Below are 63,848 nucleotides of genomic sequence, written 5' to 3' on the forward strand. Positions count from 1 at the left end.
AGAAAACATAAAGAAGCGCATGATTTTACCTGCCTTTGTTGCTGAATTTTCTCTCAACAGCGCACACCAGGCAGCACAGAGTGCTAGCTGGTATGCATTATTAGAGCGCTTTCTAAGCATGAAATGCTTTTAACTACCATTCTGGGCAAACTCAGGTGAACATCGTCCGGTAACCAAGGCAAATCGGAGGGAGACCATAAAATGAGCCTTCCGAAACATTTCGTCCGAACGGTTATCAGCTTGGCGCACACTGAAGCAACTGGAGCGCCGCGAGCGTAAGTGCACCGTGCTCCATGGCGTTTGCTAGATGTTTTTAAATGACCAGACAACGGCTTTGTTAAAGGGGGTGAGACACCAAATTTTGATGGAATAGAAACCCTGCCATGGGCTTGCTCTATACGCAAGGGTATTCACAGCCAGTTGTTAGACATACAAACGTTTAAAAAGTATTGTAACTCGGTTCCAAAGGATGCCTAAATGCTTAAATGCTCATTCTCGCGATCGAGACCCATCGCTAGCGCGAATGATACTGACGTCACCGTGTTGGAAGAGTAAGTTATAGTGACGTCATATCATGTTGAAGCTATGCCGTCGTCTTCCTCGCTGCTGCCATAAAAAAAAGGTAGATGTCCTCGTTGAAATCAGAGCTGCTGGAGCTAGCCACGCCGTTGTTTGTTTGCGTGTGCTGGCACTGCCCGTGTGCGCGAAAGGAGACGATGCAGCAGTAGGCGCGTCACAGCTTTGTGGGCCCACGTGACCAGGCAGAGTTGCCGATCTTCCTAGAAAGTGACGTCCCTGTCCAACTCGGCGCCGAGAAACCAAAACCGAAAATCAATCACATATAAATGCCTTAATAAATTATGCACTGTGAATATATGAACCTCCGAGCGTCTGTTATGCTTCCTGGCGCAATAAGAAACGTTTGAGACAAGGAACGCGCGAAATACAAGTTTTGGTGTCTCCGCCCCTTTAATATTCTAGCTGGTGGACATTATGACACTTGTTGCACCGCAGATGTATAGTAAAAATGCCGCGGACTCCACAAGAAATAATATTAATGCCGGAACAAAGGCTTGGAAACGCGGTAAGGATTACGCAACAGCTTCCACCCTGCGAATTTGCATGCCTTATTTGACGCGTCTCTTGTCTTGGTAACTTCTTTTCTCAAAATAATTGAATTTATTGTAATCACGGAACTATCTCAACGGGAACGTGCGCTCGCTTCCACGAGATCAACTTATGTCTGTACTGAAAGTCGGCTAGTCTCAGCTATGCCCAGTAATTCCGTTTTCTTTTTTACTGTAGCACTGACTTGTTCGAATCGTTTCTCACGCACATGTTTTCACCTAGAATAAATTTCAAGGGTTGATTTGCTTTTCTGACTTAGCAGTTTGGGTTGTTTATTTATTAATGCGAGTCATTTTTTTTGTTATCTGCTATCGCAGAGATTTAGATACATGATTAATCAATTAATAATTAATTACGCTTCTAGGCGGCAGCGTGCCATAGTCGGTATCCAGTGAATAATTTTGTGATGTAAAATGCGTTCTCAATACGTTTTCATAACGATTTCTGCCCCTAAGGTTCTATGTGTGCATGCTGCGCGTGCGCATACGCTCTCATTCATGACAGCCGGGTGGACCGTGTTAATATCCCGCATTTTTTTTTGTTGGTTACCAGAACCCAGATGTTACAAGTGCTAGTGCCTCTTTTGTGTCCCCACATCGAGCAAATGACAAGAATTTTGTGTAAATAAAATCGCACGGCAACTCAGAACACGTCTAAACTACCTCTTTGAAACAAATAGGGAAGCAGGACGTGGACGTGCGAAAACAGTTCTCAATCAGACAAACAGTGAAATGAAAGCGCACCAAAATCTGACTTCACACCATGAACACACGTAGACAAAGCCACTTGAGAATGTGACTTTTAAAGAGCAGCTTAGAATTGCTGTTTCCCTCAGATGACAAAAAACATTAAAAGAGTGCTTTGAAGTTCTCTTCTTGGCAGCTGCCTTCAGTAAAAGCACTTGTGGAGAAGTGTATAATTCCGGTTTGCTCTCCTATTAGGTGCTATTCCCGCAGTGGACAGCAGATACCGAGCATGAGATTTCGCGATGTCACAAGCACCGCTCCACTACACTCCTCGTGAACAAGAAGAGAGCTGGAATTTAATCCAGCCGCCCTAATTAGGCTTAATCTCGGGATTACATTGCAACACCTTTCGGGCTGCTGGTGACCGCCTAACTTATGTTGGATAGTTAGTGAATGGATATTTTTAAAACTTTATATGGACGGTTGGATGAGGACGCTCTTCGCAGGGTAAAAGACAAGATTAAAGTTCATGTGAATGTCCGCATGAAAGGTCAAACCTACCGCCGAAGTTGCTGGCTCTAGTGCACAAGAAAGACGCCGAAGAACACCCTGTGTTCGTCGTTCTGCTTTACTCTCTCCTATTTGTCGACTACGGCGGCACTATGTGTTCTTTCCCTTTGGCAAGGTAAGGCCAGCCGTGTGAACCAACTGAGCCTTCCTTGATGTTCCACTCTTTGTACTCCAGCCAAGGATGCCGTCGCAAGATGACCTGGGACGTAATACCGTAGATTCCTCCCGGCGCATACACAGGAATAACAAACATTTGGCGCGCGTTCTGACTAATTTTTTTATTTCTATTTTTTCTTATTCTACTCTTCTCAACAAAGCTATTACTGACAGTATTTGAAGCCTGCTTACTGCACTGTCTTTTTAGCTGCGACAGTTTAATTATGCGGTCGTTGTTTTCACAGATGTGTCCAAGTCTACTATACACCTTCGCGTTATTTGGTCGTGTTGATCTGCTACCGGCAGCGACCTCTCAAGTCCTGTTCTGATGAGGAAACACGTGGATGATGCAGCACCATCCCAGTAAATCTCGGCAGTGTGTTGTTCTGCTGCTTCTGCGTATAGCAAACACGACATCCTTTTACTCCTTCCTTCGCTTTTATTGGCATGTAAAATCCGCTCTCTTACTCGCCCTGAACTTCTCGTTTGACTCCAACAATTTAAATATCTATTACCAAAACCAGCGCATACAGTGCATAAAGCATGCGAAGCGTAGCTTAAGAGCGCCACACCGCGAAGCTGCTTTCAGCGTAGCATTTTCGCTGATTGTATTCCGGGTATCGTCCTCAGAAGCCGTGTTATGTCACCTGCTAGAGGAAAAAACATTTCCAGTTTCAAGCACTTGTCCCTGTCCAGCGCTAGCCATGGCCAATATATTCCGGTGACGCAGCCTACAAGACATCTCTCCCTCTCCCCCTCTCCACCTGATCCTCTGTCGACCTTTCCTTTGTGTCCGCTCCGCCACCGTGAGAGATCATCGGTGACTTGTCTCCCCTCAGTTTGTTTCGTCCTCTGAGTTTCGGCTATAGGGTATCACCAATTCTCGTGTGGCCTACGCTGCACTGTTCCTGCCTCAAGGTTGCCGGTCATGTTCCTTCCCTTCGCACTCTGCCCTATACTCCGTCTAAATCCTAGAGCTTTCTCTTAGACACCAAACTTCGGCCCCATAGGTCGCTACTGAGAGGATACATTCGCGGCATACTTCCCTTACAAGAAATAGGGACAATGTACCGCTTCGTGAGTTCGGAGCTTTTTCCAGTGCAGCGGCTTTCTTCCGTCAGTGGCTTTCTTCATGGACCCAATCTGCCGGGACCGGCACGATTAGTTTAGACAGAATGTACTCCTCGTATACTTCCAATCTTTCACTATACCCATCGTTAACTGATGTACGGGGTTTATTAACTTCCGAATAAACCGACTAGACAACTGCCAGGTGACGCCACGAAAACATGTTTCAGTTGAGCAGGCGAAGGTAGAAGTGCTTTCATTCGCGCAATTCGTAGAACGTTCCGCTTTTGAACGGAGCGGACGTCACGGACCTTGACCGAGGGGCATTGTGAGCGAGGAAGATAGGATCAGCGGATGTGTAACGGAATGATGAAAGAAAGCGGCCTTTCGGAACAGGGGACTCGGTCTCGGGGACGCAGGCACGTCGGCGTTACGGAAGGGGACCCCGTTGTTGGTCGCGTGGGGGCCACAAATGACGTTAACGCGTCTCGGACGCGGCGCACACCCGCCCCTATTTTAACGCACCGTACACCTACATACACGGACTGAAAACAGAAACACTGGGCCGGTGACAGAGACATCCTCTCCCGACACAGCCAGCGCAGGCACGCGCCGATCTGCTCGGCATTAACAACCGCAGCTGTTCGGGAACGACGAACCTCATCGAGAGCAGACGCGACAACCGCTCGGCCCCACGTAAAGGACGGAACGCGCGGCTGCGAAGTTGGCTCGTGCTCGTTACACTTGGCGGCGGCGTCGACCTCCCAACTTCGGGATTCTTCTACGCAGACGGTGAGTCTGCGATGCAACCTGCCTGTAGATTGGAGGGCGAGACCTGGGGAGAACCGGTCTATAAGGAGAGTTGGCTGAATCGATTTGATTTCCTTTGCAAACGATTTAGTAGGCTTCTATATTCAGACGGATCGAAATAATGAGGCTCGCTGTGAAAGGCGGACTTCGTTAATCCGACCCGGAATAATTGTATTTTTGGCTTCCCTAGCCATCTTATATCTGGCCGATGATAACGCAGCTTTTGAATTAACGAGTTCTTGTTGTTGAGACGAATGACATTTAAGCGTCACAGAACGCACCAGATCACTGCGTTGCCCTAAGCCATTCCGTCCCCACAATATTGTCCCCTACCCAGCACCTCCACCAAAGATGTCACGTTGCCCGAAGGCTAGTCAGACGCAAGGGCGACCAGGGCGCAGAGCACAGGGAGCACCGGAAAAAGCACGCGCACCCAGGCACTTACTCTACGTCGTCTTCCCGGAGATTAAACGTTGTAATATTTTATTCCTGTGGCTCTTTTGTCCCCACAACATTCCAACCTAGATTCGGCAATTCTGCAAGCTAATTTTAATTGCGTTACTCCGACACCACAGGGTATTTTTGCTAAATTCAAGTATCTTGCAAAAAAACAATAAAAACATTAGAATGGAAATAATATTAAGTACTCGACGGCGTTTCTCCAGCATTCCCATTTAAGCACATGGAAGACCATGCATGCTGTTAACTTTTGTTCTCGAGCGATTTCAATTAACCTTGTGACTTGAACAGGGTTCATCACTAAGCTGCGACGAGCACTGGCAAGCAGTCCAGCTGCCCTCGGGCCACACTGTACCGCTATGGCGAGGGCGCAAAGGTGGATGAGCACGTAGTGCTTTATGCGCAAAGACGAATCAAAGCGCTAGAAAACATCATTAGAAAGTAATTCCTTTTTCTGTGGCGCACTGTACTTAAGTATTGCATGTGCTAGATTGACGCTCTACAGCGCGACGCTTCGCAGCGAGGTATGATGTTCCCAGATTTGTGGGTTGTTTTATAGGGTTTAATGACTCATAGGCACTCATAGCGACTCATGCAATGAGGGACGCCGTAGTAGAGGGTTCCGGGTAATCTCAACCACCTGTGGTTCTTTGACATGCACTGACATCGCACAGTACACGGGCCTCTAGAATTTCGCCTCCATCGAAATGCAACCGCCGCGGCCTGCATCGAACCCGCGTCTTTGGGTTCAGCAGCTGAACACCATAACCACTGAGCCGCCGCGGTGGCCCTTTGTTTCCTTTAGTTGAGACGGCCCTCACAATGTACCATGAATGTCAGCCAGTCATTTTCCACAGGAAAGACCAATTATTCGTCATCAACAACAAAACTGCTGGCACAAGTAGGAGCTCCCAATCATTGGTGCGGTGATCTCACTTCGTTTCTTGGCCACTGGAAAACTTTCTTCGTTAAAATCCCACTTGTAAATGCTTGGTAGACATGTGTCTTCAAAGGGGCGCTGAGGAAAAACTCTGTATTGGTAGACTATCGACTACGAATGATCAATAGATTACTTTAAGTGAAAACGGAGCTGTTATATTATAACAGCGAGTCGAAAAACAAAATACAGGCGTTGCCCCAATGGCCGTTTTCGCAATCTACATGTGTTCAGGGCGAAACACTTCTTTTTTTTTACGGACACCTGAGGCTAACCTGCACCGCCATTCATTTCCAGACTGTGGTCACTGAGTTCTTTCTTGGTTTTGGCGTCACGAGTTTCGGAGTAGAGTGGCGAAAAAAAATCCATACTTAAATGCGGCTTTCGTAGCGATAAATGCGTCTTTTGCTGACGAACAAACATTAACATAGCCAGAAAGGATCATAGAACCGATTTTTAGCAGCAAAAAAATGGATGCAGTTATCCTCGTGTACCTTTGAGCTTTAGCTTGAGCGTGAAGTTCGTGTGGTATTCAATACACAAACAAAATTCCGGAACCCCTGATCTGCATAGAAGGCTTCTGCCTGTCTGAGCACGTGAATACGGACCAGTTTGGCTCATTCGGAAGTGGGCCTCAAGATACTCTGAGCGAGGAGAGTAATTAATGAGGGTAATGTTTAACAACTGACTACTACGGGGCTCCCTGGCATGGAAGAACAAGTTAAATTAGATGCCTATGGCTTTTTCAATCTTATCGAAGTACCTACACACATCACGTGCTCCACATCTTTCTCCATTGATATTGTAATCACGAACACAGAAAAATGCGAAAAAAAAGCTGGCACTGTACGGTCCGACTTAAGTGACCACTTCCCTGTTTATGCCTTCGTCCTAGCTGAACGCCCTTATCGAGTTCCCGCAGCACCCTCTCCACATTTTCGACGCATTGATATCACCACACTTGACCGTTTTCGTTCGATGCTGTATGAAACAAGCTGGGACGATGTGCTATCTTTAAAAGACGTGAATGAGGCGTATAATGCATTTTTGTTAAAAATAAAAACTGTCTATGATAAATGTTTTCCGCAAGTCCGTCCGCGCAAACGCAGTCCTAAGAAGCCGTGGGTTACGCAAGAACTGCTGCGCAAAATAAAGGCCAAAAAGAAAATGTTTGCGCAATTCATGAAATCGCGGCAGCCTTCCAAGCTTGAGGAATATAAAAAATACCGAAACCAGCTAAATCGAGAACTAAGAACAGCCAAGTAACGGTATTTTAGTAATGCATTTTCTGAGGGATCCAAAAAGAATGTTCACAACCAGTGGGACCAATAAAACAAATTAATAAATCGCACCTCAAAAACAGCTATGACGACAATAATGAAAGATGGTATACCAATAAGTGGGGAGGAACGGTGTAATGAATTTAATCCTTTCTTTGTTAACGTAACCAAAACATTATGCTGTCCCTCTGACACAACTTTGGGTTACGCGTATAACACGCCATGTATTCCGGAATCCCTGTTCATGTATCCTGCACATGAAGACGAAATCGTGATAGTATTTAGAAATCTAAAAATAGGAGAGCTGAAGATAAAGATGGCTTCCAGGTCAAACCCTGCAAGTTTATAGTTGACATACTAGCCCCAATGCTAATGCATATCTATAACCTAGCTTTATCATCTGGTGTCTTTCCAAACGAAATGCCGGTAGCAAAAGTGGCTGTCATTCACAAAGGTGGTGTTACGCCGGATATGGCTAATTACAGGCCTATTTCAATTCTTCCGATATTTTATTCAAAGGTCTGGAAAAGAATATTTACGTGAGAATTCATAATTTTCTAGTTAAACATTCAGTCTTACCAGACAGTCATTTCGGTATTAGAAAGCAAAGGTCTACGAAAATGGCACTAATTAAGGAAAAAGAGATAATAATAAATGCGTTTCAGGAAAAGCTCCTTGTACTCGGAATATTTGTTGATTTTTCAAAAGCATTTTTCCTGCTTAATCATGATTTACTGGTACATAAACTCAATTACTATAGCAGTAGAGGAACGAGTTTATCTTTAATTCTTTCATGTTTGAAATATCGCAAACAAATGGTCTCCCTCAATGACGTTATATCAAACTCGCAACCTATCCTCTCTGGTGTACCCCAAGGCAGCATTCTGGGGCCGCTATTATTTAATATCTACATTAATTATATATTTTCTGCTCCTCTTCCTGTACACATAATAGCGTATGCAGACGACCTCACAATGCTTGCCTTAGATAATACAGAAACTGACCTACTAGCACTCGGCAATCAGTTCTTAGAATTCCTTCGTCAATGGTCTCTTAAGAATTTCCTAAAAGTAAACATTACCAGACGAAAGCAATATTATTCCGAGCTAAAGAGAGAATGGTGCGTGCAAATCTCGACCTCTGATTAGCAAACAAAAAAATTGAGGTTGTACCAGGTGTGAAATGTCTTGGTGTTGTTTTCACGAGTTTCTTAATTGGGATAAACATATTGAGAATATGTGCGCTAAAATAAACAAGATTATTAGCATCCTATGTCGCAGAGGCACACACTTCCTCCTAGAGTGAAAATATTATTTACAATGCATTTATATTGCCACATAATCTTATTGTCTCATAGTTTGGGGAAAACAACCAAGCAAAACCAAGTGAAAATTCTAATTGCTCAAAAACAAGCAAATAGATAATAGGTAATGTACCTGGGTGTACTCATACAGGTCCTTACTTTGCAAGGTTTAATATGATGACAATCTCAGAGTTATTCCCATTCAAGTTAATCTCTGTGTATAAAAACGCTGTTTCCAGTAATAATGAGCTCTTTTTATGAAGTCTCAATCTGACTCGTTCGATTCCATCCTACAATGCCACGGAACAAAATGTCATGGTGGTTTACCTTTCCTGCCGCACCACATACGGTAAGCAGTCACTGATATATAGTTTACCACATTACCTCAATATTCTGCAAAAGAACAACATCTTGAAGAGACTTCACGCGTAAATAAGTCACACTTATTCCCAAGTTCGAAAGTACATAGTTCGGGATTATAAAATATATATAGCTTCGTGTACCTTCATTTTACTTTCATTGTATATCGGGTGATTGTAAATGAGTTTCCTGTATATAGAAATGTGGACTAGTTTTTGTCAAATAACGTCCAGTGATATTAGAGGCGTCACTTAATGCATATGTCAGATGTAGATACTTTGTGACTGTATTTCTTTTGTGTTTTTGAGTGCGCTCTTCCACTGTTATGATCAACTGCTGTGCTATACACCCCGGCAGAGGGCGCACGGTGGCTTTTAAGCTGCAACAACGCAGCTTTTTGCCTTGCATCCTCTCTCCTTTGTTGCTGATGTAACCTTCAGAGAGTGAATAAATTATATCATTCATTCATTCATTCATTCATTCATTCATTCATTCATTCATTCATTCATTCATTCATTCATTCATTCATTCATTCATTCATTCATTCATTCATTCATCCAAATTCTATGTCCTTGCGGAAGCCAACTTTCATTCGTTGCTTTGGTTTTCGCCGCGAGAGAAACATGTCGTTCAAAATTTTTCAAGTTTCCTGCTTGAATTTTATTGCAGAAGAAAGCTGTATGAAAATCACGTTTTATGCACAACATGTAGTTGTGTACGTGACTGCGCTGTGTTATGTACGTGTATATCGCGAAGTGCCCATGGTGAAGAGCAAGTTTAATAAAAAAATTGGGAAATGTTGGTTAAACGCTGTGCATTTGAAATACTGCAGATACTCTACGTTTGAGATGTTTGATTATTTAAGCACAGCGCTCAAAATTTTCAAGTGCCCCTAATGTAATGTAAGGGCGAATATCGTGAGCTAAAACCAAAATTCTGCGCTTATCAGGAGGCAGAACTTAAATTTTCGATGAAAATCCCTGATTTCGTCTAATATAGTGCGGGGATTGCCTAGGAAGAATATACATGACTGACTGACACCGAAATAGCGCGAAGATAAGAATTCTTTTGCCAGTATAGAAAGGTTTCTTAGCGAGACACTCCATATGTTTCTACGAGTCGTTCACGTTTATCAAAAAAGAAATGAGGCGGGCTCTGTTCACATGGCCTTAATTTGCGCAGGCGCTGAGAAGCTTCTTAGCAAGGCCAAAACAAAGTATTCAAACGATTCAATAGCTTGCACAAATTAGTAGGAATGGTTCTTAAGTAGTAAAGCCTAGCCGTCGTATACGCCCTCTGCGGGACTTAGATCAGAGAGGTACGGTCACTGCAACGTTTCTCAGCTCGCTGCTGCCACCTGAGAGGAAACCGAGTAGGTATCGAGAGTGACTGCTGTTTTGTAATGACGATAACGTGCCTAAATTCCTTCTAAACTTCCTTACGGCCACTGCAGTGGTTAAGATCGGTATGCGGTGGGGCTGACGGCCAATTTTGCCTGCTTAAGCGCCGGGAATTCTGCAAAATGAGCGGAGCTGCATGTCAGACGTGATCAGCTCACGGTGGGTGTGCTTGCAGTCCGAGCTAACACATTTTCCTTGATGTGTCACCACGTTACCTATGCGTGGTTGTAACGTAGTTGTACCTATTCAGGATGGCCATGACTTCGTGTGAGTTATCTTACATAAGTCGTGCAGGCATTCTCCGTCATGCGCGCGCGGTAACCTGGATAAAAAACATCCACTGTGTTGGACAGCTCTCTTCATCATAGAAAATCAGCGCCTACATGAGAATATGGCGGTGGCGGTCAATATTCTTGTGCTATTTTACGCATTGAATATAGTAGATCTGAAGCACCAGCCCGCATGTCAAGTGCGATCTGCTTATACTTAGTCGTTCATGTTTTTTTTATTTACTTTCAAGCAACGTAATCATTTTCTTCCTGCATACGGGTGAGCGACTGCAAAGCATCATGCGTATCCGTTTATGTATTTTTTTGAGAAATCTGGAGAGGGGGGTGCACGCAAGAGAAATTAAACAGCTGCAAAATTCTTGCCTCAAGCCTGTCTATCCTGCTTTGGCATTTAATTTTAGCTACCTATATTTTGTTGCCCGCACTTAGCAGTAAAGTCTTTTTATTTAAGTTGCCTGATGAACATAAAATAACGACCAGGAAAGACAAACCCGGGGAGCTTTATTTAATTTAGGCTCCACAATCCAACGCCCTAGCACGGAGTAAACAGATAGTTTGTGGAGCTAAGTGTTGTTGAGATGAACATTTTCGAGCAAGATATGTGAACAGTACGGCCGCACTTTTGTCACTGCCGGAGTGAGCTTGAAGTCATTTGGTTACTTTTTGCTATTTTTGTCAACGAGATCTTCCTGGTGTTTACCGACACCTTGACTCGCATCTCGCGATAGTCTCGAAAAATGCGGAGGCTGTGTTGCCGTTATGGGAGCTTGCACATCCATTAAGCGCAGTTTTAGCCTCTCTTGTATCCATGGGCAGTGAAAAATGATGCGATTTTATGGCAGAGTTGCGCTGAACCGGAAAGCTGCTCGCACCGCAGAGGTAGCAGCTGACATACCGCGAACATTGTTCTCCTTTCAGCGTCGGCTGACTTCTTTTCGCGGTCATTCCCCTGTTGGCAAGGCAGTGCTCGAAATTGAGTGCTGTTCGTAGAAAAAAAAAGTAAAACAACGTCAGAAAACGCTCTCTGGGATCAATCACCGTTCGTTCAAAGTGATGAAGCGAATTACTGCTCTGTGGTTTATGGGGTTTAACGTCCCCGAGCGATACACGGACGATAACGGACCATGTATAGTGGAGGAATGTGGGTTAATTTAGACCGTCTGGGGTTCTTTAACATGCGCTGGCACCGCGCAGCACACTGATGCCATTGCCTTTTGCCTCTGTTGGAATGTGGCCGCCGCGGTCGGCCACATTCTGTGTGGTGCTCTGCTGGTTACAGCATTTGGTTGAGCAGCAGCATCGACCAACGTCATTTGTAAGCCGGCATCATCTGGAAGCAGTTCAGGATGCAACTCCTACAATTTCCGATTTTTTTCACCGGTGGTTTTAAGCATTTTACAGCGCTGTGGTTTCTGGGGTCTGGTCTTCCGGCATCCGTATTCACTAGGCAGTCTTAAAAAGGGTATGGAGTGAGCTGATGGGCTAGCTAATGCTTCATTGTGACAACACAGTGCAAATTTAAGAACAAGGAGTAAAAAATAAATAAACGACAAACACTAGAGCGCCTGTGTGCTGTCTCGTCTTTGCGTCAGCATGAGAGGAGAAAATGGAATGAGGAGGAGTAGTAAAGAGTTACCATGCTTATTTTTCGAGCGGGATTCAAACCGGCGGTGGCGCTAACATATCAGCTTAGCTTCCCGCTGCTTTGGACCACACGGCCGTCGCATTTTTTCTTTCTTTGTTTCCTAAGTTGCGGCATACACACTAGTGCTTTCTGCTCTTCAGCCGCCGCGGTGGCTGAGTGGTTATGGCGCTAGGCGGCTGGCCCGAAAGACGCGGGTTCGATCGCGGCCGCGGCGGTGGAATTTCGATGGAGGCGAAATTCTATAGGCCCGTGTACTGTGCGATGTCAGTGCACGTTAAAGAACCCCAGGTGGTCGAAATTTCCGGAGCCCTTCACTACGGCGTCCCTCATAGCCTGAGTCGCCTTGGGACGTTAAACCCCCATAAACCAACCAAACCAACCAACCTTTCTGCTCTTCTTCAAAACGGGACATACTTTCTCGGAAATACACCCTCGCGGGCCTCGCGTCTGGATCGCAGTGAAAACCGGCTATGCGCGGCCGGCATAAAAAATGAAGACTGGTCAGCAAATAAGGTCAAATGGAAGCCCATCGCCGGTTTCTATCGCCAAGTACTGAATACCGTATTCAAAGGAAAATCTGTCTCGATTCTCGAGACCATCGCCATTTTTCTTGACCATGGTTATATTACAGTGAAATAATGTTCTGTGTACATGAACTATTAGCGAAATCTTTGGGAAGAAGTATTAGATCCAGTTCAACAAAAGACACGCCCAGGCAACGAAGCTCTAGAAGTATTAACAAATTAACCATCGCCGCAGTCTTTCGCGCTGTGCTTGGGATGCCAATGCCAATCATGCAAAACCGAAAAGAAGCAAGAGGTAATGGCAAAAGTAAACATGCTAACGAGGTTTGCCGCATCACACTGCATGATCGCCTGTCTATGTTCTTTTTGTACTCGCTCTTTGTGCTGTGGTGTCACGAGGTATAGAGCCACAGCCGTCACCTATACCTCATGCTCTGCGAAGACAGCGAACAATCGAAGCGCTTGCTTAGCTCTCCCAACTACGGCTGACACCAGTAGCCCACCCTTAGGCGACGCGCATTCATCTCGTCTAGGATTTTACAAAACGCGGGACGCTTCAACTGTCCAGCCAATCTCGTGTTATTGCATTCGAAGTGCGGTGACGGTTCTCCCACCGGAAGTGAAGCGGTAATGACGGTAAACCGTTCTTTGTGAGCACCTGTGTGAAAACAACGACCACGGTAGTCAGTGGGCGGATGAAATCTGGCCCTTTATTTTCTTGTTTCATAGTTTTTTATTTTACCACGGCTATGTTGAAAATTTCTTCAAGCATGTCGGCAATCTGTGCTGAACCTGATGTACAAACGATTCCTTCCGACAGAAACCGAGCTAGTGAGAGCTGTTCTGAAATATATTAAGACTGTTAACAATGGCGCAGAATTTGAACGGTTGTTTCGCCCTAAACATGTACATGGACTGTAAAATAAAATATTAGCCGCGACAAAATTTTGTACTACCTTCTCTATGGGAAGAACAAAATTTCGTTCTCTCTATCCTTAAGTGTGAAATGAGGAAACAGAAAGTGTGTCCCACGCATCTGCACAGGAGTTCGAATCCTTCAAAGTTAATTTTTACAGGTATTATCGCTAGAATTTTAGTAAAACTAGACTTACTCTTTCTTCCTGAATAAACTTTAATATAACATAATTGAATAATATTTACTTAAAAAAACAGTTTCATCCAGTGCCATTAATATAGACACCTAAAATAAACGTATGGCGCAGAGTCAGTTTGGGTAATTACCGCGCCATGAAATGCAAAAAATGAGGCAGTACAATGAAGTAAACTTACCACGAAAGAGCTCGATTTTTTGTTTATTCTGTCTAAGGAGCAGCTTCCACGAACGACCAGTACTAATTATGTCGAAAAATAACCGTAGTCGTTACTTCCCTGCAACCCATTGGCACTTGTTTCTACTTTCATTGGCGCTAGCGCGTATTCGTTCCGGCATCAGACATGTAATACACATGCGAAGGTATTCAATTCATTCCCACTACGCCGGCATGTGCCGCGCCATGTAGAAAATGTTTCGCTGCTGCTATCGCGTGACATGTGTCAAAAGATGGCACATGTGCAGAAGGGTTACAGGCATGCGACGTGTTTAAATGACTGCGCACGAAATAGGAATTCCTCACAAACGGAAGCAATCATCGGAGATCAAAACACTGAAATTGCGAAAAGCCATCGTGTGACCTAATCAACGGTATTTCTCGCAAACTGTTTTTCCTGCAAATACAACGGTCATAAAGAAATCACGGCTTTAGAGAAATTCTCTGAATAAGCTGCGTCATACGCAACAAGTGTGCGGGGCCACACACCCTCCCCACCAGGAAGAAAACTGCGCTGTACTTTTGGCTCGTAATTTTTTTTTCTGATGTAGTCAAATCGACGTTCTTAACGTTGTTCTGTTCTTAACTTGCTGCGTCGACGGCGAAACGCGTATGACGCAAAAGCAGCTTCTTTGCTGATTAGAGAAAAACATACCAGTTTGTTTGGGAATTCCGCTCTTGTTACGTTTTGTCCAATATCATTTCGAAATCTTGTGAATTTTTGTGCAGGGCTCAGGCGGTTTTCATCCTACTCTGCGGTGGGCGGTGAATTATCTTTGTTAATTTAAAATAGAAAATTTTACCATGGGAGATAAACTGTTGTGATGCTGTAGCCATAAGCTAATTCGTCAGCATAAGACGCGCACTACAGGCAGTCTTTGTGTACGCGTCAGAGCACACCAGTAGGAACCTCATGTTTTTCTCTCCACCCGGACACGCGTGACAATGTTCTTTGCAGCATTTAGTTCGAACTTTGCTTGACCGTTGATTGTCCTACGTTTACGATCGTGACAGCTGGCGCATGAACAGCACAGTTTCAGAAGCACGAGTATATACTACGCATGCATCATTCTCGTTTTCTTTAAGCACTTATACAATGGCCCTTCTGACCTATACGTCTGTCTTTACTTCATAAGCGAAATGCGTAGGAGAGGCGCAGTCGTTGGTCCCCAGCCAACGTTGTAGTCCCATTTCGTTACTTTCTGAGCTCTCCCAGCCGGCACGTCCTTACTGTGAACGATATGCAAGACAAAAAATTAGGCAATCTCTTTTTTAAAAGTATTGGCAAGAATACAGAATGTGGGTGCGGAGAGGTAAAGTGTCTGCGTGCGCGCATGTGTATGCGTTTCGGGCAAAATTAATTCTCGAAAACAGACTAGTCAGCTCAACATATTGTTTTGCGGGAGTGCGCTTGCTTCATACGAAGGGACAAGACACGATGAAGGTAATAACACCGAACAACAGAAATACACACAATCTACTGATGCATAGTTTGGACAGTGCACATTTATGCCTCTTTTATTGTGTAAAAAGGGAAAAGAAAGGAGAATTAAAGAACAGAGGAGGAAAGAAACAATATAAAAAAACTTCAAACAAGAACGTCATTAGGCATTCACAGCCACACACACGTGTCTCTTGAGCGGTAGTCAATAAGTTGAGAATTTCTTCTGCCAGAAAAACATACCCGTCTGTTCGCTAATACAGGCCTCAGGGCATCTAAAACGCCTCCCGAACCTCTTTAGCCTATGTATTTTTTGATCGGAGCAGGACCGACGGGCTATCCAACTGCGGCACGAACCAGCTGTGCAAGTTCGTGCGCGCTTCAAGTACCCGCTTACAAAAACTTCTTTAGACGGTATATAGGGCGCCCATCTACTTCTGTCTATAAAGTCTATAGACTCTCTATAGACGAACCCTAGAGAAAAGTCTATAGGCAGTACAAATCAGTCTATAGACAATCTATAGACTTATGGCCATGCACTTTTAATATACTTTTCTCTATAGGCAGTATATAGACTATGAATAGACAAAAGGAAATATCTATAGGAGGGCAATAGAGTCTATAAAAAGTATATAGACTGTCTATACACTATTTTTATAAGGGCCCAATACCTAAAAAGCACTGGCGGGAGAGGCCGGGGCTATGAAATAAGTGACTCGAGCGCCCCACATTGCCTTATACACTTTTCCTCTTTTAAATATATAATATATTTAACTGGCATCCACCACGTGATTTCGTACAACGGTACTGTTCTGCCAGCGTTCATCTCGCCGACCACGCGAACAACACACGTGGCACGAGAAACGTATCCCACGGCCGAGGTTAGTGTCGACTTTCGCAGCTGCGGTCCGTATCAACGCTCGAAAGTAGGCGAGCCATACCGTTGTAACCGCACAATACGACCAAAACTGTGCGACGAACATCTGGCGCTTGTACGTTTCTCGCGACCATCGTGCGTTCATTTTTCATGTGTTTGTGTTGGTGCAGCAGTAATTTTAGCGTCGTACTAAGGCACCGCTGTGATTTTAAAAACAAGGTTACGAACCCTTGAGCACATTTCCTGATCTCTGGTGCCGAATAACAGCAAGAAGTGTTTGACCTCAGCTTGATTCCAGGTATGGGAATATTACTTGGAGTCCTTCTATTCAATGAATAAGTCGCCCAGACATTAGTTCCTCATGTGCATTGGCCAGCATTCAACTCAACGCGGCAAAAAGTGCATTTTTAGAATCTTGAGCAATAATATCTCGGCCACAGCTGTGCTCCACTCTCATATCCGAGCCCTACATAAAGCGCCAAGTATGCAGCTGTTTGCGCCGATGCCGTGGTATCTCCGCAAAAAATCAGCGAGCACACACCCCCTCTTTACTTATGGCGCTCATTGCAACGAACACCTATGAGAAATATGTGCACCCAGGAATCAGTAGACAGCGGTACACAAATTTGTGTGGTCTGTAAGCTTTGGTTCTGCTCTTCTATAATTAGTACACTGTGTGAAAATTGAAGTCCTGCGCAGATCACACTCTTCATTTACTTCATCTATAAGTAAAAGAAGTAGAAAAAGAGGTAGAAAGTTCTCAGTTTGGACGGCCAAGACTTTCCAGTAAAATTATGTCTAGGCATACTGTATTAGGAAACTCTTTTCATCCGCCTTTCTCTTCCTTGAGGCTCAGTGGCTAGGCTGACCCGCTACTCATGCCCGGCAGCCGTCATCATACCCGGCTGCGCCGGTCTCAACCCTCCGTTGCATGGTGCACACTCTTCCTCACAATTTGATGGCTCTGAAGTGGAAGCTACCGTCGCTAACAAATGAGAAACCGAACTATCAAGGTAACTTGCACGTGAGGATGTTCGTCGCTGCAAAGCTTGCTCCCGTGGCTGCTCCAGTCTTGGTAGCGCAACGTACGGATAGCCAAGATGCCGAGCAATCGTAGCTCGTTCTTGGCACCTTCAAACATTTCAGCCTGTACAGCTGACTGCAGCTGTCGCTTCCGCTGCCAAATTGTGAGACATGGCGCATGGACGCGATAGCAGCAGCCGTGCAGAGCCATGGGTAGCGTATGCTTTTTCCAAGCTGCACTAGTGAAGGGGCAAGAGTCGCGGAGAAAGCTATGGGTAGACGCAATGGCAACCAGCCAGGAAACAGTGTGGCCAGTTGACGGCCTGGGCAGGACGTGAGCTGGATGCGAGCATTAGTGTTGACATTAAGCTGTACGGAGTTCGATCGTCAACGAGGCGCATGGAGTGAAACGCGAAGCAAAATTTTATGTCTGCTGATGCGCGAGGAACTCTGTTCACAACGTCTTTGGCTAGTTGGGATAAACTCAAAAATTTACAACAAAGCCATATTCGCCAGCTACCGGCTGAAATAGGAGCGCGTGCTATTTTTCTGCGTCATTGTTAAGCAGGAAGTAAGTGTAGAATGAGACTTCCTCCAAGTGGTTTTCGCGCGCGCGCGCGCGCGCGCGCGCGCGTGTGTGTGTGTGTGTGTGTGTGTGTGTGTGTGTGTGTGTGTGTGTGTGTGTGTGTGTGTGTGTGTGTGTGTGTGTGTGCGTGTGTGTGTGTGTGTGTGTGTGTGTGTGTGTGCGTGTGTGTGTGTGTGTGTGCGTGTGTGTGTGTGTGTGTGTGTGTGTGTGTGTGTGTGTGTGTGTGTGTGTGTGTGTGTGTGTGTATGTGATATTAAGTCAGAAGAGATAATCGTCCACTAGCAGAAATGTTCAGGTTAGCCAATAAAGCGCCACTTAGTCATTTAGCCATGTGCTGCAGGTTAACGTGCAGCGTTCTAGTCATAAGGTCGGCACGAAGGAATGGCGTGGTAAACGCGCACCGTTCTGCATGTAGTACAGGCTTCTGGAAAGCGACGATGACTGTCCTTATATTATGTAGTGATGTCTTTGAATGTAATTAGAGATTGGGTAGGCTCGGAGTAGGCTTACATCTGGTCAGAATACCACAAATGTGTGCACGTCTACACGGATGGATCTGCGTCTCCAAATGCATCAACAGCAGCTTTCGCAATCCCTGCACAACAGACGACCCGCAGATTCATTTTGGGACACAAGTCTACTTCAACCGCTGCAGAGCTTGTGGGCCTTCGGGAATCGATTCGCCACATCTGCGGAGAACCGCCTCAGGAGTGGTGCATTTTCACCGACTGTAAACCTGCGCTACACATTTTAGGATGCTTCCTACGCCACACAGCCTACCAAGCTCTGTATCTTGATATCATTAGTCTCGTATCAATTGCTCATGGAAACGGCCACCGTATAGTGTTTCAGTGGATCCCCGGACACTGCGGACTCGATGGAAATGAGACCGCCGACGCTGAAGCAAGGAGCGCTTTCAGCAGTGGCCTGCGTACAGCTGTACCGTTCTCTATAGTGGACACAACTTGTCTCCTTTCGGAATTGAGGAGGAGGGTGACGGCTAGGTACTGGGCCCTGCCAGACACCCGCCACATCCGCCTTAAACGGCTAGATCCGACGATGACCTTTTCAGTTCCTCGCGGAATACCTCGCCCTATTGCATGCGTTATCCGTAGACTACGTTTAAACGTGGCATTCACGCGCAAATACTTGCACTTAATAGGACAAGCGGACTCCCCGGAATGTACCACATGTGGCGTGCTAGAGACTATAGAACATGTTTTAGTGGCGTGTACAGCGTATGCACGTGAAAGACTCATACTCGCATCTGCTCTGAAGCCTATGGACACATCGCTCCTCTCTGAGGATTTGATCCTCGGCGCTTGGCCAGATAGTTTTAGAACTGTAAAGGCAACGCGAGCGCTCTCACGCTTTTTGAGCGACACGGACCTTGTCTCGCGTTTGTGATGTCAGAAAGTGTGCCTTTTTTTTTAAAGTATTTTTTCATCTGCCTCCTCCCATCATCATCGTCCCCCATCGTGACCTTCTTTTATCTCCTCTTCCCGTCCCCCAGAGCAGAGTAGCAGGCCAGATATTTATTTTCAGGCCAACCTCTCTGCCTTTCCTATCAATAAACCCTCTCTCTCTCTCTCTCTCTCTCTCTCTCTCTCTCTCTCTCTCTCTCTCTCTCGGAGTAGGCTTCCTGAGCAAGCTTCAGTGCCCAGGGAGTGAGCGCGCGGTCCGCCTGATCGGCTAACACATTGCCCTGGAGTCCCTCGTGGCCGGGAGCCCAGATGAGGTTACAGTATGGAGGGTCGCTGGACCGACAGCAATTTTGTAGGATGCGCCAAGCGAGAGGAGGTATCCAACACAGCTCATAGTTCCGACAGGCCCCCTTCGAGTCGGTAATGATGTGTTTCACTTGTGGGAGGGAGAGTGAGAGCGCAATCGCGATTTCCTCCGCGTGTGTTGCGCTGTAGGCGCGGAAAGTGAGTCCTGCCACTGTGGTGTTGTCGTGGACCACTACTGCGGTGAACCACCCCCCACGGTGGGGACCGGCAATGTCCACGTAGTACACGTGTTGTTGTCGACCATAATGTCGCTCCAGTGCTTCCGCACGCGCCTGGCGACGGTCATTGTAATCAGAGTGTGACATGTTGCGGGGAATGGGTCGGACCCTGAGGGTGCGTCTCCAGGGTTCTGGCGCTCGTACCCGTTCCTCAAAGGTGATGGTGTGTTAAATGTGGAGTCGGTCAAGAATGCGGCGACCGGATGGCGTTTGTGATAGGCGCGTATATTGGTTGACGAGATGGGCGTCTCGGAGTTCTCGATAGGTGTTGACCACCCCCAGGTCCAACAAACGCTGGTTGGATGTGGTAATGGAAAGGTCAAGAGCCCGTTTGATGACTTTGCGGTGTATGACCTCGAGTTGTCCTCGTCGTGTTTGCGCATGTGAAGGTAGGGGGTTGAGTAGAGAATTCTACTCATTACAAAGGCATGTGCCAGCCGCAAGGCATCTTTGCTTCGTAACCCCCCACGTTTATTGGAGACTCGACGTACTATACGGTCCACCTGATCACCATGCATAAGGGGTTTTGCTAGTGTTGTGTCCGGTCTGCGTTGTTGGTGAATAAAAAGACCGAGGATGCGCTAACGCCTCATTCAACACAGCGGCTCTCCGACGCTAGGGAAGCGGCGCTCTTGACAAAGGTTGCTTCGTGGCAGCTTTCACCGTGCTGCAAACATGGGAACGGCTCGGCACTTTTGCTATCGGCATGTTAGTGAACCGCAGCGCCGTGCGGTGTGATTCCGCCGCTCCGGTCGTCAGTAAACAGTACTAATATTTTTTGCATGGCCCTATAGCTCCGCTGTCGTCAAGAGTTCAAATGGTCACCTGCTCTCAATATCGACTGTGGCGACAATAAAAACGAAAGCCGCTAACTCTTCAAATTAAGTAGACGTGACGGGGTTATACTTTCAGCTTCATTTTCACTCGCGCTATGCACTGCACTTTGTTGTCTTCTTCAACTAATACCACTATCGAACTAATATCGTCGCCAGGAGTGCTGACGACTCAGCAAAGCAAAGCCAATCAGTCGAAACACATGCTTTCGCACGTCTATTCGGTTTAACTATATACGTTAAAATCCTGCCACTTTTTTTCTTTCCTCATTTATTAGGGACTCGTATTTCATGTTCTAAATACATCAACACACTCAAGTACCTACGCTTGTAAAATAGACATACCGAACCGCTTCATGGTCATAAAATTAACATGCAGATGCACATGTAAAGTTCACGTACATTTACACAGATTACTCTTAGTTGATCGCTTCCAGGGCATTTCGTTACGCGGATTCACACAAAATCAATCTGTATATACACTCCGTGGACGAAAGATCTAATTTTCTTCCAGAATATCTGACGCCTTTAGAAGTCAACCAAAGCCGTATTTTACGTCGTTTCTACGCATTTGTTGGCCAAGGTTCCTTAAATTTTGACAGGGACGGTGGGCTTCTGTCTAATCACATTCCTGCTAAATTATGTGGTCATAGCACAGTATGAAACCCTCACAGGCAAGGACTAGAGAGATGACAGCACGTGCGCATGTGCTGTCGTCTGCCTGTAGTCTTCATCCCCGTTTCGCTGAACACTCAGTCATGTCGAACTAACTAACCGGCATGTCCATCAAATCCTCGTTATTACACAACAAGGTTATGCACATAACAGCTAAAAGTAAAAGTATCAGAATGAGTAAAGCTCTTGAGTAATCAATGATAAATACTAACAAGGAAGATTTCTGAGGACTATAGCTGTTACGTTACCGAGGTGGAAGCTTGGTTGAGTTCACGTAACACATCACGAACAGAAAACAGCGAACAAGGTTGTCAATGCACCTCCTTTGTTTCATTTTCCGACGTGCTGTTCTGTTGTCCGTTTGCCGCTAACTTCCACACGAGATAGAGCACGAATTCTTGAAGGCGGTTGCTACTTACGAAGCTAGTCAGCCACGCAAATAATTAGAAATTTTGCCCTCAAGTAAAGCTTTGCAAAGTTTACAAAGCAGTGGTTGATTTGACAGTTTTAGATTGTGATGTAAATAGCTGATCTCTTAAAAAAGACAAATCTACTCTCCACTAACCAACTATGATTTTTAAGCGATTCTCTTATAGAACTCCCTCACTGCCATCCTAAATTAGCATGTTGATATCAACTTGCCTCATTCTTCACGTGTAATGCTCAACAGCCAAAGAAAAGCGCTTGCGTTAACTTTCGGCGAGTCTTTAGCTCTCACCTTTAAACACGCAAAGCTAAGGTCCACAGCCTTGAGAAAGCGAGCACAAACGACTCCGATTGGGCTCGCAGTACTTTCTTTACTTTTTGTTTTTGCTTTTTTCAGCGGAAACTTCTCAACATAAAGCCACGTTTGCTCTCGTTCGATTCAGCAGTTCTCCCAGGTCTGTTTGCATTCGAGTCGCTTTCAAGGTCCACTAATTATCCCTGTACGACGGCACTTAATGCCCTCGAGTACGAAGCGCAAAAGGAATGGATGGATGAACAGCTCAGACACCAGGCACGATCGCGAAAGGTCGCAGTTCTGCTTAATTGAGCGTCAGCTTCGGATCATTAGCCTGTTGCGCTCATCCTGAGGAAAGAAAAACTTGCTCATTTCGCACAACAATGTCGCCAAGTTATATCGTTTTGTGCTGTTTGTTCTAACAGCCGCTCTGTCTTGCCTCCTACAATTGAACTTTATTTCTGTCATGCGTCAGAGCGAATCAGGCAACACTGCAGCTGCCTGGACCGCTTGATGAATATCTGGGGTGATTTAGGCGACATGGTTGTTTGCATTGAGTGCAGAATCAGCAGGAGACGTGACCAGTTTACTGAGAAGAACATTGAGGGCTGTTTAGAGTGCAAGCTGCAGAAGAGTTTCTTTCTCTCTCGTTCTCTTGCAGTGCAAAACTGCATGACGGACATTTATAGCTCAGGCCAATATATTGGCCTTTCTTTGCGTATAAAATATCCTGGTGGCGAAGCTGCTCATTAAATTTAACTTCGTGGTTGCTAGACTGCATAGAAGACGGAAAGAAATTTCTCACGAATGACGGGGTTTGTGTAAAGTTGTCCCGCCAATGATCGAAAAGCTAAGCCGTATATTCTGTACTCTAGAGCCGCCGCAACTCTTGCTGCCTAAATGAAGCGGTATGTATGTGCGTGACTCACGTATGTGCGTGTAGGGTATGTTACTAACCAGCATTGCTGTGAAAAAGCAGGTGAAGACGACAGTTGCGAAAAACGAGAGCAGAGCTGGCATATTTATATTCACACACACAGGAAACCCTTCTTGTGACAGTGACTTTTGAAGCTCAATAGGACTATGCTTCACTACGTGAAGCTGTGCATCAGGTATCGGAACATTAACTGAATGCCAAATGTAAACCGCTGAACAACTCTTATACAGCGCATCCACGAGATTCAAAACTCTACTCAAGTTATGGAACTGAGACCACAGAGGGACCAGAAAAGCTGATCGTACATTTAGTGAAATCAAGGGAGTGCATTTCACTGCGCAATGAAATCCTTCGACTCCTTGCATATCGCCTCAAAGACAGACACAGAACCTTTATTCTTTAGTTTACCAAAGGAGTGCTTTAGCTAGTATGCTAGAGTGGTGGAAACACCCCACTGAGGTTTGACGGGGACCTGCCCATTGCAAAGCGGCTAATTACAGATCGATGGCTTGTAGAGTCGGGAAAAAAAACCGCCGTCTAGCTTCCAAAAACGTTAAGCTACAGGCCCAGCAAAGACACGGGCCAGGCCACTTTTGCAGTCAAATGTAATCATCATACACGATGAAAGAGCTTTAGAAAACCGCGAGATCCGCCTTTGGTCACTGACCAGAAGCGTGCAAGGAGAGGGAACTAATTCCTTGTTTCCGCTCAAATTACAGAGCATAAAAATTCACCGCAGCATGAACCACAGGCATTATAAATACGCACAGTCATGCACTTAGCAGATTTTGCAATGTATTACTTTCCACATGCAGGCCTAATCAGGCACGACCAATGCACAATTTTCCGCCTTGACGAACATGCGTGATATCGTGCCACATATAAACGATATCGGCCAAATGTTGTCCGAACGAATGAGTATTTCTTCCCCAACGGAAGTTGGGCTCTTTGCTCAGTTTCCAACTGCACGGGAGCTCAAGGCACCGAGTGACACGGACTCTGAGCCCATATACCCTATCGCACACCGAACCGATGAGAGCACTGCGTATGAGAAATAGAACAGGAAGACCGGATCGTTTATGCAGCGATGCGTCTAAGCACGGTTTTTGTTCACTTCTGTTCCTCAGCAGATTCTGGTCTTTCTGCGTCGGCGAAGGCCCATATTCCTCTCCGGATGCCTATCGGAAGCAAAAATATACAAACTTAAATTTTTTATAACATCCTAATGACTGAAAATCTCAGACACCGTAGAGGGCAGGTTTTCAATTGCCCGCTGTTGGTGGGACAGGGAGAGCTTCAAAAGCGCTTGGATCAATTACGCATAAAATTACGGTGGCGCCAGACCAACATGACGTCAGACGACTCTGTTTTTTTTTTAAAGGAGTGTGACAGCTCTCTGTCGTGACCTCCCTCTGTCCTGTGCTGCGGTGTATAGCCTCCTATTTCAAAATTTCCGTCAGTGCGGTCGCGTATGTCGGGTCATTCCGCTAGCGCCGGTAGCTCACAGGCACGTGCGGCTGTAGAACAGGTCGATATGCGTTTCTTTTTATTTCGGCTTCAAATTCATTCCCTTCTCAGGAGGCTGCATTTTAACCGTAACGAAGTGCTGCAATATAGCATACTGCCTTCGTTCGCTGTAGATGATTTAGTTACTCAGCAGCAATACGGAATTCTGGAGCTGAGAACGAGTATGCGCGTGCGAACCCGGTCACATTTCGGCTGAAAGAAAACTGGATAGGTACCTATTTTACTGAAACGAATGCAAACATCTGCTTATTTGAACTGCAAACTTGCCGATAGCTACCATGAAATGTTGATGCCTCCGACCGATTTAATAAAGAGCACCGCTGCAGCCCCTCTAGTAAGCTTCGTGCTCCCCTGTAGTCAGTCCTTTCTTATTGATAACAGAGAGGAGACGGATTGTGCATCAGTGTTTCCATTGCTCTGCGCAACATAATCTCAGGCAGTGCTTAGACAAAGCGATAAGGATGAAGACCTAGCGATGGGAGGCGCAGTAATGGGAATGCGTGCTGGCATGGGCCTAGTTGGAGCATACTGAGTCTGAATGGAAAAAAATTGGCAACTGTTAAGCTGTGTTAAACCTAGTTCGTAGAGCACTAGGTCGGTTGTTATTATATATTCTGGTTTTCATTTGGAATAACTAATTAACTGTTATTAATTTGGATCGTTAACTACCACAGTGCCTTTACACTCGACCTGAGCTCTCCAACAATGCATCACTCGATGCTATAGCGCAAATTTTGGTTTTAATCGCAAATGACTAATTAACGCTAATCAACTCCGTTCGCTAACTAGCACAGCGCATTTCCACTCAACCTGAGCTTTCCAACGGTATATGTATGACTCGAAGCTATAGCGCGAAGTTGGGTATTAATTGTAATAAATAATCCACGCTAATTATTTCTGGTCGCTAACTAGCACAATGCATTTACACTTTACCTAAGCTTTCCAACAGTATGACTCGATGTTATAGCGCGATGTTTGGTGTTTTAATTGCAATTAGCTAATTAAGACTAATTAATTTGACCCTGCAATTAGTCGACATAACTGCATGATTAACCATTTGTCGAAACCCACGATTGATCCATTGTTAAATAGTTTTTAGGCGCAAAAAAGGACAAGACACATAGGGTAGGTGACAGGACGAAGCGCCAACTTCCAAGCAAAAAAGGACAAGACACATAGTGTAGGTGACAGGACGAAGCGCCAACTTCCTATGTGTCTTGTCCTTTTTTGCGCCTAAAAACTATTTAATTATGAACTAAAACCAACTAGCCCAGCAGCAAGTGCTCTTAGACCACGATTGATCACGCGACATATACTATACTTATACACATAGCTATATTGTAGCGAAATCGACGATGTCCCGCTGTGACCTTGGCTGATATTTAAAGGGGCTCTGAAACGACTTCCGAGGCGAGCACATTAACTCACTTATTCACTGCACTGTGTTGCCATGAAAACCGGAGCCAAATCATACTCTTCTACACGCAACAGACAACCCACAATCGCGCGTCAAAGTTGGCGAGCCCTTTCCGGCGACTTTTTCATGCTCGCGCCCTTCTCCGTCCCCCGCATCTGCGTAGACATGGTGAGAGGTGGCCATTGGTTAGATTCTTTCAGAAGTCAGGCACCTACCGTGGCCGCGGCCAATAAGCCGCTTATCTTCAGCTGGTCGCGAAGCTCCGCTCCCAGAGGGGGTCGGCGAAGGAGAGCCTACCTTCCAGCTTGCAAAAAGAGAGGAGAGGGAAAGGCGTGAAGACGCTGAAATTCAAATTTAAACGACAGATAACTCAGCTTCTACAAAGTGCATTTAAAAAATCTTTGCTGGACACTATTCATGAAGCGGCGTGCTTCAATATCCCAGGAAAGCTGCAACTTTATTAGAGCCCGGCTCACAGCCCCTTTAATGTCAAATTACCGGCATGAGGCGTTCATCCGAAGTTGTACTCCGGTGGGCAGAGCTATACGCTCTGAAACAGCGCAGGAACAACGAAACGAAGGAAGAGACAGCCACGAAGCGCTGACTGGCCTCCGATATATTTATTAACCGTGAAATGTTTCATGTATGCCTGCATATGTAGTCCTCCGACAAGGAGCATACCTGTAACAAAAGAACTGTAGCGCAACCAAGACGAACACAAGAAAGAGGCACACAGGATTAGCGCTAGTCCCTTGTGCCTCTTTCTTGTGCTCGTCTTTGTTGCGCGACAGTTCTTTTGTTACAAAATGCACCATCTAGCCCAACAAATAGTTCTCCTAAAGCATACCTGCAAGCGCAAAGCCTCCGAAAAGGGAGCAATTCACAAGATCAAACTGGCAAGCGCACGATGGTGTCTAAACAGAAAGCTGCGTTCATGAATTTTTTTTTCAAATTTATCCTTCCGGGTGAAGCCATGCATACTGGCATTGGGGCTGTGGCAGCGCATTGCTGAATTTCACAAAGGCAGCTGACTGAGCATACTCGGCACAGCCCAGAAAACACGTGCTCGGAATGCAGTTGTACATAGGGAAAATGCCTATCAACCCCGTGAAAGGAGCGCTCGGTAGCCAGCTACCTGATAGGTCCCTTTCGCAAATGGATACACAGCCCGCAATCAACAATCGGGTGACGTTGCAGCGATGCCGCAGCTTAAAATCACGCAAGATCGTTTGGGCGTTCTTCACGCGCAAACAGGGTGAAGCATTTGTCAGTGTGCTTCTAGCTTCTCCACCACAGAAAGAATTGGTTTACGCAAAAGAAAGTACATAGTTGCTCCGCCATTATATTTGCCTAGCTTTGCACCTTTTCTCGCCCATATGTTCTCTACGCGTTAATGATCAGTTAGCATACCGGTTGCTATACAGCGCTTCGTTTTTGTACGTTCCTTCGTTCAGTTTTCCAGCGCTCGTTTTTCTTTTTTTATAGGGGTTTAACGTCACGAAGCGACTCAGGCTGTGGAGAATTCCTTGCAGCCGGTGTCTGAATTCTAGAGGCCCATGTACTGTGTGACGTCAGTGCACGTTAAGGTGGTCGAAATTTCCGGAGCCTTTCACTGCGGCGTCCCTCTTAGCCTGAGTCACTTTGGGACGTTAAACCTCCATAAATACATAAAACCAGTCCGTACCCAAGGAGCTTCACTGACACTTTCCAGAACAGGACATGTGAACGGCATAAAGGTCATAAAACGAGAGGCCATAGTTGGCACGGTCCACCTAGCCCTTCTTCCTATCCCCTCGCCTGTTACATTTCACTTCTCCATTCTGCCTGCTATCCTTTACTTCCTCTGCCCCAACTCAGGTGCTTCAGTATCGATGGCAGATGCCGGGGCTATCAAAAATCTTTTCCTTCCTTGTTTATTATTATTTTTAATAAAACCACTTACTACTACCACTACTAAGGCTATGAGGGACGCCGTAGTGAAGGGCTCCGGAAAGTTCGACCACATGGGGTTCATTAAGGTGCACTGACATCGCACAGTACACGGGCCTCTAGAATTTCGCCTCCATCGAAACTCGACCGCCGCGGCCGGGATCGAACCCGCGTCTTTTGGGTCAGCTGCCGAGCGCCATAACCACTGAGCCACCGCGGCGGCTCGTTTTAAGCGTTGCATATTGCAATCACTCAGTTCAGCCCTTGGGCGCGGCCGGGCAGCCACCATTGACCTTTAGCGCAACCACGTGACGTGACGTCACGACAGCCGGAGGAAAAGCTGGGCCCCAACTCGCGCGGTCGCGCGCGGCCGCAGCCACCACCTGACTCCCGCTCCTCCCGCTAGGGGCGCTGCGCTATGATTGACGTCACGGCATATGTATAAAAGAGCTGCGCTCCTTCGCCGGGACAGCCTTATACCCCTGTCACACGGGCATTTCGAGGGCCCTCGAACCGATAGTCTATCGACTCAAAGGCGATCGAGCGCTGCTACACGGGCAGTTTCAATGGCGATCGAGTCAATAGCCTATCGAGTCAACGGAGCAGCACGGAACTCCATCGAGATATGCAACGCATTCTTGGCTTAACCAAGCTAAGCCTGGCCATTTTTTTCGATTACTGTTCAATAACGCTTGAATGTGCGTCTGCGCGATGATAAAAATGGAGGTCAGCTCCAGCTGAAGAAAGCGCCCACGTCTGTACGGTCTAGTCCAGAATAGTCGCTAACTACACTGCCATATTTCTCATTACTCCGACAGGGACGCCTCGGCAATCAGTGAACTGTTTCAAAGAGGGTACTGCGGCTAGCAACCAATCTCGAACAACACCAAACACTCCAAGCGCCGACGATCCAGCAGGCAGAATCCTCGACCGAGGTTCTTGGCGTTACATCAAGCCCTCACTCTGGTCCTGCGCACCTCGCCAGAGTGCGAGCACAAAAAAAGGCATCACTGCACTGCAGGTACACTCAGGGGACAACATGCGACGAGAGCCGACATGTTGACCGTGGATCATCGTAATGGCTTCCTGCTTGAGTCAGCCTTCGCTAAACGAGCCGCTTGCTTGCGTGAAAACACTTTTTACGCGTTTGAAGGCTGCGACATTCGCCTTTTCGGTGTACAAACAAATGCTCCGTATACTACAGGTAATCGAGTATTTCCAAGGCCCCGAAAATGAATTCTTACATGATGAAGATAAGCCTCTTTTCTGTGACTTCTACCACGCCTGTCCCTTCTTCAAACGCATTCTCTTTAACTCTCTTAGCAAGAGCATAAAAGCATGGCACTGTAGAACTGTTTTATAACATTTGTAAATAAAAGAGGACGGACTTAAAACCTGATCAAGTTAGCACGGACCTCGTTACGAGCTTGCAGGAAATGCAATTTTCTTAAGTCCTGCCCCGCTTTTATCGTCTTACTGCGCAATCATATTCGACGAAGCCATTTGCAGCCACGTGTCGGAGACAGTCCCGGATTCGCGCTTATATAATGGATGTAAGTACTTGGGTCAGCAAAGGGGATTTCATTTCGGTGCTGTTAGAGAAAACAGAACAGACAAAAAAAGTTTCATGGTGTATAGGATTTTCAGTCAGCTTTAGCTAAGCACTTCACGCAAAATGTCAGCATGGAGCGCTGCAATATCGAATGAACATCAGGTACCACGAACGAATCCTTATCAAGAGACGAGGTTGCCCAGAGCACACGCTAGAAACAAGTCGCGTGGGATGAGGGCTGCTGGGCGCGCTCTTTTGTGGAAGCAAAGGAGAAAAAAAATAGAGGCTTGCGCTAGTTTGTTGTACGCCTTGATACCATCTTTAGGCGCGCGGCGGACTGAAACGCGTCATAAATTAGCGCAGACTTATGCAATCCAAAAGTCACGAATAAAAAAACAAAGTAGAAAGAGCCTTTTAAACCACTTGGACTGCACGCGCGCCACGCTTCGCGTTCCAGGAAGCGCAGTCCGCAGGTGTCTCGCGCGTTTTGTGGAGCTTGGAGAGGGCAGGTGGACTTTGGCCGCCAACGGCGCAAAAGTAAACAGACCGTCCAGCAGCCCTCCCGCTGAACAGCTTGCGTCGGAAGACGGCATCACTTTTGCCGCACATCACCGACGATTTCTTGATTCCGCGGGAAGAATGCAAATTTGGATGCCCTTTCGTCTAGCAGTGCGCGTGTGTGTGTGGGCCCCGCGGCTATTATGCGGGACGGCGCGCTTCGAGCTGGGCGAATAAGACTGCTGATGCAGAACAAGGAAACCGCTGACGGTTCTATTCCCCAGATATAGGCTCTCAGTTCTCCTTAGGCGAACCGCTTCGCGCGCCACGAGCTGTGTGACGCGGCGTCAGCTGTTCCCTTCCCTATCATCGCTGCCAAGGCATATCGCAACGGGCCCGAGGTTGATATTAGAGAATAACGCAATTGAATCCAGCTCTTTTTTAGGCAGCATCGCCGTCGTAGCCTCAAAAACAACACGCGCTGTCGTAGACAAGACTTTCATATCCTTTAATTTTAGGCCTACGGGATACGTGACATCTGCTCGTTGTGCATGCCGCGGTCGAACACAACGCTAATTTCACCGCCGCCACTGACTATAGGCTGATGAAGAGGCTACGATGAAGCGGACTTCTTTCCACTTACTTTAGGGCCGTGAACGTAGGCTGAAAGCATTATTTCATTTACTCTTCCCCTGCAATGACGCCACGTTGTGACGTCATGCTAAACTTTTGAGCTGTTTGACTCGGTATCGTGGTGAGCTGTACTTGGCGCTTTGTGGTAGTGTATATATACAGGTATATAGTTTACTAAGTGGCAAAATCCTTTTTTCTTTCCCTTAGATGTTCTGTGGTTGCTGTTTCTTTAGCGCGTGCTTACTACATCGAAGCATGAAACCCGAATATGACACCGGACTCGCACGGTTAAAACGCGGCTTCGTTATGGTTTGATCAAACGTCTAGTCCGTAAAAAGTGAACCGGACGTCAGCATATTAAAGAAGCCTTGTCTTCGTAAGCTTTCCCATACCCTTAGCCCTCTTCCCCTTCACCCCTTGTGAAGAGAACTGGAGGAAATGCTACAGTGAGGAAGTGGAAGACAACGAGAAAGGCATAAGGTTCGGGGAGGCGTCGTACTCCGTTCGAGAGTGGGTGTTAGCGTGGCCATGTCAACACTGTCTCCTGCATGACATCTTCATCGATGAATTATCAGTGCTAGCGAGTCTCGCAGAGCGTTACATCATCAGGGAAGAGCACATTTTTGCATGGAGCCTCTACCGCATTGTGTGACTCATCACAGCTGACTTCACAGAGGCAATCCAGACATTATCGCTGTTAACTGCCTTTCAGCATTCCACATTGCTACGTGTTTAGTAGTCTGAGTCATCGGAACAAAACAATACGATCCTCCTCGTCTCCTGAGGGATTTGATGAAATTTCTTATGAACCGAAAGTGGCAGGTTCTGTTCATGATGGATGAACTCTGGTGCGGGTGAAAAGCAAAAGTGTCCATGCGCTGAGATTTTGATGCCCTCCATAATCCTCTATAGGCGGTGTACATTAGTCCTGAATCCTCTTCTGCAGCCGCGCTTAAATGACAGTGTAGCAGTTGGATAAGAAAATATCTTTAAGCAATGATAACCTCTAGTCACTCGTCACCCGTCGTTTGTTGCTTAATGCGATACACGTGAAGGATTCATATTGGCGAACTCGTAACGGTGATTCTCATATCTCCAACGCTTCTGCCGTTGGGTACCATGATTGGGCGATTGTATTATTGCCGGTCATTACTGGCTAGCGCTTTTCCGTGCCATCCAAATCCGCAGCGGCCTTATGGATGAGAACTGTCCTAATACGACCCTTTACTCTTGCCGGGGAAATAGGGTACCGAACAAGAAACATAAACAAATTAGAGGTCTTGCGAAAAGATGAGATGGCCTCTGTGTCTCTGAGCTCTTTCTGGCGCTGCTTCTGATTTCTTCTGCCATATGCGCAAGCCGGCTAAGGCAAGCGCGTCCCTGACCCATACAAAAATGTCATATGGCCGGCTATAGGTATTTGGCCCAAATAGCTATAGACCTTTCCTATGTCCATCTATAGCCGTATATTCAGGAGAATATATTATTCTATAGATAGCTTAAGACAGTTTTATGGTTCCAAAGCTATAGATTTAGAGGCATAGATTTTTCAATAGCTGGCAATAAGAACCTCTGTGGGTGCTTATAGACGTTCATAAAAGGCCATAGACGGACATGGCTTTTTCCACAGACGCCCATAGGACGTTTTTGTATGGGGATGCTTGCTCCTCCTCATTAACCTCATGATACGTGCAAGCGTTTCCGGCGCTTATGGATATATTCACAATTCGAGGCTCAGCAGATGGGCTGCTAAGCACTCTTCAATTCAGTCGTCTGTGACGCACAAGACACTGTGGGGTAAGTAATTGTTGCGAACTGCGAGTAGTGCGGCGTATTAGTTGTCATGAGGCCTCCTTCCTCGGCAACTGACTCATTTAAACCGTGGACCCAGAGCACTTTCGTTCTGATGCGTGATGCTGCTGCTGTTGGCAGTGACGTATTTGGTGCTTCCGTGAGAAGAAGGTCCTTCAGAGGCAGGAGAATATCCACCCTCATTCTTTTATTACAGAGCATTGTAAATGAATAAAACTGTATTCGGAATGAAGGTGCATGAAAACTCAGTCAATCGGCTTGGAAAGACTAGGGCAGCTGCCGGGTTCTCGGCGAGGGTGCGCTAGTCGACAGCCTGCGTATAGCCAGCCAACCTCACCATTTCGCAACGAGGAGGTATGAGAAAGGCGGCGAGAGTGCGTGTGTGCACGCAACACCATAGTATTAAGGCGGGAGGGGGTTGGCAATCTCCTCAGTATTCTCATCGTGTGGAGCGTAGTGACATTGCGGTATTAGTACATGAGTGGAAGTACGGGACAATGTTTTTATGGTATTGTCTTGCTCTTTATATACTTCCTGTGTTGCGTCTGCTGTGGAGGTGCCTCCCTTCTTAAGGGAGATGATATTTTAAGTTGCGCAAGCAGCTTCAGTAGCTGTTGAGCAGTGTTCTGCATTACAAGTCGCCGTTCAATTAAGCAGAGCGCCAAGCGATATGACAGGGTGCGGCCGCTTGGTTCGTGTGATGGGCGGACATACGTCTTTGGAGCACATCCTGTTGATCACTTTTTGTCTCTTTAGATGCGCAGTGCTTGCATTCACAAGTTGCCTTTTCATATTAAAAATATACGTGATGCGTTTACACAGCTACAAGCCGCCGCGGTGGCTGAGTGATTATGGCGCTCGGCTGCCGGCCCGAAAGACGCGGGTTTGATCCCGGCCGCGGTGGTCGAATTTCGCCTCCATCGAGATTCTAGAGGCCAGTGTGGTGTGCGATGTCAGTGCACGTTAAAGAGCCTCAGGTGGTCGAAATTTCCGTAGCGCTTCACTACGGCGTCTCTCATAGCCTGAGTCGCTTTGGGACGTTAAACCTCCATAAACTAAACCAAACCTTTGCACAGGTACACAACATATTACGCTGTTTTTGTCTAAAAATCTTGAGCCAACTATTTAAATATTGTTTCACTCAGATTACACCCAGCTATATATACCGCATGGCTATAATTCAGCTCGACCTCTCGCGTGCAGGCGAAATATATACTCACTATAAAGAGAATAACTGAATTGTCGAAAACGCCTGAAAGTGAGGCCTATGTTGTGGGAGGGCTTATATGGCCAGCAATTTGTGTGGCTGTGGAATGGCGCATAATAAATATATGCTCACGGAGAGGACGAGGAATAGGTGGTAAATTCTACCAAGTGAGAGTGAAGGTGAGGCGAGGAAATATTCTAAATAGTTTGGTAATAGAGAAAGAAAAATGTCCTTACAGATATTCAATCTTAGAGGAAGAAACATTGAAGGTAAAGAAGCTTTTGTTTTACGAAATCTAGTCCTAATGTTTTGTAGTTCTGCATCGGTATATATAGGCCGAAAAAAAATTGCAAGGACGCAAATCAAGGAATAAATGTGGACGTCCACAATCTTTGTCAGTACACAGCAGCTCAGTAGTCAAGCGTTCGTGAGCGCCTAACTGAACTTCGTTAGCTTCGTCTTCCGTCTGCTTTCTCTCCTTCAGCGGCACTGCCCGCAGGGGCATCAAACCCCAACGTAAAGTCCAGAATGACCACTTCTGCATATATGGTGATTAACCCATTATGCTATCGCGTCATAGCCTTAAGGTGGGAGTTAAGTGTTTCGTACATTCTTTTTCTATTAAGCCTGCAGAAACGATAGCCAATAATTGCTGCAATATCTCATTCAACCCCAAGGGCTTTTTTCACAAATGAAGACTAATTTGCTCAGCAAAATGTGCTTATTCATTTACAAGCAGGAATACAGCTTGCAATGTCGGCTGTGCAATTCTGACAATTACTTCCAACTGGTGTAAAGCACGAACTTCACTGGATCGATCCCAGCTGCGATGGCCGCATTCCGATGGAGACAACTGCTAAAATGGCCGCGCACTAAGATTCTGGCGCTCAGTAAAAACCTCGGGTAGTAGAAATCGTTCCAAATCCTACATTGCGATTTTCTGCACGGCACATAGCGTGAATTTGGCACAAAAGGCTTTATTATTTACTTTCTATATCGTCCCACGAGGTGAGCAGGAGTGTTTTGTTTTCTTTTTAACGCGAGAACGTCAGTACCCCCCTGTCGGAGAAAAATGTCCGGCTTCGGCGTTGGCAAGTTTGAAGCTTCGCAGCCATAGCGGCCGGTTGCTCCGGCCGCTCCGACAACGTAGGTTGGCCACCTAGGCCAAGTGACCTCACGGCGTCGTCCCAACGTGTCTACCGGATTTAATTCATGGCTTAACGGAACGCCGTCTAGTAAGGTAGCAGCATGGTTGAACAAGTCTTGGGTCACTGATCAATTGTCAAAAAAAAAAAAACAGTTGACGTTTCGGTACCCCTATATGGGTTCTTTGTTCACCATGAAGAAGCGGTCGAGTAAGAAGCAGCTTAAGAAGCTTTGAAAAGTCGACGTAATGAGTTTGCGTAAGCCGGGTGAAGAATTCACTTTAGTCCTGTTGATAGTGTTCGGCGTTGACTGTATGATCACTGATTCCAGGTGCAGCCGTGCTTAGAGGCTTCTTTCGGTAGCAACGATCTCTACGTCATCCCGAGTGATTTCATGCCCTTCTCTTTGCGCGTGTTCTGCCTAAGCATTTGACGTGGTGCGGTCCCTGGCGACATCATTGCGGTGCTCTTTTAGCCGCCTTGGCAAATTCCCCGTCTCACGGATGTAGACGTAGTCGCAATCATCACAACGTATCTTATATACGATACCCGGAAACTTTGACCGGGGCAAATCATCTTTCACTGTAACAAGAGCCCCGTGCAATTTGCTGGTAGGCACGTGGGCAATATGCAGATTGTGCTTCTTGACCGAGCTTTTGTGAGCTAATAGGGTACCTTGATTTTAAATCGGTGCACCCATTAGCTCACAAAAGCTCGGTCGTGGCATCACTTGTGAACCGAGCAGTCCGCACGTGTTCCGATGAGCACACCCTTAATCAGGAACTTGAAATAATAAGGAAGGACCTGCCAAAGAACGGATATCCGAAAAAGTTTATTGAAAGGGTGTCTCCAGACGTCAGTTCGGCAAGTATCCGCAGCAGCAACCCACACCACATGCAACGCCGTCATCTCGCCCAAAACGCCCGTCCATTCCGTCCATTCCAGGCATAAGAGAAGCCTTGGCAAGTGACTTCAAGGAGCATAATGTGCACATTGCACACGTGCCTACCAGCAAATTGCGCGGGGCTCTTGTTACAGTGAACGATTCAATTCAATTCTTTTATTTTTCCAGAAATAATGGATCCTGGAAATGGTCAAGAGCTAAAAGCTGTCTCGACAGCTTGACTAGGCCCATGACCCCTTCTACAAGGCAGTAGTGGTTTACAGCAACAGGTAATGTCCATATTAATTGACATCAAGAAATTCAAAGAACAATGAGTTCTACAATAGCAGAAATGCAATTAAATTATTTACTAAACAGCATATGATAAGATGCTTTGCCCCGGTCAAAGTTTCCGTGTAACGTATATAAGATACCTTGTGATGATTGCGACTCCGTCTACATCGGTGAGACGGGGAATTTGCCAAGGCGGCTAAAAGAGCACCGCAATGATGTCACCAGGGACCGCACCACGTCAAACGCTGAGGAAGAACACGCGCAAAAAGAAGGGCATTAAATCACTTTGGATGACGTAGAGATCGTTGCTACCGAAAGAAGCCTCTCAGCACGGCTGCACCTGGAATCACTGATCATACAGTTAACGCCGAGCACTATCAACAGGACTAAGGGGCATTCTTCACCCGGCATACGCAAAATCATTACGTCGGCTTTTAAAAGCTTCTTAAGCTGCTTCTTACTCGGCCGGCTCTTCATTGTCAATAAGGAACCCATATAGGAGTTCCAAAACGTCAACTAACTGTTTTTTTTCGACAATTCGTCAGTGACCCAAGACTTCTTCAACCATGTCTACCGTATTGTGAGCAAACTGTCCACCGTGGCAGGTGGCAGTTAAATTAATGATTGGTCGCGAGAGGTTGTTCGGGAAGAGCAACTTGGGTCGCACAAGCCCCACAGGTGGCAGCACCTGTCATCGCAGGTCAGTGGCGAATCGCTTAATCGCTGCACCACTGCGCCTGGAGAAATGTGAGGCCTCCCAGCGATTTATGAATGTAGAGTAGAGAATGACCTTCTGCATAAATCGACATTAACCTATTAACACTATCGTGTCATACCCTCAGGGCGGAGGTTAAGTGTCCCCTCCAGTTTATTCTTTTTTTTTCACATTTGCAAATGAAGCCAACACTCCTTCACTGTAAGTCTGCAGGGCGTACCACGCAACACTAGTCCTAAATTAAAAAATTTTCCCACTTTCTTACACATATACAAACGTAACACATTGCTTCTTCGTGAAAGCTGAGCATACCACTGCAGTCTTCTACTGCTCGTTTTGCTAGCCTTTATTCCTTCACGGGGTTCAGAATTGAGTGTAAGTGCCAAAGAAAAGCCGTGAAGCCAAGAGAGGGTGAAACAGGGCTAAATAAGGCTGGGGTGCACAAAATGCGCCGCTAGTTAAAAATAAGTGACGAGAAGAAAAAGTTGGCGCGCATTTCAACTCCACAACGGGAGCGCTCGCATGACTGTTTTGCCAGGGCGCATCTGACTCCGGAAATCAAGCCAGCAAAAGCCATAAAAGCAGCGCAAACTTGTGGTACTTGATAGATAACTAAAAGAAAGGCGATGAATGGAACAAGTGTACCGCTTACAAGTGGAGACGTTTGTAGTAATCCAGGGAGCAGAAATTCTTCGTGAAGGATGTGGCAAGAAAGGAGCAAAAAACGTAAAAATATACAAAGAAATGACAGCATACATTGCAGCATCAGCAATACAAGTGGTCAAGCAAAACTAAAGCTTGAAGCGCATCAGCATGTGTTCCTCCTGCGAGCAAACAAAATCGGATATAAGACCTATAGAAAGAAAATGACCATAAAAACAATGACACGGAGAGAGCCAGCTCGAACATGTGGAAAAACAGGATTAAGAGTGAGGCTTGAATCATGCCCGTTAGCCCTTGTCCGCTTGTCAGATGTGTCTTGTAATAAATAGCTAACACTCATGCCCGAGGAACAATATGCGTACGAGGCTTGTTTGTTTTTTTTTGGCAAAATATAGCCAACTTCGCTACATCAGAAACTGCTTGGGGTGAGTGGCAGTGTACGACCGCTATACTTGGTCCTTAATTACGTTGTTTTTGATGTCGTTTAAGCGCAGGGAACAGATGACAGGCTGACGATGACGAGTCCGGCGAGTTGCGTGAAGCAACAGCTCGATGTCGCATCATAAACCTACTACGACGAGGCGTGACATTCTGACAGGGCGCGTTGTTGTCACGGCCGCTGTGCGTGAGCGTTGTCAAGGCCAACACAATTCGCTTGTTTTCTCTACGGTTCTTTAGCACTGAATCACTACCGCAAGAAGCGCGCCATACTCAGCGGCGGCGTAGAGGTCCGAGAATGCCATTTACCCGGGACACTTCAATCGTACGGTAACCACTACTTTGCAAAATATCCTTGGGTGCCCTGCTCAAAGTCCTTGTCGTTGACCGCATCCCGTGTCCTGCTCAAAGTCCTTGTCGATGACCGCATCCCTTCGAGTGAGTGCGATTTTCCATGGACGTACAAGAAACACAGAGAGACGAAACAAAACCTCGTTTTTAGGCTCCTTTGTTGAAGCTTTCCTCAAGACCATTCCAGCGTTCTTTTTCCTTCCGAGTGCGATGCTACTGCAAAGAAGGTGGTAAAACGACGCATCACGTATTACGTAAGCACACGTCGGTGCGCACACGTGAGCTCGCAGAGATTTAAATCTGCCCAGCTGTCTTGTCTATAGCAGCGGCGCGCGCCGTCCAAACTGCTCGCCAGTCGCGCCAGATGTGACATGCGCTGTGCTGTTTATAACGGGGAGATCTCTTTGTTGCTTTGCTGTTGCGCGCGATTGATGCCAGCTCACATCGCTGCAAAGCTGCACTCCGCGTTGCGATCGAACTCCGGCATCGTTTTCAAAATTAACCGTCGTTCTGCATATCGATGTCGTTCGGGCAGGCCAAGGCAACATTCCGGACCATCAGGTTCGCTGTAGTGAGCGGCCCAAGTTCGCCCGCCTGGGTTTCTTTGACGTGCACACGGGCACTTTTGGGTGCTGCCTCCTTCTAAATGGGGCCGTCACGGCTAGACACGAGCCGGCGAACTCGTGCTCGAGCGGCTGAGCGCCGTAGAAACCAGGCCACCGCAGCGGTTCGTTCGGCTGTGTCACGTTTTCGCCTGTGCAGAGAAAGTTAGTGTTGTTGGACTTTGCGCGCGTTTTCAATGCGAGTCAAATGCGGCACTAAGTACACTTTAGTATGTACACGGCCGTCGCATTCGTACCGGCTTTCACGGGTAGGTGCAACTACCGTCACCTTGTAGTTTGTGATTTCCTTTCGAATTCAAAAAAAAAAAATTTCTAGCTTTGAAGCAACCAAATGGTAAAGTAAGTTAGCTTTTTTTAGGCGCTATACGTTATACAAATTCACGTGTCAGCATTGGTTAACAGCCCTGTTTATTAATGTAGACAAGCTCAATAAAATTGCGACTTCTTTCCATTTGTAGTAAGTAATGGCGATCGCGCATTGGGTAGACAATCTTTTCACCTTTTGTCAGATGCCGTATTTTTAACACTCAGTAAGTAACAACATATTGTCATGTGACGCTGAAGAAACAAAAAAAGAGGGGGGGGGAGGGAATGAATTGCTAACGCACCAGGCTCAGGTCGACTCACCGCTGTAAAAGGAACCTGTAATAATATTCTGGCTGCGGCAATGATTTGGATAAATTAATGCTAAAAATGGCAATAATAGGATTCCTGAAAGAATATGATTGCTGTGTCGATTCTTCAGTAATAAACAGTCTTAAGCTTTTATTGATGTGTGATGAAGCATTCAATAATAAACCACGGCGAATATTTTTTTTCTTCTGAGGCCTTCAAATATAGACGCATAGACAATGAAACGAAAGTGGCGAACCAGTTATTAAGCTGTAGAAAGGGGAACTTTCTTGTGCAGATAAAAAAAGTAATATCTTTGCTTTATGTGAAAGCCGACTTTAGCCGCGACTCGACTATAGTTCCAAGGGCTGAACCTATCAGGGTATTCCAAGATGTACGAACTGCACAGAGAATGACAAGCCATCACACATCAGCGTGACAGCAGCTCAAGGGTTTTGATTCAGTTGAAATAAAGGACCGACAGTTTTTGCTTTATACGCATTTCCTCGCGAGGACATGAGATGGTTGTAGCGTTGTCGAAAGCAAAGAGGCGAAAAGAGCAAGAACAGCCAGAGAAAATGCATGGACGCAGCTCAGTGTCCAGCGTGTTCTTGCCCGCTGCCCCACTTTTATTTTTTTCTTTTGCCTTGTTTTCTGCCGATAGTGCATTCGGTATGTAGAGCAGATGTTACCGAATGAACGATCGCAAGGTGCCAGAGGAACTTCCCCTAAATTTTCCTACCTACTTAATTCAGGCTATAGCATAGCCCGAATTTTAGCTTGAGTGATCCCGTGGCATTTGGACGCAATTAAGCATGTCTGAGGAAAAGAAAATTTGGCAAAATGCATCGGTTAGACAGTTTCGCTGTTTGCGCTGTTATTGAAGAAATAAGTTCTTTGGACATGACAGGCAATGTCGTTACGTTGCAGCGAAGTCATCTCGTTTAACGTCTACAGCTCTCCTACGTCGCCCATGTATGCCTCGTTTACACTCGTTGAGAACACTGCAGAATGCTGCGGCCCGCATTACGACATGAAAATATGAAAATATCCATAGATCAAGCATATGCGCGACAAAAATAACAAGGTCAAGGCCGTATCGGTCGAGTAACGCCGCAGCCACGACACCCCCCGTCAGGAACGCGTGCAACTGAAATCTTCAGCTGAACATTCATCACCAGCCGCGGATAAAGTTTAGCGCAAAGCCTGTTCAAACGGAAGTCTGATTTTAGGCCGTTCTTGCTCTCCAAACGATTAGCTCTTAAAAACTGCTGAAAGTGAGCTAATGCAAAAAAAGACAACAAAAATCAAATGAGTCTGAGCTCAAACGCTATTTTCTGTGACCCTCCTCTTAGCAGAGGATCAACGTGCGTTCTTGGTGCAACGGCAACAAACGGCACAAGGCTGGAAGCCCGCCTACACGCAAGAAACAGCTTTATGAGCATGTAACTTGGGTCACAGCGAAGCTCCGCCACGTTCCAAATTGCCTGACGGCAGTCGGCCTGTTCCAGACACATGAGTCCTCCTCACAAGGGCTTCGTTTCTTTTCGGCGTCTCATTCTAAGGAAAGCGGTCGAAACAACGACGAATGACGTCAGTGCATGCCAGTGCAGTTTGAAGTATCCCATGATTGTCACTTAATAGGCCAGAGAAGTGCACAAATGGCTCGAAGTACAGAGCCTGCCGCGGCAAAGACAGGTTGCACGAAAAACCACCCGCTGGATAGCAGCAGCTCGGCCTGAGAGCGTAGCTGCGCGGAGAAGCAAAAATGGAGTTGTTGCGTTGAGCTCAGCAAGCGAATGTCTGGGACGTGTCTGTGCCATGTCATGCCTCTTGCCTGCTGCGCATGTCTCGGCCCATTCTTCCCTATATATCTCTTCGCTCACGGACGCAGTTATCAACCCTTTACAATTATGGAAAGCCTCTGCGCTTAGTTTGCATTTTTTTCTCTCGAATTCAGACTCTCGTTTATTGTTTTCGAGGTCTCAAAGCCTGGCATGGTTCCTGTTCTAGAAATTTTCTTGTAGCAGCTTAACGCAAGCTAGATTATGGTGTAAGATCAGAAATCACTCTAAACGCCATGGCTAGTAATTTTAAATTCCGCAGGCAATTTCCTAGTCCAGGTGACAATAACAGGCAGTTGGGACTGAGTCGTGTCCTCACAGCCCTGCACGCGTGATGTGCGCATCAGCTGCGGACTGTCGTTATATATAAACCGCGAACAGAACAAAGGAGGCACACACGCCATGGCAGCCAGCACTTTACGACGGCTGCATTGTTCTACTTTGTCCAGTTCCAGAGATGTTCCTGTTGTCACACGCATCACTCACAAGTGAGTCGTTGTCGTAGCGGATGTTTACGTATGCGTTTCGGTGTTTGACTCTGACCCAGTGATGGCGCAGATTTATACGCGACAGAACACTTGAAACGATGCATAATACGCTGAAACCTTCCCTGATTTTCTTTTGTTGTTGTGGTTGTTGTCGTCGTCGCACTGCTAATATTGCTATTATGGTAGATTTCCTCCCTCGTAGCACGGAGAAACCGCGGGACATCATAAAAAGGCAGACAGTGCCTGCATGAACACGCGCCCTTGCGCCTCGTGGAATGTGCACGGCACAAGGGGGGCCTGACCGCGACCCGTTTGAAAACATTTCCCTCGCTCTCAATCAAGCAGTACGCGCTCCTTGTTGCTGGCGAAAAGTTGCTGCTTACCCCAGACATAAAAAAGCTATGGTTCAATGCTCAGATCAAAAACAACTATTATTATTGACTTAAATTATTCATGCACTTGCCTTGTTTTTCCCAGGAGGCTGAAAGCATGTAATTTTGTACTTAGTTTTGTACATTCATAAACCTATATTTTGTTGTTTTTCAGAATATGTATGTGTTTAACATATTTGCAATGCCGCTATTGTAGCATCTCTAGTCTTTTTGTACATGTATTTTGAATGTCTGCCATTCTTTAGTGAATATCATGTGTTTGGACCTTTCACTAGCCGAGCTGGCTATGGGTCCAATTAAGTTTTGATGTATTGGTTTTATAAAATAAAATGATGATGATGATGACGATGATAAAAAAATTGCTACATAGCAATTTTGGTGACCCCACATTCACAAATATAACTCAGCGCTACCACGTGAAAAACTTTAAATTGAGCTTCATCAGCATCTACCTTAAAATAGGCTAAACTATGCTTAGCATATAGTTATAATGCTTCATAACGAAACTATTGCCATCATGAGCACCTGCTATGTGCCCTTCCGAGCCGGCATACAAAAAGAAAGCTACCTGAGTGGCGGCCGCATATTTAGAACTTAAATTTTATTACCCATGTATTTGTGCAGGCATTCCGCACCATGCAAGTCAAGCTGTGATTCCGTCGTCGAGGCACAGATAGCTGGTTCCGTTGTCCCTGACCTCAGCGACCTTCAACAATGGGTGAGCTGCGACATGTTTAGTCCGTCTGAGTGGTTTGGGTTGGTTTATGAGGTTTAAAGTCCGGCTATGAGGGACCACCTGAGGTTCCTTAACGTGTAATGAGACTTCATACAGCACACAGGCCTCTAGCACATCGCCTCTATGGAAATTCGACCGCCGCGGCCGGGATCGAACCCGCATCTTTCGTGACAGCAGCCGAGCGCCATAACAACTGAACCACCGCGGCAGCAATCCGTCTGAGTGGTCGCACTTTTCGCATCAAAGGCAAGCGATTCTACTCTCGCTGTAATTGGCTACTCACGGCGATGAATGAATTTCATCGATGTGTTATATGTCCTGTGAGAGTGCACGAAAGGGGACACGAGGAATCAAAGAAAACTCTGATTACGAAATAAAAACAGTGTTTTCTTGCTGGGGAAACGATAATAATTATTCTCATTCGGCACATAATTATTTCATGCCTGACTCCTTGCAGTGCAGTCTCGTGTGCATAGCATTTAGTAAGGAAAGTGACAAAGAAGAATGAAAGTATAGGAAGAACCACAAATAGAGTCGAATGTTGTCCCGTACATTTCCGAGAGTGGGTCGTTTTTTGTCCCACTCAAAAGCTCGTTCTCAGAAATAAATTGGAAATGGAAGCCCTGTTTATGCCCCCAGTGGCAGGGGCGCAGTATGTTATGCGCTTCCTAGGGATGCCCAAGATTCCACCTGGCGACTCGCGCTTTTCGCGCTTAAAAGTGACCATGCACAAATCGATGGTTGTGGCGTTCTTCAGCCGAGGACGAGTCTGTGGGTTCGATTTCCAGCAGCCGCACTTCGGTGCACATAAAACGGAGAAATGTGCATGCAACGAGCCTCCGTTGTACTTTAAGGAACCCGAAGTTGCCGAAGCCATTAATCCGTAGTACTCCACTACGCCGTTACAGAACGAGGGCAGCTTTGGAGATATACAAATGTATGACTTGCGTTACATTACTGCTTCATGGTTAGCTTGTAAATGAAGAGTTCATGGTTCTCAAAAAGTATACCCTCATGCTTCGTTTGTGCCGCAGTAAAAGTAAACGTTCCATGCTCTATTGTATCGTTGTATCCCTTTTACCATATTCTTTCGTTATTTTTAATCCCCTGTTTACAGCGTCGCTTACGTGGCCTTACAGCGCTGCAGAAACTAGCTTAAGGCCTGATCTCCGCGCCTTCAACGAAGCGGCATAGAGCAGCAGCATTAAGTATTGCTGCTCCAGACCGTAGCGACAGCTCTTGAGTGCTGGAGTATAAAGGGGCAGCTATTGAATTAATAAAAAGGCAGCATACGCCAGGTACGCATACAAGCCCCCCTCCGAAACCGAGCTCAGTCCCCCCAGCTCACTTAAAAGCTTCTCTTTGAGCAAGCACCGCCAGCCCCTCCCTCGGTACAAAAAATTGTGTTGGGCCCCTCCCTAAACAAATGTCTAGCTACGTGCGTGACATACAAATCAACCTACGCGCTTTTGCCCCAATAAACGGCTCTCACGCCCCGCTAAAGTCTTGGAAAGAGCAATGGTAAGTACGTTGCTGCGTTTTCGAATGACAAGTTTCTTACCGACGAACGCGTAGCGAAATCACCCACAGGTGGTGTCGAGCCCCGCTTATTCTCTAACTCCGTGACACCTAAAGGCAAAGAACTTTTGAGAGTTCAAAAAATGTCGATCCACGGTAGAGAGAAGGCAGGCAGGCGAGAATCTTGACAACACGAAACAAAATGAACAAGGGTCGAGAGGGGAGTCTCAATACGCTAAACGACGTTTCGACAAAAAGACTTGTCTTCGTCTGGACCCAGAGAAAGATGAGTCCACTTGCCGCAACCTTGGCAACTGGCCTGGGTATCCCCCTCTACCTTTGTTCGTTCTTTCTTGCGTTGGTATAAAATGTCGAATACACTGCGCTCGAACAATTTACAGGTGTGCCTATCCCCTTAGGAAATCATACGCTTGGCACGGTGGAAACATTGATTGGGGTCTCCCAGCAATCCATTCTAGGTCGAAGCGTGGTGCGTGTTTGAGTGTGGCAACGTCATGGTTCGTTTCAGATAGCATGTGAATGGCAGGCGCCGTCTTAGGCAAAGCTAAAAAGAGGTAATTTCCCCTTTTATGTGGTGTCTCCCCTCTTGTCCGTGTTTGACTCCGCGCTGAACATGAAATAGCAACTCGCCCAGCAACTGATTTTTAGCAAGTAGTTACCAGTAACATCGTTCTCACATTATGCAGAGTGCGTAGCTACAGCCTCTTAAATCTATACGAGGCGTTTCAGGAAAGCCCGTCACTAATTTTTAAAATTTCTTTTTTAGGTAAAGAGACGTATTTTGCTGCATAGTAATACCAGTGTTGTTGTAAATCAGATAAGAGGGGAATCATATAAACAAATGAAGTGAGTGAATAAATTTAACTATTAGAGATAGGTGTCTGGTCGCAATCAGAGATCTGCAGCTGGCCATTAGTAATAGCTTAAATTTTGGAATTTCGAAAACACGATTGCTCTCGCCTCTGTGGCTCAACAAATTTTGTTCGTTGATCGCGCAATTCCAAACCGCGCCCTTGCGAATGCGCGCACAGCGGCGTCCATCAAATCGCGTCACTCCGTGGCGCACATGTCACGTGAGCTTCGATGCCCCACCAGCGCTGCGGTGCTGACTGCTTCTCGCTGCTCCAGCAGACAAGGTGCATGTTCCCACGAATGTAAACGGGCCAGCATAAAACGCGAAATGCTGAAGCGGAACAGGTTAAAGGATGTGCTGAACATAAAAAAAAAGAAGAGTAAAGAATGAAAGGGACTTTTAAAGTAGATTTCGTCCCCTTCTTTACACACTGAGAGCGCCATGAAATTCAAATGCTGCCTTAAAGAAGTGTTCGAAGCCCTATTAAAGCCCACTATTCGTTGGACCAACATTGCTCTCTCTCTCTCTCTCTCTTGGGGGCAATGACCTTTGCAAAAAGCGGAGATCGTGTTTGAATTCCTAGGTTCGACCCGTAAGGAGAGTTCACAGAAGGACCGCGACCTATTGTAGTAAAGTCAACACGAGCCGATGCGCGCATTGATTTTCTATTTTGTGTAGGTTGAACGCCTACTCGTTTCCATTGCGGCAAATAAAAAAACAGTTGACGTGGCTGGCGGCAGCTCAACGCTCGTAGCATTTGGGCTTTCCACGCGACTAAATGTAGAGAGTGTAGCCTTCAAGTTTATATTTCTCGATTTTCTGCGAACAACGCGCGGATATTCAGCAAACCGGATTCAGGGGATGTTTTATCATTTTTGCGATTTGCTGCGCGCAGTTTCCACCCACAGTTTTACGCGTAGGATGACCCCGACCCGAATGAAAGCCACGACAGTAATCCACGCCCTGTCATTGCAGCGATGCTTCGAACACAGCGCTTGACTTGCAGTAGCGTTGGCACGCAGCTGACGGCAGTGCATAGCGGTTTGCAAGATGAGCACCCAATGCTCTTCGACTTAAATCTAGTGTATGTGCAACGCCTCATCGCGTCATCTGTTTTGAGCGAAACTGCGACTCAGTGCTAGAACTGATCTCATTCGAATTCTCCTAACGATCACTGATTTAAGCAAACTGTGCTCACTCTCGGGTCGTTCTCTTCGCTCCCAGCTTCGTGGACCGTGTCGTACTCAGACGCGACGCGCCACCACCCGCAGAGGACGATCATCCAGCCTCCCAGCAACAAGTACATCTCCTTCTGGCTTCTGGGCTCGTTGAGCGCCGCGCTGCTGTTGCTCGTCGTGCTCCTCGGCTGCTGCACCAGGCGCCTCGCACACCGCGCAAGGCGGGCCTCCAGGGAGCAGGTGCGTACTGCCGACCATTCCGTGACACGGTGCAGAGCGCTCGGTCTTTTAACACTACTGACACTCTAGCGCTTGGCTGACTCCGCGATCCCGCCCAAGTTTCGAGTGCGCCCACAGTTCAACACTGCTACTCGTTCCCACCTGATTTTTATCGATGAGCTGCCCTGCTTCCAGCAGCCGTAGTCACCTAACTATTGCAAAGTAATGAGTTTGCGGTCGAGCAAAATCAAACAAAAAACTGTATTGATTAAAAAAATTTACGGATACATTTTCGCTGGGGCAGGACACTGCTTCATGTCTTTGACCAGGGATTGACTTGAGTGTTCCTTGAGCACGAAGGTATTAACAGCAACTCCTTGATGAGGATCCAACATTTTGATCGCGCTATTGATCACGATTTTGTGTCGAGCATGGCCGGGCTCCGTGGCGATTGAAATTGACCTCGACGCAACGCTGGATCAACACTGAATTCAATCCTTATTGGCGCCATGGGGACCGAAAGTCTCCGTGTGAAAGCAGAATTAAAGGAACAGTTCAGAGAACTGGGCGAGTTAGTTCAGCATGGTGTTCCATCGCGAAGTTAAACGAGGGACGGGCAGCGCCCACACCGTGTCCCTTTGCCAATAACTTGCGGCGGACCTTTGAGAAGCAAACCGGTTCCAAAACGAACCGTCTCGTGACCTTGTAGCTTCCGGCAGCTAGTGGTGCCGACATAAACCGACCAAGAAACGGCACCGTCAACCAAGGCTGTGTCTGGGCCCATTTAAAGGGCACTGTGGACAAATAGGAGATGGCCTGTGTCGACAGATCACCCCATTATAGCGACACAGAATCTACATTAAGTGAAAACTGAGCTCTTTTGAGCTCGAATAGGTAAAAAAAATATATACAGGTGTCATCACCTTCATATTTCGGAATCAGTGTGGGCAGAATCACAGATTTTGCTTTAAAACGCAGTTTACTTCAAAACGGTGATCAACGGTGGTCCTTATTGGTGCGTAGACGTCACTTGTTTAAGCCAAGTGACGAGTAAACTTTCAAATTCAATTTTCTCAGCAATAAATGCGTCGTTTACTGCGGGACAAACATTAATATATCTAGAAGGAGTCTTAGAATAAATTTTTTCACGAAGGACAAAAATTGGATGCACTTGACCTCAGTGTCTTTTTAAAGGTCAAGCAAACAGTGAATTTCCATCAAACACCTGCGCTGCATGCTGTGTTCGTGCACAAGGACGAAAGGTTTCAATCTTGGATTTCGATCTCTGCTTCAAATCTTGAACTTTTATCAGAATGTAACAGTATGTTTCATCGTTTACTGCTTGCGCTACTCGTACTATATTTTATCCTTAAGTAAAGTAAAGCAAAGCTGCGGTCAAAATTCGGCCAAAGGGTGACCGATGGCACCGCAGACGACATAACTGGTCCTGAAGCTGTACTACTAAAAATAGTAATGCAAGGAATGCACTGAATTCGCTCGATTTTCGGAGGAGCGCTTCGTGCACACATCGCAAGGTACAGAAGCGGATGAAAATGGTGCTCGCACATGTGTAGATTGCGATTGGAGTCCGGCACTACAATGCAGCTCCTTCGCAAGTAATGCGATAGTGAAAAGCGCTGGGTCAGGACACTGCTTTCGTTAGGACCAACCGGATAAAGGGCGACTTGTGGCAGCGAGATAGAGGCATTTCCAAGACTTTTTACTGGAGGCCTTTTATTTTCTTTCATCATTTCCGTCCTTTCCCATACTCCTCAGAACGTTCACTAAGGCGGTCAGCTCAGCGTAGATGAAATGTCCGCCCGAGGTTGTTTACTATGAGGCATGCTACAATATGACGCTACTGAATAACGCTATGAAAGCAAATGCAGAAGAGTTCACCTGATTCAAATTGGCACTCTTTGCTGCGAGTGGGGAAAGGGGAAAAAAAGCGTGCTAAACGCAATAGGGTCTCATGCTAGTTCAAACTGTCATCTGCCGTGGGCCAGTCCAGGCGGCAAAATCATGCGTTCTATGCCTCTAAACAGAAAGCAGTAGAAAGGGAGTAAGTTATCCTCTTGCGCACTCCTTTAGAAAAAGGCTTGTGCTAGATGAGAGCTAATTCTTTTTTTTTGTTCCCATATCGGCATATTTGTGTTTAGAGTGTACTTTGTATCTGAGAAGAGGTTCAGCAGAAGCACATTACACCCCGTACAGCAGAGGGTGAATAGAGTGCAGGTGTCAACTTCGCCCGCTTTGCAAGCACACACACACACACACACACACACACACACACACACACACACACACACACACACACACACACACACACACACACACACACACACACACACACACACACACACACACACACACACACACACACACACACACACACACACACACACACACACACACACACACACACACACACACACACACACACACACACACACACACACACACACACACACACACACACACACACACACACACACACACACACACACACACACACACACACACACACACACACACACACACACACACACACACACACACACACACACACACACACACGCACGCACGCACGCACGCACACACACACACACACACACACACACACACACACACACACACACACACACACACACACACGCACATGCACACGCACACACACGCACACGCACGCACGCGCGCGCGACAGCCGCCGCGGTGGCTGAGTGTGACGCGCACGCGCACGCACGCACGCACGCACACACGCACACGGACACACGCGCGACAGCCGCCGCGGTGGCTGAGTGATTATGGCGCTCGGCTGCCGGCCCGAAAGGCGCGGGTTCGATCCCGGCCGCGGCGGTCGAATTTCGATGGAGGCGAAATTCTAGAGGCCCGTGTGCTGTGCGATGTCAGTGCTCGTTGAGAACCCCAGGTGGTCGAAATTTCCGGAGCCCCTCACTACGGCGTCTCTCATAGCCTGAGTCGCTTTCTGATGTTAAACCCTCATAAACCATAAACATAAACAAGCACGCACGCACGCACACATCTCTCCTAACAAGCCTAACTATACATGACATGTTCCCGTTGCGCTCCATCGGCAGGCGTCCGTAAAGCGTCCGGGTAGAATACTTGAAGCGGCACATAAGAATGGATGACCTAAAGTCTCTGAATAGCCTATCGGTTTGCTCAAGACCTTGCGACACGTCGAAAACATGAATAGCTAAAATACGCAGATGCGTCGTAGCCGCATGACTGCTGCCTCAGCTTCGTTGAGGCTGGCAGAAAGCACGCTTTTACCGTTTCCCGCCTCCGCGCGAATTTCGCGAGCGCGTTGAGAGCTCACCCGGAGATTTGGAAAGGCGCAGATATAGCTGCGACGTCCGTCGGTTGCCCAAGAGTGTATCGTGACGTTCGTGAATGGCGCACGAAGGATTTGCGTTGGTAGCGGTTTTCTGTTGCACACGACGACTGCACGCGCCTCCTTTACCTCCACGTATCCTTTTATTTGGATAACAGCGCAACTTCGTCGGGCTTGAACAGAGTCCCCATGTTCTTATTTTCGGGTAGCAAACTTTCATAATAACGCTTAACGAGAGTAGCGAAGCTCTCATGAGGCTTTCGACGCGCCATTGTGGAGGAAAAGTTCTCGTTGGTAAATTAAAGTGAGAGACGTAGCGGAGACACGCACTACAAACGACTCTGTGTTTTCTAAACTTGCAGTGGAAAAAATTATGTGAACATTGTATGAAATTAGAGTCTTATGTAGCTGCCGTCACTTTCATGGAAAGCTACCGCCGCTGCTGAAGAAATTGTTTATGAGTGCGGCTCTACGTAATGAATGTAAGCTCATTGATGCGGAATCCCCTTGGAGTCCGTTCAGTGCGAGCAAAATCTCCCCGTGTCTCCTCAGGCTGCATGCGGTTAGCCCGTTTTCGGTTCTCGAGGAATATAGAGGGTGGAAAAGCAGGAAGGGCTGCGCAATGACGAGAGTAGAGAAACGAGGAAGATGGGGGGGGGGGGGGGTCAGAATAAACAGTGTCTCTCGTCTCAAAATGGAAGCGCAATGATCTGACGCTCTGAGGCAGTTGGAGGCGAACAGAGCTTCAAGCAACCCGCCGACTCTCCTCAAGGCAGAGAGAGACGCATGCGAGCGCTTGAGGTCGATTCAAAGCAGCCGGCGGCTTTACAATGAATCTCTGAAGAGCAGGTAGCCTCAGGGTGCGCATCGCAAGGTCAGTGTGTGAAATAATGAAACCGCTTCCCGGTCATGTCGCCGCACGAAGAACAGATTCGACGGCGTCCCGCTCCGCTGGATCTTAATGCCAAAAAAAAGTGATAAAGGAAAGATTGAGTTCGAGTTCTCAACCAGCATATACACGGCGAACCAGCGTCTCCTCTTAGGGCACGTGTTGGCTTTAAGCGCCCTCCGAGGCATGAAGGAAATGTGCCGGCTTATCTCCTCTCAGCGCGGATTGACATGGTGCTGTGGGCAAACACTGCACGAAAATGATTAATTTTTAAGGTGTTTATAGTATATGCAGATTCAAAGACATCTGTCGCGACAGTACTGAGTTGTCATCACTTCTGTAATTATCAAAGTCTGCTTAGTTCATTATTCAGTGAACTGAAGAAATGCTCACAGTATTTCGCAGCAGAACATGACTTTTTCGCGTTCTGGTGTTTCTTTGTTCTGGAAGCGTTCCACAGTGGGGACTCTTCGCGGATCGGCTTTTTCGACCTAAATATATTAAAGCTGGAATACTTCGCTAAGCAGCAGCAAACCTTCGCTTTAGAGGCTCTTAAGCCAAGATTGGCTACGGCTCAATGAAGTATGTACGGCTTAAATATGCAAGCTGTATTTAGGTCGATAAGGCCGATCCACGAGAACCGTGTGAGTGGAAGGTTTATTTACTTCGCTTTTTTTTTGCTTTGCAGTGCAGTAGATATGTTCATAATTCATGGCCTTCTTGTCTATTTCTGTTTAGTTGACAGCTCATACAACCACTGAAATGCGCGCGCTGAAAAATCGGCACTATAAAAGCCGCCGGTGAAGCGAGAGTATGAATGAGCAGTGGAATTACGTGGAAGTGCAGAATCTCATGCTTAAAGCTGAAAATTTTTATTAAATTATTAATTTCTAAGAAGTCTGCATACCAAATGATATCAAACTGATGCACTGCTACTGATGTCTCCGAGAAACGTTGATGAAAAACACAGCGAAACAGTGTTTGGGCCACAGTACGGCGGTAGGCGCTAAACACTGGTTGCGCGTGCACAGTCGTGAACTCGCTCAGCCGTTTTGTAACCAATTTTTTTTCGTTTTCTTCTCACCTGGCACGCTCGTACCCTCATGCTCGTAGCGAGCAGCTTCCTCATCAATAGAAAATACGCCCGGCAGGAGCAGCTATGAATACCGCATTATTGCTCGCGTCATTTTGCGACTGCCTCTGGTGGGCCTGTGACGAACGCCCTTGCGAGAGATAGGAGCGCGCGACATGGCACAAGGCTGTAAACGGGACTGTTTGCGCTGCTCTTGGCATGCAGTGCCGCCATGACAGGAGCCGTACGGCTGGGCGTGTTTTGGGTTTTTCATCTTTAATTCCGGCTTGCCTGTGGGCTGTGCTGTGTTTTCCGATCCGTTGCTGCGCGTCGCGTTTCTTACTGTTCGCATTAGAGGTCCCGTTTGCGAGAAAAGCCGGCGGAGTCCGAACGAAAATCTCATTGGTCTAGAAGGCGATGCCACGCGTGATGTGACCGCGGTGCGAAATTAAAAAAAAAAAGAAATGCAGGACAGCGTGCCAGCGAGAATCAGCGGGACAGGAGGCGCTGAAGCGGATAGGGTTATTGCCGTAGCAGGTTGAAAGCGTTGAAATAAACTTTCCAAGCCAGTGCGCCATCAAAAAAATGCGGAATTCAGGCTGGGCAACTCACAAATACAAACCTTCCTCCTGCCTGCGATGGTAATGATGTTAATAAAAATTAATCGTTTAACTGTTTATAAAATCTAATAGAAACCTTAAGCGCTTGACGAGCTAATACCTCGACCACACTGTGTGTCTCATCGTGCAGATCGCCGTCATAAAGTCGGATTCAAGTCGTATCCCACAGTGTTTTATTGCTTTTCTGCAGCCTTTTTGTCTCGCTCATCTATTGAGTCGAACTGCCTTTTTGCAGAAGCGACTAGAGGAGCATGAACAGGGAAGTTGAGGCGCTTGTTGAGATACGTTGAAAAAGAAGCGAAAAGACTGTTGTCCTCTTTCTATAAACTGACATCGAGGTTGGACTGTATCGATAGATTACCGCGTTATGACTATAAATACGCCGCTATCAAAGAAAACGAAGCTCTTAGAAGCTAGGTATATGTCGAAAAATCAAAGACGGGTGTCGCCATCACCGGCAGTTTCCGCAAGCAAACTGCAGGTGCTGGACAATTTTTTCGCGGATCCCTGAGGCCAAGTTACACTCCCTTTTCGCTTCCGGTGAGGGGTCACGGAGCCCTCGATCCTGATGTCACGAGTTTCAAGAGAGTCGCGGGAAAAGATTTAAATCCAAAATCTCGCCATTAAATGCGTCATTTGCATGCCGGACAAGTATCAGCATAGGCAAAAGGATCCACTGAGTGGATTTTTACAGAAAACAAAAGTTAGAGTTGTCCCTTAAATGATTTGTAGTTTCTCGAAACCTTAGATAATGTTGAACGTTTAGAAACTGTTGTGAGCTAATTAGTTTCACAGCTGGCTAATGTATTTTATTGTTACACACCTGTAACAACTCGCCGCTCCAGTGGGGAGGGTTTGATTAAAAATAAATGCTGTATTTCTGACCGCAAGTTAACAATGCCAGGATATTTACCAACGCTTCTTCAGACCTGCGCCCCCTCAAAGTATCGTCATCTTTACTGCGCTCGGAACAGCGCTGTATGACCCTGTACACAGTTTCCATCACAATCATCCTCTTTTCCAGGTTCACGTTCTACCAGGTGGAAACGCAGCCCCCAGGCTCCCTCCGGGCCGCCCTCGGCTGCCTGTTGGCGACCCGCACTCGCGCGAGATCCTGCTCTGTCCGGCCTGCCGAAGTGCCCAGGAGGAGATGTTCCAGACGGCCAAGGCCGCGCCTGCAGCCGCTTCTCCCGCGCGCTGGAGCCCACCGCCCCCCTACAGTCCTAGCCCGACGTTGCTGGTCCAGCCCCATACGGCGGGAGCCCACTCTCACCTATGACGCCAAACCACGCCGAGCAAGGCTTGCAAGCACAGTGAACTAATGACGCCCAAACTCACTGCCTCGCCTGCTTCCGCAGCTAGAGACAACTGTGTCCGTTAGGTCTTCCTCTGCTACGTGACACTGGTGGCGGTTCTGCTGCTGTTGTGAATTGCTAAAAACGAGAATTCTGGTGATCGCCTGTCTCCAGCGGAAAGAAGCGCTGCGCACGCTTGCAGTTGTTTTTCTTTTAAATTTATTTTAAGCTTGTTGCTTGGATACGAGCAAATGGGAATATGAAACCTCATTGACTTGGAGCCCTTATGCAATATTACACGCAAGAGCTCCCAGACGATACAAGGTGGCACGGGCAGGGACACTGTATTTTTCATTCATTTTTGCTCCTCCAAGCATACTCTTTGTTTGAGTGAGAGGTTCCCACTGGTGTGTTTTAATATGCTATCGCCCACACTGCTCCTCTTTGAACCCCGTAAGAATCACGCTACGCCTTTGAGTTTGCGATAGCTTTGTTGTCGCCACGTGACGGGATTCGCCGCAAGATTAATTTAACGCATAACTTGTTTAGGCTTTCCGCAGGCGTTATGAGTAGGTGGTGCCGCTCCACTTTCTAACCCGGTCTTTTACGTGCGTTAATAAGTGGCATAAAAAATGGGATGTTTCTACCGAACTACGCTCACTGGTGAAATATTCGGTGCGCTTAACTGTCAGCAGAAAAAACGCGACAAAAGCAGTACTTGTCGCATGAAGGCAAAATTGGGGTGTTATGATGTCCGCTTTTCGACAATATTTCTTTTGAGCCACCATTCTGGACAGGCATGCAATTAAAGTTTTTGCGAACACCTTACTGGAATGTTCGCTTTTTTTCCCCCGAACAGGACATTCGTTTTCCTGTGACGGCGTCAAGCAAGTGTTAGCAATATGTGCAGCTTTGCCACAAAGTTGTCATTGTCACGTTTTTTTTTAGGGATAGAGTGTTAATTAATTGTCTGGGAAGTTCAAAATGTGTGAGCAGCAATCTTTAATATAGCATGGCACAGTCTCTCGCCCAGTGTTGTGTTTTCTTTCGAGACTGTATTAATCACAATCCGAAATTTCGCATCCCCTTATCGAGCCAAGAGCGCAATTGATAGCGAAGAGACGACAAGACAACAGCGTCGCTGTTGATGGCGGCGAAGTGTTGAGGATAACACCTCGCAGAAATGACGTTCAAAGTGGCCCACCGGAAGATTTGCAGTTCTTGGGCAAGGCGTAGCATGACGTTCATTGTGAAGCCATCAGCGTTCGAAGTGGAACCCTGCGTAAAGATCGAGAGTACTCATGGCTAGGCGCTTCTAAGTCGCACCACGCCTGCGGCCATTGAACATGGCCGCAGTTGACAGTTGAGGTGGAAAGAGCAAACGGCTCGGTTGACCGAATAAAAACTATTTATTTGCAACCCATGGTGTGTGCATGATGATGGCTGATGGTCTGGTAATGTTAGAGCAAATACACACATACGACTGAGGAGGAACGAAAAGCAACCACAGGGCATTTGCTTTTCTTTTTTCCTCCGTGTATTAGCGAGCCCAACTTGCAGCCCTGACGAGAGACCCGATGATACATTCCCAATTTCCCAGGTATGCAGCTCGCTTTTTTCGGATCCTGGTGACCACGATGTCAGGTTGGTTGAACAATCGTGCTTCGGATTTCTGCATATAGATTTGACACGCAATTTCCAGCTAGTGAGCCGCTGTCTTAATTTAATTTTTTTTTCAGCAGATGTAGCCCTACGCGGGAGACTTGTTAGGAGCTCCGTTCATCATAACTGCTGCCGCGGGCTATGATCTTTATCCTGCGCTCCTAGTTTGTTGTATCTTTCGTTGGAACTTCTGCGACTCTACAGCTTTTGGTGCTCGTATTTATAATTAATCTATAAATCTTTGAGCGGATTTCACTTCGATCACCTAGAGAAAAAATAAAGGCAGGCAAAATTTCTACTTGCTCTAATCAAAATGGCCATCAACGTTTGTCCGCGGAGCGCAACACCGAGCCTTTAGTATGGCGAATTCCGCTGGTCGATACATTGTGACGGCGTAAGAATTTTCGCACAAATACGAATCAGGGTGGTGATGCAGACATTATTGGGAGCGGCGTGTGTACGTTGGCATCACCAGTGGTGATTCATTCGGTGTAAAGTTTCGGCTCCAAAAACTCATACCGCATCAGTCAAAGTGCTCCGCGACGCACATGTTATGCTGGATTCTTTAGTTCACTTTATTCCAAGCGCGCTTACAAAGTACGCCCTCGGAAATGCATGGCACAACGCTGCTGTCATATGTCGCAATCAGAAACGTTTTTTAGACTACAGGATATTTTAAGCTGCACACACTGAAGTTTCATTTGCAGCTATAGTTTATTCAGTTCCCACTTAAGAGGGGAGTGGACTTGAGGGAAAAAAATCAGCAGGTTGGCAAGCTCCCGATTCTGGCTGTGGCTGCAGTAACAACGTTAGCCGTGAATATAGAAGAGGACGGACGCAGAATGAGATTAAATCTAAGCCATTAATGAATGAATGAGAAAAAGCAATACTCTCAACGAGGGAGCACAAAAGATTAATTACGGACTACAGACTAATTTTTATACTTCCCCTTTTAGCAAAGTGATAAAAAAAATCTAATTGAAGAGTGCATTTTAAACTTTTAAAATTTATCCAGTTAACCCCGAGATCAGTTTGGCTTCATCTGTGGTTATCCTACTGTATTAGCGTTAATTTGAGTCGCAGATAAGTTTAAAATAGAAATAGGCAAATGAAGTTTATTGGTTCTGTCTGTATTGCATTTATTAAAGCTTTTTATTTAATGAATCTCAACATTTTGATTAGTAAGCTACATCCTAAAGGACTACGGCGCCAGCATCGCATTACATTTTTTTAATGGAGAGCAAACAATTATTGCATCAGGTATGATGTCTGAGACAAAAATAATTAACATCTGAGCACGTCAACCATCTATACTCAGCCATCTTATCTTTATTATTTACATTAATGCCTCCTCAAACTGCTTGGCTTTCACTACATAGTGTATTCTATGTGCTGACGATACTACTGTTTTTACATCCGACAATCCCATAGACAGACTGAGACACTTATCCGCAGTCCAGTAACGGTACTGAGTGGTGCTCTAGAAACAGGTTACTAATTAACCCGTCTAAAAGAAAGAATGTTCATTATTTTCACTTCACCACTCAAAAGTTGGCACAACGTTCATATGCCTTACTTTAATAGTAGCCTTATCTTTCTTGCGCATTCAAAGGTGTTGAACTCGATAACTCTCCGATATTTAATGTTCATAAGGATTTGCCACAAAAGACAGCCTACGGTAATCAAATAGTCTTAAAAAAGTAACCATTCTCATTTATCAACACTAGTTACGCTGTATCACATGTTCATTTATTGCCACTTCAATTGCCACATCAGGTCTTGAGTTTTAACGTATCCTTATCTTATCCGCACCACTGCAACACATTCAACAACCCTTGTAACACTCACGTCAACGATATTTACGCTGATTAAACATTTTTTTTCATTGCAGAACTTTTCAGTCGTTTGCTGGAAATTTTTCCTGCCACTTGGCAACTAATCAAGATCTTCTAATTTAACACCCAGGAGACAATCTGCCTGGGGAGACTTCGACAGCAACCCCTGAATCACTTGCCTCTTCCGAAATAAAAAGAAGGTCGCGAATCGATTTGGAGATCGTAGTAACACGTATTGATAATCCCACTATCTGTTTAAGGTTGAAAGAAATAGCAATATCAAACAGCAGTTCAGAGGGCAGACATAAAGGCCTTATGCAAAGTTCGTCCCAGTTCTTCATGGGTAGATTAAAGTCGCGGGATATATGATAACATAAGGGTAGCGTTTTCTGTGCTCATGAAGAAATTTGTACAACGATCCTAAAATCGAGATATCAGCACTCGGTGGCCTGTATGTTCCACTCATAAGAAGGATGCTCTGTTGTAGTTATACGTGAATCCAAACCATCTCGATAGATGTGTTGTGAGGAATTAACGTGTAGTTAATGCTCTTCCTAATTATGGCCGAGACGCCACCACCGCTTGAGCCACGGTCTCATCGAATTATATCGTGCGAGATAGGTATAACGTCAGTATCAGGGATGGAGCCATGTTTCTGAGAGAAGCCTGTCGCCAGGGCCGCAAGCATAGATGAAGGCTTTCGAGTTCATCGATTTCGTTTACGCCGCTCCTAGCGTTCACGTTTAGTACTGATAGCGGACATCTGTCACGGTTCGGTTTTGTTGACTTGAAGGCACACTGTTTCGACTATTTTTGGATTATACCAGGCGTGTCACTTCGATTCCAGCGGAACTTCGACAACATCAAACACAGCGTCATACTGACACACCTCAATGAAACCAACTGTGGCCGCAACACTTTCAACTATATCACAGACTTCCTGACCGATCGAGCCGCACTAATCAGAATCCAAGAGGAAGAATTTGGTCCGTATCAAATGGGTACGCGGGGGACACCACAAGGTGCGCTGCTATCCCCCTACTATTTAATTTGGCGATGCTCCATCTCCCAGACAAGTTGAATGGTATCGAAGGCATACGGCATGCGCTGTATGCCGATGATATCACGATCTGGGCCACAGAGGGAAACTTAGGGCTCATGGAGGAATGCCTGCAAACAGCCGCTCACGTAGTGGATCGCTACGCAGGGCATTGTGGTCTCCAATGCGCACCCAACAAGTCTGAATTTGGGCACCTTATGGCATCCCCTAAGGACACTACCCAAATACATCTCTCTTTAACAAGTGGCCCCATACACGAGGCTACTGTGACATGTGACATGGTCACAGGCTACTGTGACATGGATCCTGTGTCGATTCCACCAAGTGAGAACAGCAACGGCCTGGCAGGAGCCTTTACCACTGAACAGCGGATAGCCACGGATGTGGCTGTCGCGCCAGATAACCAGAGCTTGCTGGACGAGCTGCTGTCGCTAACAACATCACCTCCTCCATCAGAAGCCAGGCCACTACAGAAGAAAAGAAAACATGAGCCTTTCCACGAAGAGCTGGAACAGGTTTCAGCACAAATTAGAAATAATACACCACAGGATGTGGATGAACATTTCACTGTCATTGATGCATCACATGAGGAGAGTTAAACCAGAAAAGAGGATTGAGATCCAGCTGAGAGTTCTGCAGGTAATGCAAGAATTTGCCGAATAAACCCAAGCTTGTCTCTTACATGAAATCATCTCCATAATTTCATGTTCTATAATTTTCATCTTACAAATTATGCATATCTATTGTGCTAGATGGGTCACATGAGCATGACATTAGGTTAAATGAAAACTACAAAATCATTCTCTAAGCTGGGTGAAAAAACAATACAAAAACCCACCCTCTGGACAACTTCCTTTGCTATCAGTAAATAAAAAGCTGCCTCAGTGATACAAACAGTGCATATTGGAGCATTTACGATAATTTTTTTCAGGTCTGCATGCATGGAGTGTACTTAATTTAAATTCCGTAACTTATATGCAGGGTGCTAAAAAAAAATTACGGCCAAGCCAGTTGCACTGCATAGTCATACTTTCTACATACCTAAACCAGTTGATGTAATGTGTCAAAAGTTGGGAATATAAACAAAAAAACACTGAGGACAGGTCTGTTCAGTTTGTTTTTTTGTGCCAATTTGTGGTAACGTTCATAATTATTTGGCAAATAAAGTATCACTTAAAAAGGAACCTTGTTTTCTAAAGCTTAATTCGAAGATGTGATGTTGGGATTGAAAGAAATTAATGATCACCTAACCTTGGCCTTGCCATCACAAAGTTCGCTAGGAAAATGGCGTATATTCATGACGCATGCATACTATCAATGTGAAGTGAAGTGCAAACAAGTGTAATCCAAACACAGCAACTAAACAATATTAGCTGGTGCAGAAGAAACAGAGGTAGACTCCATAAACACTTCCAAGTTGTGATTGTTACACCACAGAAGTAAAAATCGAGTGGTTTAGCATTCAAGCTTCATCTGAAATCTCGTTTTGCTGTCCTTAGTTCGATTGCCTTGTTGCGTTTCATTTGACTCGGACAGAACAGTTGCCCCTCGTTTATGCGGACACCTTTGTTTCCGCTAAAACTACCCATAATGTGAATCGTCCGTAATAACTAACCTGAAACAAAAAGTATTCAGACAAGGTAGTTTGACTTAGGTCTGGTTCTGTACATATTTGTGGGCGCTGAAGATGAAGTTGAACAAAATATCAGGAGCTAGAAATGCATTATCCTGGTTGCCATCATATTCAAACTAATGTGCAGTTTGATTTGCCTAGTGTCAATGACATGGATGACGGCACACCATGGCTTAATGGTGTGTCTTCTGCTTTGACTATTCACATCCCATAAACTGTTAGTACATGGCTGTCCTCAATCAGCTGACAGCTGCCGTATAAAGCTTTCAATGTAGTACAAGCTGCAGAGTTTGTCATCCATTAATGCAATACAGCTAACCTTAAGCTCATCTACTGGGCCCCTTGTCGTAGTAAAGCATGAAACCAGAAAAAAAGGCATCACTAACGCATTTGCACTGTGTTTAGACGGTGGCCTGCACTTAAAATATAGGCAAGAAAATATCTGTTTGGGGCAGTTCAGACCAAGCATGTAGCCAGGAATTTTTTTTGGGAGGGGCCCGAAGTAATTTTCCAGCTTGCAGGGGAGGGAGGGGGGATTTCCGGAGGGCACTACTGTCTATATTGATGTGGTAGAAGTACATAGCCCCATATCCCATGCTTTTTCACCCTGTCCATTGTTTCCACATTAACAAGGCATAAATAAGATAATGACAAAGTTTGTTCCGCAGAAATATTGGCAATAGTTCTATTTGTTCATACTATCGGGCGGCGTATTGATGGGCCACAACTGCACTGCATTGTGTTTTTTAACTTTCTACCTTATAAAAGCAGTTTTCAGTGACAGTGGTTGGCGATGACAACGAGGTCGATACGCACAAACCTCAATTTTTTCTTGGTGCCCCTTACTGGGAATTGCAAACCCTAAAAACCAAAATCTTCATGGGTGTCGCCTAGGGTTATAATGGCAATCAATGTGTGTTCTCAAAACAGTACTGAAATTTACTGCACATGTTATATTGCACAACATACCATCACTGTAGAAGAAGAAGCCACTGGTCACTAAGGCGCTTGAGCCAGGTAGCCTTCGAAACTCCAGGCTGGCTCCACTGCCACGGTACCTCACCAGAAGGGCTGCTGAAATATGCCAGGAACAGGTTCCTGGCATTGGCAGCTTCGCACGGAAAGTTCCGGGCATGAGTACTTTCAAGAGGAAAGTATTTGGGCCCTGGCCTGTCCAGTGGCACAGATTCCAGACTTTGGCGCCATCGGCCTTGCACTACATTGCCAAAGTTGTCCTCTTTATCTGCATACTCATTAACTTGGGAATTCAAGGTGAGAATAAAGATGTGGAGGACACAGGTGGCCTTGATTATGTAGTCCATGTTCTTTGGGTGGAGGTTGATTGCTCTCAACAAAATTCTCCACCTAGCAGCAGGTATGTCAAATGCATTTTCTGCCCATCTGTAAAAAGAACATTGCCTCAGATTGAAAGAGGAAGGAAACACATACGAATGTGCATGTACCAGAGACATATATTCAAACTGCTGGCGAGATTGGAGTGTTTTAAAAACAGCGGAGGTGTACTAATGTACTAATTCCATTAGGAATGGCTTCAGTGTGGCAGCAACACTAAGAGCAAAATTCAGCTTTGCCACTACTAATGTGTCCTGAATGAATTCACCAATGTTCTGAAAATACACACACTTTGGCAGACTCACTTGCTTCTTCCTTGGGATTCCACAAACTTCTTCACATCACTCCAGAGTTCCAGAGCTCTTTCGATGACTGCCACATTCTCAACCCAGCGATGGGCAATATATTTCAGAGGAAATACTGCCTTCCGAGTGAGTGCAGAAAAATCATGCCTCCTTGCAGGGGCATCCTCAAACAGTGCACTCAGACTGGACAAAAGGGTGTCGAGTCCCCACTTGCTCGCTATGACGCCTGCCTTGTAGGCATTGTGCACAGTGTGGAGGCTGCAAGTACCCAAGTCAAGACAGTGGACTTGAAAGTTCTGCTGCAGGTGAGATTGCAGCATCTTGAAGAACTTCAGGTTCACGTTGGGTCCGTCCATTGAGATTTGAAGAATCTTCGCCAGTGGCAAAGGTTCTAGTGCACTCAGAAGTTGGTCTTTAATATCCTCAGCCGTTGCGTGCCCCATGAAAACAGAAGTGTAGTACTTCGTTACCACCTTTCTGGACGAGTCCCAAAATCTTATGTGCACGTCCATTTGCTTCTCTTGAAGGCATTCGTTAGCAGACTCATCAAAAAGTACGACATAGTTCTCGCACCGTTCTATATCTCGTTGCAGCGATGACAGAAAAAAAGGTCTGAGGCCGTGGCAGGTTATGTAAGCACATTTCTTCTCACCACATGAGAAGCCTTTAGCGATCTCGCTATCAGGAAACATGCGTTTAAACAACTCGCCTGCTTCCGACGACGATCTGTAGGAGCAGTGGGTTGTGACTAACTTCAGCGTCCATAAAATTTCCGCATCTGTCACCAGCTCGTGTACCTTGCACGCAATGTTGACGTCAGACGACTGCGATGGAGTATCTACGGGTCGCGCGCTCGCGCTAGCGGAAAAATACTCGCGCACCGAACCTGCCGCTGCCCTCTTCATACAGGCGCTGTGCTTTGCACTCTTCATGTGGCTTTTCAGTGCTGGCTCGCCCATAGCAACAAGGTCGAAGCACTTCCCGCAAGGTTTGCATTTTGCTCGATGTGGATTCGTAGCATCCGGTGCCACCCAATCCTTGTAGGCGCTGTTACTGAGCCACGCGCTTGGAAATGTACACTTTCCGGGCATTTCTGCGGATCGCGGGATTGCTGCAGTCACGCGCAGAGAACTGTCTGAACACACGGCTGCAGAGAGTAAACGTCAGCGTACGCACGTGCAACGCAAAACCACGAGACGCCGAACCAACGGCCGGTGATGTCGATGGCGATACGGCCGTACACTTTTGAACGGGCGATCACGCCACCTCAATGTGGCCAACTGTCTAAAGGGTGCCAGCAAACTTGTCAAACTTTCAAGAAATTTCGTGTAACGGTCAGTAGAAAAACTATGCGCTGAGAAAATAATCATTTTTCCACTTTATGCACGGGTTTGATTTTTTTCTGTATTTCGCGATTTCCATCCCGCACAGGAAATTTCAAGGACTTTCAAGGGTTAAAAAAAAATTAAGCACTTTCAAGGGCCTTGAAAACGCAATTTCCAAATTCAAGGGTTTTCAAGGGTATCAAGGACCTGTGCGCACCCTGTTATCTGCATACCCATTAACTTGGGAATTCAAGGTGAGAATAAAGTTGAGGAGGACACAGGTGGCCTTGATTATGTAGTCCATCTTCTTTGGGTGGAGGTTGATTGTTCTCAACAGAATTCTCCACCTAGCAGCAGGTATGCCAAATGCATTTTCTGCACATCTCCTGTAAAAAGAACATTGCCTCAGATTGAAAGAGGAAGGAAACACATACGAAAGTGCATGTACCAGTGACATAGATTCAAACTGCTGGCGAGATTGGAGTGTTTTAAACACAGCGGAGTTGTACTAATGTAAATGTATACAAGATTACAGCATGCCAGCTGTACACGCACAGTAGCTGCTGTACAACAGGGTGGGGCATACATCACACCTGTACTGTTCGTAGACAGCAGGGATTATATTATCAGGTACACGTATATATTTGCATGTTTCCACTTTGTTTAATAACAGCAAATAATGAAACAATGTGCAGTTATGTGATCCCACACAATACAAGTTGCTTTCTCAACAAAAAAAATAAAACTATGAAGCTCTTTTTTAGCCGTTCTCCTGCAGCACAGATGCATGCCATATAGTCTTCATATCTTGATACACTCGTGTTTGCATATATATTGCCTTGTCTTTTGCA

General features: G+C 46.3%; 1 protein-coding gene across 2 annotated transcripts; it reads left to right on the plus strand.

Moving 5' to 3' along the window:
* Positions 1 to 4,031: 4,031 nt before the first annotated feature.
* On the plus strand, positions 4,032 to 55,265 carry LOC144131579 (uncharacterized). Of its 2 annotated transcripts, XM_077664458.1 has the most exons (5): positions 4,032 to 4,400; positions 35,838 to 35,938; positions 42,693 to 42,786; positions 46,421 to 46,614; positions 53,554 to 55,265. In XM_077664458.1, exons 3-5 carry the CDS (start codon positions 42,783 to 42,785, stop codon positions 53,806 to 53,808), a joined length of 453 nt encoding a protein of 150 aa, XP_077520584.1. In that variant the 5' UTR covers positions 4,032 to 4,400; positions 35,838 to 35,938; positions 42,693 to 42,782; the 3' UTR covers positions 53,809 to 55,265. The 2 variants fall into 2 exon arrangements, with proteins under 2 accessions (XP_077520584.1, XP_077520583.1); XM_077664457.1 differs by lacking the exon at positions 35,838 to 35,938 and having other exon boundaries at positions 4,033 to 4,400; positions 53,554 to 55,264.
* The last annotated feature ends 8,583 nt before the right edge of the window (positions 55,266 to 63,848 follow it).

Source organism: Amblyomma americanum, chromosome 1 (assembly GCF_052857255.1).
Source record: "Amblyomma americanum isolate KBUSLIRL-KWMA chromosome 1, ASM5285725v1, whole genome shotgun sequence".
In the NCBI taxonomy this organism is placed as follows: Eukaryota; Metazoa; Arthropoda; class Arachnida; order Ixodida; family Ixodidae; genus Amblyomma; species Amblyomma americanum.

Coding starts and splice junctions, on each gene's coding strand:
- LOC144131579 (XM_077664458.1), top strand. Junction 46,615..53,553: donor GGCGGGCCTCCAGGGAGCAG/GTGCGTACTGCC, acceptor CCTCTTTTCCAG/GTTCACGTTCTACCAGGTGG.